This window comes from Aquarana catesbeiana, linkage group LG07, assembly GCF_042186555.1.
Source record: "Aquarana catesbeiana isolate 2022-GZ linkage group LG07, ASM4218655v1, whole genome shotgun sequence".
Classification (NCBI taxonomy): Eukaryota; Metazoa; Chordata; class Amphibia; order Anura; family Ranidae; genus Aquarana; species Aquarana catesbeiana.
The window spans coordinates 93,321,534-93,393,622 of NC_133330.1; the positions used below are offsets into that span (position 1 = coordinate 93,321,534).

A 72,089-nucleotide genomic window follows, 5' to 3' on the forward strand; every position below is an offset into this window, starting at 1 on the left:
TGTGCATATTAAGTTAAAAGAATTAACTGAAGCGGTGATGGTGATGGCTAATAGTAAATCTCCAGGTACTGATGGTCTCCCTGCAGAGATATATTTATTTATTTTTATTTATTTCAGGTACTTATATATATATATATAAGAGGTATAGCGAGCCCCTCCTTCCCTTCTTGTTATATACTCTCAATGACGCCCTTAGATGTCGTTGCCTCCCTCATTCCATGAACAAATCCGCTATCTTAGTTGTTCTGATCTTCATAAGGTATATATTTACTTATGATACTGTTGCTTTAAATTAGCATCCATTGCTGGCAGGAAACTGTAGTATATTACACCAACTTGTCCAGCAGACATTTTGCTTAAACCTCCTGCAGTGAAGGAAGCATGGCATTAGCTCCATCATTTCTTAAAACTGGCCTTGGAAGCATAAGTCTGTAAGCAGGCTGTCATCAGCAGTTAATTAAGTGGTATGTGTTCTACTAATTTTACTGCATTTTTATGTGTGTTTGATGGTAGTTCCTGCCAGGGAGTTTCTTTCAGCAAGGCCACATTTATGTTAGCTAATGCTTTACATTAATGTAGCATGCCTGACTGTACTTGCATTTTGTAATGTAATGTGTAAGGCTAATTTATACCTTTTATAATTTGTGTTTTGCAGTTTTACAAACAAAATTTAAGAAACTTAAACTTAAATCTAATTCTCAGTAAAGATTCCAACCGTTAACCCTTCGGCCTCCGTCTTTATTGGGAAGTTGTTAGCTGTCTGCCAAGCCTTGTACTTCAGACACATTGTGAGGGAAGTACAGTAGTAATTCCGAAACCTGGAAAGGACCCACTCCTACCTGATTCCTATAGGCTAATTTCTTTAATTAACACTGACATCAAGCTGTTAGCCAGGGTAATTGCAACTAGATTGGCGGGTGTAGTTTCTGGGCTGGTGCATTTGGACCAGTCAGATTTTAAACCAGGCAGGTCGACAGCGTTTAATATACGTAGACTATTTCTGTCAGGAAAGGCTTGCTGAGGACAGTGGTTCCGCGTGCGCGCCCGTGCGTGTCAGAGTAGCACCAGAAGAGCTACTTAAACCCTGTCATGACAGGGGAATCTTGCTGCCAGATCTACAGCGTTCCCTGTGAGTTTCCTTTGTTCCTGATCCATTCCTGTGACTACCTGCTTGCCTTGTGACTGTCCTTGCCTGCCGCCTGCACCTGACCCCAGCCTGTCCACGACCTCGCTCCTGCCTGATCCCTTGGCTTATCCGCACCAGTTTGTTGCCGACCCGGCTTGCCTAGTGACCTTCCTTTAAGCCTTCTGCATCTGTTCCAGTTCTGCTCTCCAGTGTATGACCCGGCCTGTCTGACCCTCCCTCTCTATCCTTTGGACCATCCACCTGAATCCTGTGAGTGCCTGCTCTCCTGCTTCAGCTTCCAGTCTGCTGCATTCCGCCTGCTGTTCCTGCTGTCCCAGCTTCGTCCGGAGCATCAGATCTGCATACCAGCTGTTGATCCTGCCAGGCACTCATGCTGTCCTGCACTCCTGTGCCTCCTGTCAGCTCTACCAGGGGCCGCGAGTCAGGATCGTAAGGGAGGCCTCCCTCTGCAGGCTCAATAACCAGGTACGTGACAATTTCTGAATGTCTATCTCCCAGTAGATAATCCAGGCAACAGGGCGATGTTTTCCCTCGATGCTGCCAAGGCCTTTGATAGCGTCAAGTGGGGAAAACCTTCCTCTCCTGGGTACAGCTGCTGTATGCGGATCCTAAAGCGAGAGTCAGGATCAACGGGGCTTTATCAGATGCCTTCCCATTGTTTAGGGGAACTAGGAAGGGGTGTGCTCTCTCACCCCTGCTTTTTGCTCTGGCCTTGGAACCATTGGTAGCCAAGATTAGAGCCTCCCCAGAGATTGTTGGATTCTGTTGCGGCAAAAGGGAGGATAAACTCTCCCTTTATTCAGATGATACTCTGATATACCTGGGGGACACTGCTGGCTCCCTGGAATCTGTAATGCACTTAATAAATCAGTTTGGACAATATTCAAGGTTTACCATTAACTGGCACAATTCCTCTCTTTTGTTCCTGGATCCCTTAGAGTCTCCTCTTCCGAATTCGGCATCTCAAATATATGTAGTCCGCTTCTTCATATATTTAGGGATTGTAGTAACGGGGGACACTGGAGATTTTATTAAGCTAAATCTCAAACCTATTCTGCAAAAGTTTAAACACAAGAACGTTAGCTGGTGTAAACTACCTTTGTCAGTGATAGGCAGGGCTAATCTTATCAAAATGGTATGGGCTCCCCAATTATTATACATTTTGCATAATGCTCCAGTGTGGATACCACGCTACTGGTTCGACCGCATAGAGTCCCAATACAGAGTGCTAATCTGGAAGAATGGCATAGCCCATATTAAGCTGTCCACGCTACAATACCCTAAGGAGCTGGGCGGAATGGCAGTTCCCCACTCCTCTACATACTTCCTGGCTACGCAATTGCAGCATCTTGCTGGGTGAGACCTGCCAGGAACGCTGGACCCCTCCAGGACCTTGCTGATTAAATCCCTTAAAGCGGAGGTCCGCTAAAAAATAAATATTAAAAGCCAGCAGCTACAAATACTGCAGCTGCTGACTTTTAATATATGGACACTTACCTGTCCAGGGAGCCCGCGATGTCGGCAGCCGAAGCCGATCCGTCCTTCGGCTCTCGGCTGCTGCCGCTGCCATTCTCGGTAAGGGAATAAGGAAGTGAAGCCGTGCGGCTTCACTTCCTGGTTCCCTACTGCGCATGCGCGAGTCATGCTGCGCGTCCTCTCTGGTCCCTGCTGTGTTCTGTGTCTCACAGAACACAGCGGTGGAGGAGAGTATAGGCACTGGAAGTGGCGTAGATCACCGCAAGCTCCGCAGTGATCTATGCCAGGAAGTGGGAGCAAATATCTATATTAGACAGGTATCTGCTCCCTCCTCCCCCCTGAAAGGTGCCAAATGTGACACCGGAGTATTTGGTGATGTCCCAACTGGAGGTGGGACTCCTGGCGGCTTTGCCAGAATGTCCAACTGTGCAGCTAATTTTTAAATTATGGAAGGAAATTAAAAAGAGAATGGGAATGACAGGTTTCCTGGAATGTACTCCCTTTTGGCGCAATAGTTCATACCCCGAATTGGCCAAAATACCTGGCTACTCAGTATGGCAGAGGGCTGGAATTAAATACCTCTCACAATTGTTTGCTGGGTCTAATATGAAAACTTATGACCAATTGTGACAGGAATTCCCTCAGCTTTGCAATAGCCATTACCTGTACATACAAGTGAAACATGCTCCGAGAGTGCAGGGCAGAAGCTCGAATTTACATATGGAAGAGATGGAAGAGTCTGACTTTCTCACCTCGGTTTTTGCTACCTATGACAAAAAGGGCAGTATTTCCAGAATTTATGCCTGTCTACTATCATATCTGCAGGCCCCGGATTTGCTACCTTGCAGGGATAAATGGGAATCTGATATTGGCCCTATTGATTTGGAAAGATGGACACAAATCCTAGCTGCTGGTCCATTGGTGTCTATAACTGCTTCACAGAAACTATCACATTTGTTTATTCTCCATCAGGCCTACAGAACAACTATTCAATTGCATAAATAGGGAAGGAGGGCCTACCCCTTGTGTCTGAAATGCTAAATCCACAATGGAACTCTGATACACCTATTGTGGAAATGTCCAAAAATTGGTGAGATACTGGCAGGATGTGATTAGAATCATTAATGGTGTCTATCAGTTACAGTTATAACTGTTCCCGATTACTTGTTTGCTTGGTAACCTAGAAGAGGAATTATATTCTCCGCACACCTATGTTACCTTACTTAGGCTACTATATCTTGCTAAGAAATCGATAGCACGCTACTGGCTCTCTCCTTGGGTGCGTACGACACCCCAATGGATACAACAAGTTAATGCTATACTGACTAGAGAGAAGTATGCATATCAGCATAAGAATGCAAGTGGCAAATTCCCGAAAATCTGGCAGGAATGGCTGGACACTCCTGTGGTGGTTCCGCCTCAGTTGGTCTGTGATAGATTACTTCAGATGTGAGAGCATCATCTCGGGTTATTTGGATGGCTGGGTGGGGGGGGACAGATGGACAAGGTGAAGCGATGATCAGGTTATCATACACCTGTACTGCTCGGTTGAAGGACAACACACACACTAGAAGTTTGTTTTATTTTTATTTTTGTTTATGTTTTGTTTTTTGCACTATGCCAATAACGAACCCTATTCTGCTGCTGCTAAATATATACCACTGGATTGGTGCAGGGCGAACGTGGTGCCTATATTTAAAAAGGGATCAAAATCTTTACCAAGTAACTATAGACCTGTTAGTTTAACTTCTATAGTCGGGAAGATACTGGAGCATTTAATAAAAGACCACATAGACTAGTTCTTGCTGGAAAAAACATTTTAAGCAAAAGACAGCATGGATTCATGAAAGACAGAAGTTGTCAGACAAACCTGATTTCTTTTTATGAAGAGGTAAGTAAAACCTTGGACAGAGGGGTGGCTGTGGACGTGGTATACTTGGATTTTGCAAAAGCTTTCGACACAGTTCCCCAAACGCGGCTAATGTGTAAGGTAAAGTCTACAGGCTTGGAAATATCAGTTTGTAAATGGATAGAAAACTGGCTAAAAGACAGAATTCAGAGAGTAGTGGTTAATGATTCTTACTCTGAATGGTCTAAGGTTATCAGTGGTGTACCTCAAGGTTCAGTGCTGGGACCCTTACTTTTTAATATCTTTATAAATGATATTGGGTCTGGGATCGAAAGTAACATTTCTGTCTTTGCAGATGACACCATGCTATGCAGTGGAATAACGTCCTTACAGGATGTCTCCAATTTACAAGCCGACCTCAATGCACTGTCTAATTGGGCGACTATGTGGCAGATGAGGTTTAATGTTGAGAAATGTAAAGTTATGCACTTGGGGGCTAAGAATATGCATGCATCATACATACTAGGGGGAGTACAACTGGGGGAATCCGTGGTGGAGAAGGATCTGGGGGTTTTGGTTGATCATAAGCTCAATAATAGCATGCAATGCCAAGCTGCGGTTTCCAAAGCGAGCAAAGTCCTTTCTTGTATTAAGAGAGGTATGGACTCTAGAGAGGGGATATGATCAACATGTTCAAATATATAAGGGGTCCATATAGTGAACTTGGTGTTGAGTTATTCTCTTTACGGTCAACCCAGAGGACACGGGGGCACTCGTTACGTCTAGAGGAAAAGAGATTTCATCTCCAAATACGCAAAGGTTTCTTCACAGTAAGAGCTGTGAAAATGTGGAATAGACTCCTGCCAGAGGTGGTTCTGGCCAGCTCAGTAGATTGCTTTAAGAAAGGCCTGGATACTTTCCTAAATGTACATAATATAACTGGGTACTGACATTTATAGGTAAAGTTGATCCAGGGAAAATCTGATTGCCTTTTGGGGGATCAGGAAGGAATTTTTTCTCCTGCTGTAGCAAATTGGAGCATGCTCTGCTGGGGTTTTTTGCCTTCCTCTGGATCAACTGAGGGTATAAAATTGGGTATATTGGATTGTACGATATTTTTTATTTTATTTATTTATTGTTTTTAAGATTGAACTGGATGGACTTATGTTTTTTTTCAACCTGACTAAGTAACTATGTAACTATGTAATATTCACCCGAGTGCACCTTCACTGCAACACGTGTGAGGCTGGAGTAGACCCGACCAGAGGGTAGGGTCTACGTCTGTCAACACCACGCTTGTTTGATCTCTGTACCAGTGGATCCTCACCTGGGAATCTTTACATTCATTGCCTGATTTTTACTGCATCTGTGTAAGTTTTTAGCAACATTTATTTTTAATAAACCTTCATAGGTTTTACACTACGTGGATACTCTTCTCTTCTTTATGGGACATCCATGAGAGTGATTAGGAACCAGCAAGCTCCGCCATGACATTATCTCCACCTCTTTCAAATGGTTGTGTTCTGGTAAGCGCACATCTTACTCAATTACGGTGAAGATGCACTCGGGTGAATGGTCATCCATTTCCTTTTGGACACGTCCTTAAAGACTTTATTTTAATATATTGCAGTTATTATTTATCCTCACATGGAAACATGTCACAAACTGTTGTTTGACATTTTACTTGTTTTCACTACTTTTTGCTCACATAGCGTGGAAATTCAGGTTTTAACAATTACTTTAAACCTAGTAAGTACTTTGAAATGTAAAAGTCCCAATCCTCGCGCAAAAGTGTCCATCGCATTAGAGATGTCAAATCCAGACATCATCTTCTTACTGCCACCCCAGCCAAGAAAGGTCTGGGTTTATGATTCCAGATAGGCTCCTCTCTTTGGCACCTCCATAGCCAGGCTTGATACAATTTTGCTGATGATGCCTGGAATACTGCAGTATGTAAATACTGAATTGTACTATCAAGGCCACAGCAGTTAGTAGATCAGTTTCTATACTAAAGGTCTGTAATTTTATGGGAAGTTTTGGTGAGAATAGCAATGCAAGGTAGGATAAGGGTCTTGTTTCTAAGGTCCATGCTTAAAGAGGGACAGCTGGAAATTATGTAGACAAGACATTTCTAATTTTAGGAAGATGTAGTCGGTATTTATATTCGTAATTTTTTGTTGGTTTACAACAGGAGAGAATTATGACAAATCATGGGTTTTTGCCTCCTGATAACCAAATAGGAAGTGAAATTCTGCTAATTTGTTAAAAAAAGGACAAACACAATTTCATAAAAGCGTCTGGCACTTTGCCGCTTTAACCAAAGCTAAAAAAAAAAAAATTCTTAATTCCCCATTTTTTCCCAGAATGATGATGACAGCACCACAACTTCATAATGCCTCACAGACTGATGACACCCACACACTCTTCATTTGCTGTTGGCACCCACATCAATCCTTGGAATGATGCAGTCTAAACACCCTACACCTCTGTTCACCCCCCCCCCCACAATACCTACCCTAAATTCCATGTTCCTACAGTGGATGTAAACCTGATTAATGAAATTTGACCTGGGTACCTATCTGTAGAGATTTCTAATCTCTCTCCAAAGTCCTAAGTTTCGTGTCTTTCTGCTGCTCTGTTCTTCTGTTGTCAGCATGATAACTTCTGACAAGTTCTCCGACAACCGAGATAAAACCAGCCTGAAATTTGTGGGGTGGGTGCTATAAATAGATTAGCAGAGAGCTGGTCTATTCACAGCACATTCCTTCCTTCCTCTGCCTATGTGGAGAGGGAGGGTGTGTGCCTTTCCTTAAATCAGCTGTCACACAGTGTATGCCAAGGCTTCACATCCAGTGGTAAACAGGAATAAAAATTCTCTAACACAATGTACACTTTCTAAAGAATATAGCAAGCTGAAGACAGCAGGTGTACATGTAAAACTTACATAGGGAGATTTGTTTCATCTCTGTGTATCATCTGAGGCTGTTGAGGTCACTGAGTATATGTGAGGGTTTACAACCACTTTAAGTAAGCTTCTGTACTGATGTACTTCACCCCTGCTGGTTTGATAATGTAAACCCTACATTCCCAACCAGTGTGAGCCAGTGCCCTCAATCAATAAACATTCATAATCCTGGTAAACTCAAAGTTCAACCCTCCAAATCACTGTCCTGGAACAAGTGTAGCGCTGAAGGAGCCACTTAATGCGTTGGGTCCTCTGTCCTTGTGCCCACGACTCTGCGAATAGCTCTGCACTCTCTGTCTTGGCTAAGGATATGGTTACAGATACCTGTGTGTATACAGTATATAGATATACTGTAAATCCCCAAAAGAAAATGACACCATACAGAGTAATGGCAAATTTTATTGCAATCAAATGGGGGTAAAAAAAAAAGACCATATAATGATGAATCAGCGAGGAAAGAATAAACCCTTGGTGCCGAGCGTACGAAAATATGCGACCCCACTGAACTGGGCTTTTTTCCGTGGGGCCGCATATTTGCATATCTGTCTTTGTCCTAGCCTTTAGAACCACTTATTTAGTCCACTTTTTTTCTTAAATTGCACTGGGTAGTCTGTTTAAGGGAAAGAACATCTTGGTAATCACCACAGCAGCAGCCAGCAATCAGTAATACACATGTCCTAGGATGACTAGGAGCAGTCACGGCAGTGTCCCTTGAAAAGTTAATGGATGCATTGATAAAGTGTTCCTAGCCAACAAATCTGTCCCTCTGCTAATAACTGCAGTGTATGGGTGGCCAGTGGCCCTCATCAGTCCTGTGTACATAGAGGATTTCAGTCCAAATACCAGACAAAGGGACTTCTCTTTCCCTCGGACAGTGATCTCTGCATGCAGCCCTGTAACTGCACAGCAGGCTCAACACAGTCCAGGTGTATGACTTGGGGCCTGAAACTGTCTTCTATAACCTCACCTTAGTGGAGTTTGGCTGTTCCTCACCCAGTTTTAAGCCTCCTACACAGCTGTTTCTGCTAATAACTACATTTAAAATTGATGATCATTAGCTTCTGCTTGGTAATTGGTTAATTGAAACCTAACTCTAATCCTACAAAATCCCTGACTTTGTGCAAGTGTACAAAGTGCAAAGAGTGCAAGTGTAAGAATTGATGCTGGTTGGAAGCCAAAGGGTAGTCACACTAAATATTGATTTGATTTAGATTTTTCTTCTGCTCACTAACTTTGCATTTTGTAAATTGCTAAACATACAGTATATACACACACACACACACACACACAGTATCTCACAAAAGTGAATACACCCCTCACATTTTTGAAAATGTTTTATTATATTTTTTCATGTGACAACACTGAAGAAATGACACTTTGCTACAATGTAAATTAGTGAGTGTACAGCTTATACAATGCCGCGTACACACGGTCGGAATTTCCGACAACAAATGTTCGATGGGAGCTTGTTGTCGGAAATGTGTATAGGCTCCATCGGACATTTTCCATCGGAATTTCCGACAAACAAACTTGAGAGATCTGGATCTCAAATTTTCCGAAAACAAAATCCGTTGTCGGAAATTCCTATAGTGTGTACACAATTCCGACGCACAAAATTCCATGCATGCTCGGAATCAAGCAGAAGAGCCACACTGGCTATTGAACTTCAATTTTCTCGGCTCGTCGTACATCACCACATTCTTGACATTCGGAATTTCCGACAAGATTTGTGTGACCGTGTGTATGCAAGACAAGTTTAAGCCAACATCCGTCGGAAAAAAAACATGAATTTTGTTGTCGGAATGTGCGATCGTGTGTACGCGGCATAACAGTGTAAATTTGCTGTCCCCTCAAAATAACTCAACACACAACCATTAATGTGTAAACTGCTAGCAACAAAAGTGAGTACACCCCTAAGTGAAAGCATCCAAATTGGGCCAAAAGTGTCAATATTTTGTGTGGCCACCATTATTTTCCAGCACTGTCTTAACTCTCTTGGGCATGGAGTTCACTAGAGCTTCACAGTGCTGTAAAATAATAGTGGCCACACAAAATATGCGATCATAAACACACATCCCTGTTCTGTGAGGAGAGGAGATGCAGATCGTGAGTTCCTAATAGCTAGGAACCACGATCTGTCATCTCCTATAATCAGTCTTCTCCCCCTACAGTTAGAACACACACTAGGGAACACAGTTAACCCCTTGATCGCCCCCTAGTGTTAAACTCCTTCCATGCCAGTGACATTTATACAGTAATCAGTGCATTTTTATAGCACTGATCGCTGTGTAATTGTCAATCATCCCAAAAATGTGTCAAAAGTGTCCGATGTGTCCTCCATGATGTCGAAGTCTCAATAAAAATTCGCAGATCGCGGCCATTACTAGTAAAAAAAATAATAATAAAAATGCCATAAATCTATCCCCTATTTTGTAGACGCTACAACTTTTGCGCAAACCAATAATATACGCTTATTGTGATTTTTATTACCAAAAATATGTACAAGAATACATATCGGCCTAAACTGAGAAAAAAATGTGCTTTTTTAAAAAAAAATTGGGGATATTTATTATAGCAAAAAGTACAAAATATTGTGTTTTGTTTAAAATTGTCGCTCTTTTTTTGTTTATAGTGCAAAAAATAAAAACCGCAGAGTTGATCAAAGCTCTATTTATGGGGAAAAAAGGACATCAATTTTGTTTGGGTACAGCGTTGCACGACTGCGCAATTGTCAGTTAAAGCGACGCAGTGTCGTAGCGCAAAAAATGGCCTTGGTCATTGAGCAGCCAAATCTTCCGGGGCTGAAGTGGTTAATGGCTGTGTGTTGAGTTATTTTGAGTGGAGAGCAAATTTACACTGTTATACAAGCTGTACACTCACTACTATACATTGTAACAAAGTGTTGTCACATGAAAACATATAATAAAATATTTACAAATATGTGAGGGGTGTACTCACTTTTGTGAGATAATTATATATATATATATATATATATATATATATATATATATATATATATATATATATATATATATTTATATTATATATATATAGAGACTGCAGTATCTTTTACTGTTCTTTATTCACAGCCCTGCACTTTTTTTTTTACTGACGGCCCAATACTGCACTCATGCCACATTTTAGACATTCACTGAATATGATTGCTAATTTACGAATTATATTAGACTTTATCCTAACCACGGACAGCCAACATTTGTTCTTCTTCTATTTTTCTAGTTAAGTCTTAGAAGGTATTACATTCAATCCGCATGATTGTAGCAAGTCACCCTATAGCGTACCATTAGATTTCTTGGGGTATTCAATTCCAAACAATTATAAACAGGATGGAACATGTTTACACCACGGAAAAACTTTATATGGTGTTAATGGACAAACGTTATCAGATGGTAATAAGCTAAAATCAGGATATAGGGCTCATGACAAGGGAAAATGGTGCTCCTAATCCTGAAATAAATATATAAGTAATTTAAAATATCCCTTATAAATATAGTTATATTTGTTTATTTTTTATAATTCCTATTTTTCCTGTCTGTCATCATTGCCCTTTCTACACTTGAGGTCTATAATTTAATGGGAAGTTTTAAAAAGATCCGTATTGCAAGGTAAGATAGGGGTCTTTTTTCTAAGGTGCATTCTTTAAAGAGGGACAGTTCTGTAAACAATTAAGACATCTCTGATTTTAAGCAATTAAAGTTTAGTCAGTATTTAAAAGCATTGTAAACCTTCCTACCTGCATAATTTGTGCATTGATCCTGTGTTTTCATGGTGCTAATTTGTTGTTCTGTACGCACATCCTATAGTACAGAAAATCTTCACATTCCTGTGTCACAAGTTTCTGTTTGTGTTCAAACATGAGGCATGTCGATGACACTGAACAGGTTAATGCATGACCTCTGTCAGTAGTCTAAGAATCGACACTTCCTGTGAAGAAACAATCTATTCCACAGTCCCTGGGTCTTTCAGTCTAGCACTGGTGCCGGTGCACTAATTAGATCTGACACAGACACAAGCAGGCAGAGCATTCACAGACACAGAGAGCTCATGGATGCAGGTGGAAGATTTTTTCAACCAACCACTTGCTTACTGGGCACTTAAACCCCCTTCATCCCTTTGAATGACAATTGCGCGGACATGCAACATTTTACCCAGATTTACATTTTTATTATTTTTTTCACACAAACAGAGCTTTCTTTTGGTGGTATTTAATCACTGTTGTTTTTTTTATTTTTTGCTAAGAAAAAAAAAAAAAAACGGAAAAAAGCCCCAAAACTTTGAAAATAAATAAAACGTTCATAATTTGTTATAAAATTTTGAAAACAGGTAATTTTTCTCGTTCATTGATGTGTGCTGATGAGGCTGCACTGATGGGCACTGATAGGTGGCACTGATAGACACTGATAAGGCGGCACGAATGGGCACTGATAGGTGGCACTGATAAGCATTGATGAGGCGGCACAGAGGTGGCACTGATAGGTGGCACTGATGGTTGGCACTGATGGTTGGCACGGATGGGTGGCACTGAAGGGCACTTATGGGGGCACTGATGGGCACTGGTAGGTGGCACTGATAGGCAGTACTGATCGGTGGCACTGATGATGAGCAGGGACCAACCACTTGCTTACTGGGAACTTAAACCCCCTTCCTGCCCAGAACAATTTTCAGCTTTCAGTGCTGTCACACTTTGAATGACAATTGCGCGGTCATGCAACATTTTACCAAAATTTTTATCATTTTTTTCACACAAATAGAGCTTTCATTTGGTGGTATTTAATCGCTGCTGGGTTTTTTATTTTTTTGCTAAAAAAAAAAAAAGAAAAAGACCGAAAACTTTGAAAAAAAACTTTCATAATTTGTTATACATTTTAAAAACAGGTAATTTTTCTCCTTCATTGATGTGCGCTGATGAGGCTGCACTGATGGGCACTGATAGGCTGCACTGATAGGCTGCACTGATAGACACTGATAAGGTGGCACTAATGGGCACTGATAGGTGGCACTGATAATCACTGATGAGGTGGCACAGAGGTGGCACTAAGGGTTGGCACTGATGGGCACTGATGGTTGGCACGGATGGATGGCACTGAAGGGCACTGATAGGTGGCACTAAAGGGCACTGACAGGTGGCATTGATAAGCAGCACTGATAGGTGGCACTGATCGATGACACTGATGATGAGGCACTGATGGGCATTGATTGGCAGCACTGGTGGGCATTGATGGGTGGCACTGGTGGGCAAAGGTAGGTGGCATTGTGGGCACTGTAGGCACTGGTAACTACTGATAGGTGGCACTGGCAGGTGGCACTGGTGGGCACTGATGAGTCAGTCACGGCTCTCTGTGATGTCCCTCTGACAGAAGCTGACAGCATAAGGGAAAAAAAAATACTGATTACCGATCTTCTGTATACATCACGGGATCAGCAGTCATTGGCTGACAGCTGATCACGTGGTAAGGGGCCGGGATCGGACCCGCAGAGACGCACAGGCAGCTCATGCGCGGGAGGACGTCCATGGATGCCCTCCTGGCAATTAAGGCCCGCGCTGTAGCTGTCTTTCGGCTATACCGTGGGCGACAAGTAGTTAATACATAGCACTTCCACATTTGTGATGTTACACAAAGTGGATAGCAACACATACACTGGATTCTGCGTGACCTGGAACAGGAAGTTGTCTTGTCTCTTTGGTGAATAGGGACAAGCTAGATGAATGAAAGCATGGACATAGGGAATTGATCAGCCATGACACCACAAACTGCAGCCACAACATGTGAGCCCATCATTACAAGGTAAGACAAACAAGCTACACAGGGAATATAACTACAATGATACCTAGTTAAAACAATAAAAACATTTGAAAGTGCACAATGCCTTTTATTTTTTTATTTTTTTGTTTTAAAAGAGTAGAGAATGGTGACAGGTTTTTATTGTTAGCTGTGTTCCATGGATTTACCACACACACACACACACACACACACACACACACACACACACACACACACACACACACACACACACACACACACACACACACACACACACACACACACACACACACACACACACACACACACACACACACACACACACACACTTTCTATTCTGATTCTCTCACAATGGATGTGAGAAAAAGTCTGATCTTTTGTTAAAAAAAGGACAAACAAAGCTATAATAAACTATAATTTAAAAAAAAACAGGCAAGCTGTGGGAGAATTTGCAGAGTCAGGCTTATTTCAGTTAGAATGGCAACAATTGATTTGGCAAAGGGGTATTTTGCAACTTTAACAGGTGTCTCTGACCATCTATTGTCACAGAAAGTTTGATTGGTTTATGTGGTGCTGGATATCCTATTGTAGGCACATGTAGACTCTGAAACTAGGTGCCCACAGAAATGTAGGCCCATAAAGGAGAAAAAAACATTGATACTGACACTATTTTAGTTCTTGAGTTAACCTTTTTTTGTAATAGAAAGGCCTTTTTAATGCTGTATTTCATTCACAAAATAGCCACTGCCTGGAGCCCATAATTATTAGCATTTTCTGTTCATGTTACAGTTCAAAAGTAGGGATGTGCGAACAGTTTGGCCCGAGCATAAGTTTGGGCCGAACTTTGGTTGTTCGGATGTTCTGTGAACACCGAACAATATGTGGTGTTCGGGGAAAATTCGAAAGCCGCCGGAACACCGTTAACGTTTATGGGACACTAACATGAAAAATCAAAAGTGCTCATTTTAAAGGCTTATTTGCAAGTTATTGTCATAAAAAGTGTTTGGGGACCCGAGTCCTGCCCCAGGGGACATGTATCAATGGAAAAAACATTTTTTTAAACGGCCGTTTTTTCGGGAGCAGTGATTTTTTTAATGCTTAAAGTGAAACAATAAAAATTAAATTTCTTTAAATATCGTGCCTGGGGGGGGGGGTGTCTATAGTATGCCTGTAAAGTGGCGCATTTTTCCTGTGTTTAGAACAGTACCACAGCAAAATTACATTTCTAAAGGAAAAATTGTCATTTAAAACTGATCGCGGCTGTAATGAATTGTCAGGTCTCGGCGATACAGATAAAACTCATTGAAAAAAAGCATATGGGATCCCCCCCCCAGTCCATTACCAGGCCCTTTGGGTCTGGTATGAATATTATCCACTTACCGACCGGCCACTGTATATATATGTCATTAGTTTGAAGGTGACTATCTCGGTAACGGCAGCAGCTGCTGCCACAACTGGGGTATGCATCTTTAGGGCCAGCGGTTCTGTTTACAATAATGGTGGTCTCTGCGGTGGATTCACCGCGAGATCACCGTTATCTGCGGCGGGAGAGGCACCACCCCACTCCCGCCGCTCTCCACGCCGCCCGCCGCTTACCGGAGCCGTCGGCAGTGGCGGAGGAGATCGGGACCTTTCACGTCTGTGGTATGGAGACAAGTGAGGGGAAGATGGCCCCCACCCATCTCCATACCATAGGAGGGCGGGAGGTCAGCTCAGCCCATACTTCTTAAAGGCATATTTTTTTGTTGGTTTTTTTTTTTTTTTTTTTTTTGCATTTAAGTCCAAATATGAGATCTGAGGACTTTTTGACCCCAGATCTCATATTTAGGAGGACCTGTCATGCTTTTTTCTATTACAAGGGATGTTTACATTCCTTGTAATAGGAGTAAAAGTGATCCTTTTTTTTTTAAAAACAGTGAAAAAATAAATAAAATAAAGTAAAATAAATAAGAAAAAAAATGTTTTTAAAGCGCCCGTCCCAACGAGCTCGCGCGCAGAAGCGAACGCATATGTGAGTAGTGCCCACATATGAAAAATGGTGGTCAAACCACACATGTGAAGTATCGCCATGACCGGTAGAGCAAGAGCAATAATTTTAGCCCTAGACCTCCTTTGTAAATCAAAACATGCAACCTGTAGAATTTTTTAAACATCGCCTATGGAGATTTTTAAGGGTAAAAGTTTGACGCCATTCCACGAGCGGACGCAATTTTGAAGCGTGACATGTTGGGTATCAATTTACTTGGCGTAACATTATATTTCACAATATAAAAAACAATTGGGCTAAATTTACTGATGTCTTATTTTTTTATTCAAAAAAGTGAATTTCTTTTAAAAAAAAGTGCGCTTATTAAACCGCTGCACAAATACGGTGCGAAAAAAAGTATTGCATTGACTGCCATTTTATTCTCTAGGGTGTTAGAAAAAAAACAATATATAATGTTTGGGGGTTCTAAGTAATTTTCTAGAAAAAAAACCTGTAAACACCTAAAATCCAAAACGAGGCTAGTCCTTAAGTGGTTAAGGGGAACCCCAAACCAAAATTAAAAAAAAAAAATGCATGTGGGTCCCCCTAAAATCCATACCAGGCCCTTCGGGTCTGATATGTAAATTAAGGGGAACCCTGCGCCACTTTAAAAAAAAAAAATGGCATGGGGTCCTCCCCAAAATCCATACTAGACCCTTCAGGGCCTTTTTTTTATTACTAGTAATGGTGGCAATCAGTGATTTTTAGCGGGACTGCGGTGGCACTTTTTGTGGACCAGTGACACCAATGCAGTGATCAGTGCTAAAAAAATGCACTGTTACTCTAATGACACTGGCAGAGAAGGGGTTTGCATCAGGGGCGATCAACGGGTTAAATGTGTTCCCTGGGAGTGATTTCGAACTATGGGGGTGTTTTGACTGGGGGAAGACAGAGATCTGTGTTCCTGCTTAGCAGAAACACAAGATGTCCACCTTCCCCTTTCACAGAACGGCCATATGCCTTGTTTACATAGGCAGACCACTATTCTGCCTCTCTTGGGAATGACTGCGGGATGCCAGCGAACATTGGGTGCTGACTGGCACCTGCTGTGTCTAATCACAGCGGTAGCGGGTCGCTGGTGGCATCCGTGCGCGCCCCAGATCTGAAACTAGAAATCACGTGCAGACACATGATTTCCCCCAGGAGGGCCATCCTGCCACAGTATATATATGCGTGGGGTGGTCTGGAAGAGGTTAACCCACTTCTTTTGCACTCCAGTCATCCTGGACCCAACACAGCTGGGACTCGACAGTGAAAGGGGAAGTAGAACACACTGGGCATTTCTCTCTGTCACTCTGCTTTCTCTTCCGATCAGCATGCTCTTTGTTGTCAGTGCATGAACTGATTGGCTTCTTGCACTGCTTTACTTACTCACACTCCAGCCCTGCCCTACAGGGATGGCTAATACCAGGTCAAACTCAAATACTTATGCTGCTTACATTTAAAAAATGCATTTAATGATGTTTAAATATCATAGACATTTGTTATGTTCTATATGTTTAACTGAAAAAAAACCAAAAAACATTGATCCTGACACAAATCCACTAATCTTTTGAATTCCTTTGTGCTAGTATCAGCCCAGTTAAATTCTGTGAACTACAAAACACCCTCCATCACAGTATGTTATGGAAATTAGAAGGAGTTCTGTAGTCCTAACACACTTTCTGTCCTAGGGTGACAACACTGGCCCTCATTAGATTCAGTACAGTGAATGGACGTAGCCAACCGGGAACAAGAAGTGTATTACTAGTGTACAGGAAAGAAAAAAGTCCAGAATACACTGCACTTCTTCAACCTTTATTGTTTCTTCTTATAAAAACATCACAGACGGTGTGGGGTACAGCTGGAAACATTTCGCAGTACAACGCTTACTCGTAACCTCTTGAGGTTGTTTAGTGTGAAGATACAACGAGGGTTGAAGAAGTGCAGCGTAGTCCAGGCTTTTTCCTTCCCTGTGAATCTGCAGATGAGCTGTGCTAGCACCTTGACCCTGGTGTTGTCAGTAGGCGGACTGTTGATTACTTACCTGGAGTGGCTTTGCCTGTGTGTGTTACTAGTTTAGCTCTCTTTGGGGTGGGGGGGGATGTCCCTCTTCAAACAGGATGTTATGCTTAACCTGTAGGTAAATAAGAGAACCAAAACCTTGGCTAAGTGGAAGAGTGGTTTTGATAATAAAGTTGGCAGTGCCTCTACCAGGACAGGGCCTCCGTGAACAGAGGGCATTTCCTCCCTGGGAATTTAATTAGTAATCAAGTCAATGTAATTGGGAGCAGATGAACTACTGTAACCATCATATAACATTAACCATAAGCATATGGATGCACACCAGTATAGAAATATTACAAGCTTTATATAAGAAAAGATTGATAACAGTACATACATTCAATGTACAAACAGGTACTATCAGCAAAGGGCCCTATAGGAGTCCTGGTGGAATTGTGCACATATACCGGGGTATATATACAGTAGTTCTTTATAGAGATACCTCCAAATGAATGTTGCAGCAAAGTCCCATTGTAGGGGACCTGAGGATGATGCGGCGTCTGTCTCTGTGTCAGAGACCTGAGGATGAGGAGACCCTCCAGCCATTACTCAACCAGTCTGAGTCTGTAACGCAGTTATCTGGCAATAATCATCTCTTCTGATCTGGTATTGGTAGCAAGGACAGGACATGTGGCTAAGACCTTCTCTCTCTCCACTTTCTCCTTTCAGGATCTTTTCCCAACAACCCCAGAGCCAGGAAGTGACATACAGAATGTAACCTTACGGTGTGACCCTAGAAGCTGACAGTAGAGGTCAGCAAATCCGTACACAAGCAAGATCAACAGGTGAAAATAAAGGAAAAAAAGCCAAAAACGAAATCTCATGGAGTCACCAACTCTTAGACCTCGAAATACATAAACATCAAAAAAATTGTACATCATAAAAAAGGTCCAAATGTGTAGTCATTGCAAAATGATTGCAAATTCCAAAAATATCTAAATATCATCCAGAGTTGAATCTTCACCCAAAACAGTGCTCAAATATATTCAAAAGGTGCTCTTCTCCTCCAATGTGCTCTAGTCGCTCACCTTACGATCTGACCCCTGTTTCACCAGTGGGTCAAACACAGCAGGTCCCCTATAGAGGTAATCAGTAGATCAGCCCGGCGTGATGCTAATACTCCCTCTGTGTCACCCTTTTCCTCTTTACTGGCTTCACCAGTCTCAAGTTTCCCTCAGGGGCATTGGGTATGTTATAGGGACAAAAAACACCAAATCTAGTTGCTCTCTGTTTTGCAATGATTTAATTCTCCGATAAAAACAGCATACAGGAAACTGACAAATATAGCACTTGAGTAGTGCGAGCTATAGACACATGAAAAAACTAGTTGACCGCGGGATGACGTCACCAACTGAGACTCCTCCCCCTATACGCATTACATTAAATGGGCGTGCCTTCTCCAGTAAGAGGCGGAGCCTGGACGTCTCACCACTGATTTTAAACACTCCCATGCCCTAATTGCTATGCAACCCTTCTCCTCCTCTGCAAAACTAATCAGTGCAGAGCCAGCAAAGCTCACCACGATCACGCGTCCACTCCGGAATGGGAAATGGCAATTGCCCACTAATAGACATGGGGACACCACATAAAGACACAACATCCTTCCGGATCATTGTTTGATTGTAAACTTAATTAATCAGCTGAAGACTAAATCGCGCAAATCTACAAAAATCATACAATATACCCAAATTTTATTAAACATACAGCAAAAATATAAAAAAAAGTAATAATTTAAAAAATATATCTATATATAAAAACCCACTAAGCTCATAATTTACACTATTACAAATTGCTAATAAAACAGTTAAAATCAATATCTACATTCAGACCCCTCTGTGAGAGAACATTGGCCTCAAATATCCATAAGGATTCCCTCTTACTGAGTTGTCTGATGTAATGGCCACCCCTCCAATGTTTCTCCACTTTTTCAATCCCCCAAAATTTAAGCGAACTAGGGTCCTTATTATGCACCAATTTAAAATGTTTAGATACACTATGGGTAATCACCCCCTTCTTAATATTGGTGATATGTTCCCCTATTTGGATTTGCAGGGTTCTTGAGGTGCGACCAATATATTGTAACCTGCATCCACATTCCAGCATATATATAATGCTGGTAGTGGTAATAATTAAATTTACAATCAAGCGATGATCCGGAAGTTTGGTGTGTCTTGATGTGGTGTCCCCATGTCTATTAGTGGGCAATTGCCATTTCCCATTCCGAAGTGGATGCGTGATCGTGGTCAGCTTTGCCGGCTCTGCACTGATTAGTATTGCAGAGGAGGAGAAGGGTTGCCTAGCAATTAGGGGATGGGAGTGTTTAAAATCAGTGGTGAGATGTCCAGTCTCCGCCCCTTACTGAAGAAGGCACGTCCCATTTGATGTAACGTGTATAGGAGGAGGAGTCTCAGTTGGTGACGTCATCCCGTGGTCATCTAGTTTTTTCATGTGTCTATAGCTTGCACTGCAAGTGCTATATTTGTGAGTATCCTGTTTTTATTGGATAATTATATCATTGCAAAACACTAGATTTGGTGTTTTTTGTCCCTATTACATACCCGATGCCCCTGGGGGAAACTCGAGACTGGTGAAGCCAGTAAGGAGGAAGAGGGTGACACGGAGGGAGTATTAGCATCACGCTGGGCCAATTTACTGATTACCCCCATAAGGGACCTGCCGTGTCTGACCCGCTAGTGAAACAGGGGTCATATCGTAAGGTGAATGGCTAGAGCACATTGGTGGAGGAGAGCACCAGCACCTTTTGGATATATTTGAGCACTGTTTTGGGTGAAGATTCAACTCTGATGCCTTCTATGAAACTTCCAATGCCAGGGGGGATCCTGCTTCTCTACTGTTGTTATGTTGTCGTATTTGCTGCTGGCATGAGTGAGTGTAAGTATGAATGCGTGAATGTATTATGTGAGGGTTTTTTCTGTTTCATATGGACTGCTAAATTGATCTATTCTACATACTATGTGATTGGTTCTGCTATGTGAATCCTACACACCTGTAATAGCAGTCCGTCCCTGTTGTTTTTCTGTTGTAAAACCAAAATAAACACCTTTAAAAAAAAAAGATTCAACTCTGGATGATATTTAGATATTTCTGGAATTTGCAATAATTTTGTAGGACTACACATTTGGACCTTTTTTTATGATGCACGAATGCTTTGATATATATGTATTTTAAAATATTTTATATTGGTAGCGCAGCACTGTGTTTGTATTATAATTTATTAATGTGAAGTGAACACGTTTTTTTCAGTGTCAACAGCAACCAGGTTGAGGAGGTTATTTCCATTTTTATTTTCATGTTTATTTGTATTGCACTTTGTATTTATGCACATTATTGCATTTGTGCACATTTGATTACTTACATTATCCAATAGGTTTTTTATCACAGTATTTTTATCACATCACCATTTACTAGTGTATTGCGCTGATAGATTTTTGGATTAAATATCTGAGACCTGGTAAGCTTCAACATATTACATTTTTCTTCTTGGGTATAGGTGACACTCAGGCAAAGGCTTTGGTAAGAGAGCCACGACATCAATAGCTACAGGGATTATGTCAGGGATCTCGTGCTACAGGGACTCATTTACATGCAGTAGGTGCATGTAGAAATCTAACAAGACGAGCAAGGACTAGAATGCACACATGGAGTGCACATAGGTGTGCGCTTTCACAGATTGTGGCACCCAGCAGCCAATTTATACTGAGAGTGTGCCTGGCCTCAGTGCTGGATTGTATTCAGCCCTGGTTCCTGTGTTCCTGGTTCTTGAAGGTCTGATAACTTTGTCCCTGACCCAGCTACATCTGACTCTCTTGGATCACTCCTGCTAGTTATGTGTGCTGCTCGCTTTTGTTACCAACCTCGGCTTGGATTTCTGACATCTCCGCCTCCTGACTTGGTATCTTTCTGCTAGCACATTACCGACTTCTACCGGTTTCTGACCTTGAACTTGATCCTAAACCTGCACCTGTCTGCCTGGCTTCTGCTGAACAAGGCTTGTGACCAGACTCCATACTACCACTGGAAGGACTCCTGTGTTTGCAAGCTTCAGCTCACTACAAAAGCTTCCTGGCACCTGCACCCTTCCACTGGCCTAGCAGTCCCTGTCTCCACTACCAGGGGTGATTGGACATGAACTGTGCAAGAGGCCACCCTCATCATCTCAGGCTCCACAATCAGGTACATGACAGATTATTTGAAAATTATATATATAAATTTATATTATATTATATAAAACCACCTTTGCAACATTCCCTAATGGCTGCTGGAAATAGTCATGACAATAGAAATCTATGGGGCTGCCATTTGCAGTGACTAATTTTATCCATACAATAGCAGTAAAGTAAGAAGTGCAAGGAATTGAAGCTCTCTGCTAATGCTACCCCTACAATTTTAAGTGATCTGTATCTTGAAAAGGATAGTCCAGAGGTATAATTAACAAATACTATATTGGTTATTCCAGCTTCTCACCCGCTATTCCTGTAGCTTTAAAATTAGTAGGGCGTGTGTTTAGGTGTTAGACTTTTTTTATAGTATATAATCTCTAACAATTTCCTTCTTTTATAGTGGTATGTTTAATAATCAATTGAAAGTGTTTTGTTATATAGTATCTGTTTGATCAGTGCAAAAGAAAAAAATGTTCATTCTGCCAGAAATTCTGTGAGCTGTGCTCTTCTGGCTATTATCAGACAGCATTGTTTCCAGCTTTTTGTTACTTACAGAACACTTCCCCCTATGTTATAGAGCAGAGGAAAGGGGGAGATGATCTCTAGTCCTACAACACTTTCAGTCCTGGAATCACAATTAGGAATGTGTTGGATGGATCACCAGGTGAAAATAAAGGAAATAACCTTGAAAAAAGAAAACTAATGCAGCATATCATCTAAGGGTTGATAACTGCAATATATATATTTTTTTTGTTCTTGAGATAACATTAGCTTTAACAAGAGTTAATTTTCAAAGTTAGATTAGGTATTAGCGGGTAATATTTACAAACCCAACTAATGCTAGGACTGTTAAAATAATTTTAAAATAAAGCAAAATGGTAGGTTGGTGGTGTCTTACTAAGAATGAGGTTCACAGAATGAGGTTCTGTATCACAGACTTCCTCTAGCTCCTCCAGTCCTGTCAAGGCCAAGCAGAAGCCACATCCGCTCCAATTTTCTGCCACAGAGGTGAGTGATGCATCCATCTGTCTAGAGGACACCAGGGAGCTGCATGACTCCATTAAGGAGTTTCCTATTAGCGACCAACCAGTCTGACACAACTTTAAAGGACATGTTAGTCTCCTTAAGAACCACTATACATTCAGATATCATGACTCAACAATTCAGAGCAGAGCAGATATTACAGCGGTGAGCAACAGGGTCACTCATATTGAAGAAAAGACAGGAGACTTCGCCTCAACTTTTTATGATCTCATAGATGCCCATAATGAGCAAGAGCATGAAATTACCTGGATGAAATCCAAAATTACTTACCTAGAGGACCACTCCAGGCACGATAATGTAAAAATAAGGGGAGTCGGTCAAGCAGTCATAGCTGAAAGCTTACTTTATTGATATGATGAAAGCGGCCTTACCGGATGCACCTCTAGAAGAACTGGCGACCGCATCCACAGATTGCCAAAACCAAAACATATCCCCACCCACCTGCCCAGGGACACCATTGCTTGTATCCACTTCTTGCACACCAAAGAAAACCTTATAGCGGCCTTTAGAAAGGTGGACCAACTACCAAAACACCTTCAGGCATTCTCCATATTTGTGGACTTATCTGCTCACACTATGCAACAACAGAGACAGCTGGCCACAATCACTAAACCTCTTCGCAATTATCGCATCTCATACCAATTGTGATACCCAGCAAAGCTCCTTATTACCAAAGATGACCATACTTACACGGTCATATCACTAGCTGAGAGAATTCGCCTACTTGGTGAATGGAACATCCTGGACCACACCACCCTAGCTCTGAATGGAGTTTACCAAGATGAAGCTGATCAACTTGATCCCCTCAATGACTGACTTTCTGTGTAAACATCTCCAAGGCATATCGACAATAAGATTTGTGGCTATGATCCGCTCAGATTCCCAGTTGGAATCGCAACCTTTTTCCCCTTCCTATTGGAAATACTATTTGTGGTTATCTGTTCTCTTTGGAATCCAATATTTCCTTGGCTTGATTTAGAATCTCAATACCAATTGGTATTGCAACCTCACAAACTGTTATAGGATCCTACAACTAAGATAAAGCTATTCATACTTCATCTTTTTTAAGCAAGGGAATATATTATCATACTGCCAACTTCTTCACATACCTTTTTCCGTCACCAATGGTCAGCTCTTCCAGCATCGGGATGCAGTATAAAATTTACTCCCTAAACATGAAAGGCATAAACAGCCCTGCTAAAAGGCAAATGGCATGGAAAGAAACTCAGAGACTGGACTGCGACATATTCTGCCTACAGGAAACCCATTTCGCTGCTCAAAAGATGTCCGCATTTTGTTCACATATTTACTTATAAGGCAGTTGCCAACAGAGTGAGTAGAAGCGCCTGTTCATTGTTTTAGGTCAAAAGAGGAGGTTAAGCTCAGCAGCTTAGAAGTAATGGAAGTGTTAAAATTAACAGGGATGTTGAAGTCACCAAGAATGATTGTTGGAATTTCAGAAGATTGAAAGTAGGGTAGCCAGGCAGAGTAGTCATCAAGGAAGTTTGATACTGGTCCAGGGGGCCAATAGATCACAGCAATTCTCAATGAAACTGGAGAAAATAGAGTGAGCTTCAAATGAGGAGAGGGACAGAGAGGGGGGGGTGGATGAAGAACCTGAAAAGTGCTTTGAGGGGATAGGAGGATTCCAACACCACCTCCTTTCCGTCCACTAGGCCTGGGAGAGTGAATCCACAGGAGGCCACCATAGGAGAGAGAAGCAGGAGAAGGAAGGTCAGATTCTTGAATCCAAGTCTCCGTAATTACAGGTAGGTTAGGGAGTTTGTGATAAATAGGTCATGGACGGTGGTGAGTTTGTTACAAACAGAGCGGGCATTCCAAAGGGCACAGGAGAAGGGGAGGCTGGTTCTAGGCTGAAGAGGAATAGATCCCTGTAATCCCTGTAATCTCACATTCATCTGCCTTGAGAGTAGTTGTATGGTTCATGGATGGCCAAAGCACCAGTGACAAACTAGATGACAGCTATGTAATGACATTGAATACAGGAAGAAGTCCTTAAATATTAAAAATTTTTCCTGTGTACCCAGCAATTGACACTGTCAGCTGCTTTTCATATTTTCCGGGCTCTTCTTGGCTCCTTTGCTTGGCTCCTGTCTACAGGGCTCAATAGCTCAACACACAAGTGAATGAGTCAGAGCAAGGTCCATATCATATAAGGTTTCAACTAGCAGTGTTCCTGAAAGGAGATCACTAATTGCTTAGTTATCTATTTTGGAAAACCACCAGAGAGAGCTGGAAATCACAAGTTATGGGTGTATCCTAAATATGTTGTCTTCTTACATAAAGACAAAAAAAATTTATTTTTTTATTATTATTGTTATTATTATTATCATACAGGTTTTATATAGCGCCAACAGTTTGCGCAGCGATGTACAACATGAGGGCAGACATTACAGTTACATTACAATTTGGTACAAGAGGAATCAGAGGGCCCTGCTTGTTAGAGCTTACAGTCTAAAAAGGAAGGGTCAATTGATACAAAAGGTAATAGCTGTGGGGGGATGAGCTGATGGAGGAAGTAAAACAGTGTTAGTTAGAAGCAGGATAGGCTTCTTTGAAGAGAAGGGTTTTCAGGGATTGCCTAAAGATGGATAGATTAGGGGACAGTTGGACAGATTGGGGTAGGGAGTTCCAAAGGATGGGAGAAGCTCTGGAGAAATCCTGGAGGTGAGCATGGGAGGAGGTGACAAGGGAACGAGAGAACAGGAGGTCTTGGGATGACCGAAGAGAGCGGCTTGGTTGGTATTTTGGGACTAGGTTAATGATGTACCTGGGGGCAGAGTTATGGATGGCTTTGTAAATTAGTGTTAGTACTTTGAATTTTATTCGTTGGGTGAGTGGAGGCCAGTGGAGGGATTGGCAGAGAGGGGTGGAGGACACTGAATGGTTGGTAAGGTGGATGAGTGTTGCAGCGGCATTCATTATGGACTGGGGGATATTCTATGTAAAGGTAATCCAATGAGTAGGGAGTTGCAGTAGTCGAGGCGAGAGATAACCAGGGAGTGAATTAGAAGCTTGGTGGTGTCATTAGTTAAAAAGGTGCATATTCTGGAAATGTTGCAGAGGCTAAGGCGGCATGATTTGGACAGGGATTGTATGTGGCCTGAAAGGACAGTTTAGAGTCTAAGGTTACCCCTAACACCCTGGCATGTGGGGACGGACTGATAGATATGTCATTGATCTTGACAGAGAAGTTAAGGGAGTGGGCACGTGGGGGAGCAAATATTAAGAGCTCAGTTTTAGATAGATTCAGTTTGAGGAAGTGGTTTGACATCCAGGCTGATATGTCTGTTAGTAGATCAGTGATGCGTGAGGAGATTAATGGGGTGAGCTGAGGGGCAGAGAGATAGATTTGGGTGTCATCAGCATATAAATGGTAGTGAAAGCCATGGGAGGGGATCAGTTGACCCAGGGAGAACGTGTAGATAGAGAATAGTAGAAGTGCAAGGACAGAACCTTGGGGGACCCCAACGGTAAAAGGAGTTGGAGAAGAGGAAGTGGAGTTGTAAGTGATACTGAAGGTGCAATGATTCGAACCAACGGAGAGTGCAACCATGGAGACTAAGCAAATTGAGTTTTTTTTTGAGGAGGAGGTGGTCAACTGTATCAAAGGCAACAGAAAGGTCCAAGAGTAAGAGTATGGAATAATGAGCGTTGGTTTTGGCTCTTAGTAAGTTGTTTGTGAGTTTTAGGAGGGCAGTTTCCGTGGAGTGCTGTGGGCGAAATCCAGACTGAAGGGGATCAAGAAGGTTATTCTCAATGAGGTGGTCGCTCAGTCAGTTGTAGACTAAACGTTCAAGGAGTTTGGAGGCAAAAGGCAGTAAAGAGATGGGTCTTGTTGTTAAGATTGGTGGGGTCTGAGGCCCTATCCCCCCTTCAGTCCATAATGAATGCCGCTTCAAGACTCATCCACCTTACCAACCATTCAGTGTCCTCCACCCCTCTCTGCCAATCCCTCCACTGGCTTCCACTCACCCAACGAATAAAATTCAAAGTATTAACAATAATTTACAAAGCCATCCATAACTCTGCCCCCAACTACATCACTAACCTAGTCCCAAAATACCAACCAAGCCGCTCTCTTTGGTCATCCCAAGACCTCCTGCTCTCTAGCTCCCTTGTCACCTCCTCCCATGCTCGCCTCCAGGATCTCTCCAGAGCTTCTCCCATGCTTTGGAACTCCCTACCCCAATCTGTCTGACTATCCCCTAATCTATCCATTTTTAGGCGATCCCTAAAAACCCCTCTCTTCAAAGAAGCCTATCCTGCTTCTAACTAACACTGTTTTACTTCCTCCATCAGCTCATCCCCCCCACAGCTATTACCTTTTGTATCAATTGACCCTTCCTTTTTTTAGATTGTAAGCTCTAACGAGCAGGGCCCTCTGATTCCTCTTGTACCAAATTGTAATGTAACTGTAATGTCTGCCCTCATGTTGTAAAGCACTGCGCAAACTGTTGGCACTATATAAAACCTGTATAATAATAAAAATAATAACACCCCGCCTAAAAAAATAGACGTTTTAATCAACATTATAGAAACGATAGCTTTTAAATTGATTGCACTTGAAACTTGACACACAAGGACGGTATGTGGTGTGGATATGCCAGATTAATAACACTACATATTCTATCATTAATGTCTACCTCCCCAACATCAAGCTAATTTCTTCACTGAAGAAAAATTGGAAGAAGATCCAACCAAAATGCCAATGTCACATTATTCTTTGTGGTGACTACAATGCAGTACTCAACCGGCAAATGGACACTACCAACCCCTCCCCACACAGTTTTTACAGAGCAACGTTGTCACATTTCCTCGAAGTTTCCGATCTATTCGATGTGTGGCGCTGCCATCATGTAACAGAAAAGGACCATACGTTCTTCTCTCATGCACCTAATACCTGTTCTCGTATAAATCTATTTCTAACTGATAAGTTCCTACTTCAAAATGTACTTAAATCTAGACATTGGTAATATTACATGGTCAGACCATGCCCCTGTGAGTATTACGGTGGAAAGGGAGGATCTGGGGACGAGAGCAAACCGTTGGTGCAATGACGTTCTGATGATGTCCCAACCAGAACACAAAAGTATTATACAAAATTCTCTAAAATAATTTTTTGAATTGAATGCTCCGTCCACTGCGTCCCCTTTCACGCTATGGAACTCGCACAAGGCCTTATTATTAGAGAGGTTATCATGAAACTGAGCACAGTGCAGAGAAAGCAAAAGACTCAGCAATTAGAGCAATCACACAGAGGCCCACTCTCCATTTACTGTACTAACTCAATCGGGCGAGACTCGATTGCTATTACTAACCCAACCCCTTAACTAAACTAAATGCATGAAAGCTAATTTTTATGTAGCAAGGTCCCAGGCCACAGAGGCATAATGGGGACCTCAAGGGTTAGGGAGAGCTGACATCCTTCCTTGTAGAGTGGGTTACCAGGCATGGTGGGTGTGATGCAAGATGAAATGATGGGCACCAGTCACTTTTTGAATGCGAACAAGAGATTTATTGTCTCTTAACAGAACTGTGGGAGAGAGGGTTAGGGCCAGGACACTTTTGAGTAGATGCAATGGTAATTGGCAGACTTCTTTAGGTAGACAGCTATACAGTGGAAGGTCTCCACTTCTGTATAGGTAGGACCGCTGTCTCCTATGGAAACTAATCTTGCAACAGTCACTAACAGTAGTTGTACATAACTCTTTGTAACACAGAACAGTCCTTTTCTTATCTCACAGTGTCATACTGTAGGTCTTCATTTACTGAACTCCCAGTCTCTCACTAGACTTCCAGATCTCAGTTGTCACTGGATCCCCTGAGCTCTTTCACAGCTATCCCGCTGTATACTCATCAAGCGTCACCCCTGCTATCCTCCTGGGTCCCTAGTTTGGCACTTGCTGATGCTTTCCCACTTCTTCACTGTCCCCGGCTGGTGAGAAGACTGCTCTGGTACAGGCTTCAGCTTACTCACAGTAGTCTCTGGTAACAAGGTGAATGGTCCCTTGGTGGCAACAGCTTCCCTTCTACCTTCGACCACACTGGTTACCCATTCGGCTGAACCTTCACAACTCGGTTGGACTCCAATCTTGCAGTCCCAACCCTGCCCTGCTTCTCCTGCTCCTAGATAGGCCTCAGGCAGCCTAGCAACCAGGTGTCCCCGGGATAGGCCTCAGGCTTTTATGGTGACATAACACACGTCCACCCAGACAGCCGTCCAGGTGGCACAGAACCCCAATCACCTGACTCCACTTAAATAAATAGGCTCTCCCAGCAGGCCAAGGGATGTAAAGAAACCCTTGCCTATTGGCTGATCCATTCATGATCTGTCCTTGCTTGCTATGCCCTTATCTATCTAATGTCACCAGCTACAATGCCACCTAGTGACAGAAGAGAGAAGTACAGAAATTCCAGAATTAGGGGGAAATAAATGAATCTCCTAACAATTAGCCAGGACAATTACTACCTGGCAAACTAAATTTGTTAGCAACCCTGCCTAAACACCAGGGTGCTACATCTATTTCCATGGAAATAAGGCCAGGAAATTATTAGCCCAACAACTGAAAGACAAATTCTCAAAACAGAAACTAGCTCACCTTTTCCACCCTAAATTAGGAGAGAAACGATTGAACCCCCAAGATATGGCAGACGCCTTTAGTGTCTACTACAACTCCCTATATAACCTAAGTTCAAGACCCTGGCACTCCACAGCCCACCCCTGAACTGATAGATGTTTTCTGAACTCCACTTCTTTGCCCAGGCTATCGCCTGAAGATCTGTCATCGCTAAACCAACCTTTTACACAGCAAGAAATGATGACAGCAATCCAATACCTTCCGCATAACAAATCCCCAGGGTCAGACGGATTTATTTTAGAATATTACCAATTTTTTCAGCCCATACTTAGAAACGGTGTTCAATGCTGCTGTAGCTGTAGCTTCCTTCTCCCCTGAAATGTTAACGGCTAATATCATTACCTTGCCAAAACTGGGGAAAGATCCATCACACGTACAAAACTTTAGGCCCATTTCCTTGCTAAATGTGGATTTAAACTGTATGCTAAGCTTACTGCCAACAGATTACTTTGTCTCCTCCCTGGATTACTAAAATCAGACCAGGTGTGTTTCGTGCCAGTGCGCCAAGCTCCTGACGCAACAAGGAGGATGATAAATCTTATGTAGAAAACAATAGGAGGCCTTCTTTACTTCTTACCCTGGACACTGAGAAAGCCTTTGATAGGGTCCATTGGGGCTATCTATCTCAAGTTTTAGAGAAATTTTGCATTCAAGGGGAGATTTTTGTTGCAATCTCTGCACTTTACACAGTACCCCAGCTTATGTTTATTCGGATGGCCTATTCTCTAAAAACTAAGACTAAAGATAACAAACTGGACAAGGCTGCCCCCTACCTCATTTCTGCAATTGCAATGGAACCACTAGCAGAGAAATTAAGATCCACTTCCCAAATCAAGGGAGTAGCCATTAAAGGTGAACACCATGTTATCACCCTTTTCTCAGATTACATTATCATAACCCTAACAGACTCAATAAAATCCCTCCCCATTGTTCACCAAATTCTTAATGCATTTAATCTAGTCTCAGGTGAATGAGACCAAATCCAACATTTTAGGGTTACACATTGACGACAGAACTAAGCACACCCTGCAGTCACAATTTCCATACCCATGGGTAACTAATTCTCTCCCATACCTGGGATTCTCCATAACATTGCCAACTTCTCACTTGTATAAATACAATTATGTTCCCTCAACTGCTAACACAAAAAGAGAATATAACAAATTGAGCACACATTACCTATCCTGGACTGGCAGATTAACTGCATTCAAAATGTCAATTCTCCTTGAAGATTTTGTATATCTTTAGAATACTTCAAATTCCAGTGCCAATATTCTTTTTTAAAACTATACATAAACTACTATCCACCTTTCTCTGGGCAAATGGCAAAACCAGATGTGCACACAACAGCCTCAGGAAACACAGAAAAGTAGGGGGATTTGGTGTTCCCAACTTAAACGACTATTATATATCAACGTTACTAGACCAATCCAGATTCTGGTTACACCAACCCTCTACTAAACTATGGTGCACCCTAGAACAGGAAACGATCATGATGGGCAAATTTAGCTCACTCTTAATCGCAAATGCGCTCTCTCATAACCTCAAAATAGGCCTGAACCACTCCAATATTTCAGCAACTGTTGCTGCTTGGAAATACTTCCTACAATTTGGCATTACTTCTGATGGTCCCACCAAAGTCCCATTAACCCTTGGCAATCTTTACATTTCTCATTCCCAATATTACCCTTAAGATATGGGATAACTGTGGGATTATTCATGTATCAGATATACTTGAAAACAAACCTGTTCCCTTTGTCACATTAGTCTCCCAGTGCGCCCTCCCAGAGGGGGAGTTCCTATCATTCACCCGGTTAACATCTTTCATGCTGCAATCTCCCACCTCAGACCTAGAGCTACCTCCCAAGATTTGGCAGTTCTGGTCTTTACCGACCCCTCAACACAAAGGCATCTCCATTCTTTATAATTACCTACATGAAAATCAAGCATTCACAGCACCTAAACCACTAATAAAATGGTCTGCAGGACTTGAACAGCCCATCACTGACCAGCAATGGCAGAAAGCCATCATGACTAATCTTACTGCTTCAAGTGCTAAACCTATTGGGAAATGGTACAAAAGCTTAAACTCCGCTGATATTACACTCCCTAAGCGCGGGCTGAGTGTAAGCTCCATAGCTTTAATTTATGTTGGAGAGGTTGCGGTCAAGTTTGGATCCTACCCCATGTTATGGTTTTGTCCACAAATTCGTAGCTATTGGAATTACATTTTCCGCTTGATTGCAAAACTGGCAGGGTTATTTGTTAAAGTCAACATCGAACAGGCCATACTGAGTGTTTGAATGGATCACTTTCCACCAAACCTTCGCCCTACAGTCATGCAGATCCTTTTTTTCAGCACGTTTGGTCTTAATGCGAAAATGGAAGTTCAACATAGCACTCAATGCCAGTGAAGTAATCACTCACGTATCTGACACAATTAATGACTTACAAACATGTCTGCCTCTCTAAGTTCTATAAACAATGGTCTGCCTGGCTTACTCTTAAAAATAAGTCCTCTGACCGAGCGGACACCACTATCAAATGAAACATCTTTACTTTAAGGTTATTGTTGATATTAAGATTCAATGGTCAAATACACCTCTCCCCTATTTAGGGCTTTTGATCTGGCTAATTCCATTTCGTCCATTTTCCTTAATTTCGTTTTCATTTCCTCTTTATTTCTTAAAAAATGTATAAAGACGGAAATAGTAGTACTTCTAGGTGATGTGCTTAGTAATCTGAGAAGTTGATTGCTCTATGATTAATTTTCTGATCATTGACAATGCAATATGTGTTGCCTTACGTATGATAGACCAGATCTCTACCCTTGTAAGTTTTGACATCCATGTTTTGATGTTCATCGTTCTACTGTTTGGTATAATTTTTTTTCAAAACTCAATAAATACATATTTAAAATAAAAGATAAAACTATATTGAGGTAATAAATATAGCTCTGTATGTGAATGAGGTCTTAGGGTTCATGCACATGGGTGCTGTGGCCTGTACAGTGTGAACAAGTTTTTTTTTTTATATGGCTGGAGCTTGGTGCAGAGAGCCTGTGTTATGCTATGGGGACATAGCAACTGTAGGAACAGTTGTGTGGATGCACATGTGTGGCACAAAACACAGACAGTGTGCACTCACCTGTACCTGCACACCTGTAAAATTAGGACCTTTGTCCTAACAGCAGGCTCCAACCGCATAAATTCTCCATTCATATTGTATGCGCAAGAGAACCCGTGTGATTAAGCCCTTAATCTTTCTTATTATTAGTTTTTACATTTTTAATAAAAAAAAAAAAAATTATTATGTGTTCCTTTTTTAAATTTTTTTTCACAATGCTTTTTTTGTGTGTGTGTGTGTGTGTGTGTGTGGGGGGGGGGGGGGGGGGGGCAGTGGATGGAGTCAGAAGGGCAGTGGACAGTATCAGTAGAACAGTGAATGGTGTCAGTAGTTTTTTATTTTTGTTTTATTTTTTACAATTTGTTTAACTTTTTATTATTTTTTTTTACATTTTTAACAGCTCTGTTTGGTAAAATATCAGAGGTCTAAGCTGACCCCTAAAATATTAGAGGTCTAAACAAACTCCACGTTTTGGCACAGTACACCTGTGGAGCGGTGTGGAAAACTGCAGTATAGAAAACCATAATTTTCTGTGTGCCCTTGTAGAGAGCTGCATTTTTATATGCAGAAAAACACAGCTCTCTGCTATAGTGTAAACGGGTCCTTATAATACTCTGTGCACCCTTTAAAGCCCCACTCTGTGAAAAACCTCACACCTCCCTCCCACGCCCCTCTTTTTGATTGCTGTAAAGAAAAAAAATCCTAGCTAAAAGTCCTTTTTACTTACCATAAATTTGCGGTCACATGACACTGCAGCCCTGAGCCCTCTATTCTTGATTTCCTGGAAGGATCCTTCTTCAGGTGTCCACATCAGTACCTGCATGACATGGACACTTCCTATTGGATGTCAAGTGATGGGGTCCTCTCAGAAATCCAAAGAGAATGAAGTCATCATAAGAGACCAGAGATCTCAAGGGGGCACCTGCTTTCACAAGTTTTTTTTTATCTTTTTATTTTTTTTCTTAATAAACAAAACAAGACAAAATAAAACATCATACACAATGGATCAAAATAATGAAGCAGCTTCAAAATCCGATCACATTACATAATATACACTGAGCAAAATGATAAATTCAACACTTTTGTGTTTGCCCCTATTTATCATGAGCTGAACTTAAAGATTTAAGACTTTTTGTACACAAAAGGCCTATTTCTCTCAAATATTGTTCACAAATCTGTCTAAATCTGTGTTAGCGAGCACTTCTCCTTTGCTGAGATAATCCATCCACCTTTACACAGGTGTTGCATAGCAAGATGCTGATTAAACAGCATGATTATTGCACAAGTGTGCCTTAGGCTGGCCACAATGAAAAAACACTCTAATATGTGCAGTTTTACTGTATTGGGGTGTCCAAAAACCAGTCAGTATCTGGTGTGACCACCATTTGTCTCATGCAGTGCAGCACATCTCCTTCTCATAGATTTGATCAGGTTGTGAAGAAATTATCTGCTCTGGTGAGTCTCATGTGTTCTCCTTCTCTACCTTTTTGTGCTGTAGGTTGGTTCTCCTCTGGACTCCCAGTTGACCAGCCTCAGCCTGTTGCACCACTGCTACCAACACCTTGCCTACCTACCTTGCCTGCTAGCCTCATCAAACACAAGTTCCGCTGTCTGCCTACAAGCACCGCTTGCTGCAACTCCTCCTGAGTCCTGAAGCATTCCCCGTGGCTTCATTTAATGGTAAGCAAATACACAATTTGCTTACGGTGTGCTTTGTCAAGAAACTATCTGTTCTAGTGAGTCTCATGTTTGGTGTTCTCCTTCTCCCTCTTTGTGCTAGTAGGTTGGTTCTCCCAGGACTTCCAGTCACGGCACTTTGACCAGCCTCAGCCAGTTCTACCACTGCCACCAATGCCTTGCCTTGTCTGCTGCCCTAAGCCCTTCTTGGATCAAGTGAACTGCACCAAACACAAGGTCCGCTGTGTGTCTACACTACAAGCACAAGTATCGCCTTCTTGACCAGCCTGCTGCAACTCTTGTCCTGAAGCATTCCCTTTGGCTTCATACAGCTATATCATACAGTAAGCAAATAAACAATCTGTAACTGCCTCCGTCTGAATTCCTTTTATTGGAGCATTGTCCTCTAGTAAGTGTGTCATTTTTGGAAGCCAGTGTTTTGTGAATGTCTACTTTGTTTATGTGTTGGAAATGGGAACTTGGGTGGGGAGGGAACTGAGAGTCTGACTGAGGTCAAAGCAATCTGATACATTTTTTTGTTTCTTCCCCAGAAAAGTCTACAGCAGGGGTAGGCAACCTGGGGCCCTCCAGCTGTTGCAGAACTACAAGTCCCATCATGCCTCTGGGAGTAATTGTAACTGTCAGCCTTGCAATGCCTCAATGGAAATGTAGTTCCACAACAGCTGGAGGGCCCCGGGTAGCCTACCCCTGGTCTACAGTGTCTTGAGAAACAAGCTGTATGGCTCTACAGCAGTTGTTCTCAACTCCAGTTCTCGGGACCCACCAACAGGCCAGATTTTGGGTCCTGAGGACTGGAGTTGAGAACCACTGCTCTACAGACACCACCACCAGATTAGACAACCAGCTCATCTAACTGTATGTGGTTATCTTTCACACCAATACACCACACACTCATTTTGTCTTTGCTACTAGTATGTTACTGTATAAAGCAAGTGGGCAACACAGAGAAACAACATGATTTTTCTTCCTTTTTTTTTTAAAATGCCTCCAAAACAATCTTCACAGTTCACACCTGATGCATCTCTAATAATTGCAGCTAATACATTTTGATACACTTTTTCACAAAGTTCCAAAAGATCAGATTTTATTAAAACCTATAGCGTGCCTGATTTTTGTCAGACATACAGGCATCTGCAGCACACACACAACAGGGTAGCACCAGGTCTAGGATATACAGTCAGTTACTGAAATTTAAGAGTGCTTAACCACTTACCGACCGCCTAACGCATATATACGTCAACAAAATAGCACGGGCAGGCAAAATCACGTACCTGGTACGTGATTGCCTTCCCGCGGGCGGGGGGTCCGATCGGGCCCCCCCCCCTGGTGCCAGCGGCGGTCGGCTTTGGTCTTGAGAGGCGAGGGGGAGGCCATCCGATCGTGCCCCCTCTCGCGATCGCTCCCAGCCAATGAGAAACATCCCCTGCCTCTGTATAGTACACAGAGGCAGAGGATGTGATGTCATCTCTCCTCGGCTCGGCAGTTTCTGTTCCGGCGCCGAGGAGAGAAGACATCTGAGTAAGTGTAAAACACACACACAGTAGAACATGCCAGGCATACATTACACCCCCGATCCCCCCCCGATCGCCCCCCAATCACCCCCCAATCACCCCCCCTCCCCCGTCACACTGACACCAAGCAGGTTTTTTTTTTTTTTCTTTCTGATTACTGCATGGTGTCAGTTTGTGACAGTTAGTGTGGTGGGACAGTTACTGTTAGCCCCCTTTAGGTCTAGGGTACCCCCCTAACCCCCCCTAATAAAGTTTTAACCCCTTGATCACCCCCTGTCACCAGTGTCACTAAGCGATCATTTTTCTGATCGCTGTATTAGTGTCGCTGGTGACGCTAGTTAGGGACGTAAATATTTAGGTTCGCCGTCAGCGTTTTATAGCGACAGGGACCCCCATATACTACCTAATAAAGGTTTTAACCCCTTGATTGCCCCCTAGTTAACCCTTTCACCACTGATCACCGTATAACCGTTACGGGTGACGCTGGTTAGTTCGTTTATTTTTTATAGTGTCAGGGCACCCGCCGTTTATTACCGAATAAAGGTTTAGCCCCCTGATCGCCTGGCGGTGATATGCGTCGCCCCAGGCAGCGTCAGATTAGCGCCAGTACCGCTAACACCCACGCACGCAGCATACACCTCCCTTAGTGGTATAGTATCTGAACGCATCAATATCTGATCTGATCAGATCTATACTAGCGTCCCCAGCAGTTTAGGGTTCCCAAAAACGCAGTGTTAGCGGGATCAGCCCAGATACCTGCTAGCACCTGCGTTTTGCCCCTCCGCCCGGCCCAGCCCAGCCCACCCAAGTGCAGTATCGATCGATCACTGTCACTTACAAAACACTAAACGCATAACTGCAGCGTTCGCAGAGTCAGGCCTGATCCCTGCGATCGCTAACAGTTTTTTTGGTAGCGTTTTGGTGAACTGGCAAGCACCAGCCCCAGGCAGCGTCAGGTTAGTGCCAGTACCGCTAACACCCACGCACGCAGCATACGCCTCCCTTAGTAGTATAGTATGTGAACGGATCAATATCTGATCCGATCAGATCTATACTAGCGTCCCCAGCAGTTTAGGGTTCCCAAAAACGCAGTGTTATCGGGATCAGCCCAGATACCTGCTAGCACCTGCATTTTGCCCCTCCGCCCGGCCCAGCCCAGCCCACCCAAGTGCAGTATCGATCGATCACTGACACTTACAAAAAACTAAACGCATAACTGCAGCGTTCGCAGAGTCAGGCCTGATCCCTGCGATCGCTAACAGTTTTTTTGGTAGCGTTTTGGTGAACTGGCAAGCATCAGCGGCCTAGTACACCCCGGTCGTGGTCAAACTAGCACTGCAGTAACACTTGGTGACGTGGCGAGTCCCATAAGTGCAGTTCAAGCTGGTGAGGTGGCAAGCACAAGTAGTGTCCCGCTGCCACCAAGAAGACAAACACAGGCCGTCGTGCCCATAATGCCCTTCCTGCAGCATTCGCCAATCCTAATTGGGAACCCACCACTTCTGCAGCACCCTTACTTCCCCCATTCACATCCCCAACCAAATGCAGTCGGCTGCATGAGAGGCATTTTCTTTATGTCCTACCGAGTACCCCTACCCAACGAACCCCCCAAAAAAGATGTTGTGTCTGCAGCAAGCGCGGATATAGGCGTGACACCCGCTATTATTGTCCCTCCTGTCCTGACAATCCTGGTCTTTGCATTGGTGAATGTTTTGAATGCTACCATTCACTAGTTGAGTATTAGCGTAGGGTACAGCATTGCACAGACTAGGCACACTTTCACAGGGTCTCCCAAGATGCCATCGCATTTTGAGAGACCAGAACCTGGAACTGGTTACAGTTATAAAAGTTACAGTTACAAAAAAAGTGTAAAAAAAAAAAAAAAAAAAAAAAAAAATCACAAACAAAAATATAAACAAAAAAAAAATAGTTGTCGTTTTATTGTTCTCTCTCTCTCTATTCTCTCTATTGTTCTGCTCTTTTTTACTGTATTCTATTCTGCAATGTTTTATTGTTATTATGTTTTATCATGTTTGCTTTTCAGGTATGCAATTTTTTATACTTTACCGTTTACTGTTTATTGTTAACCATTTTTTTGTCTTCAGGTACGCCATTCAGAACTTTGAGTGGTTATACCAGAATGATGCCTGCAGGTTTAGGTATCATCTTGGTATCATTCTTTTCAGCCAGCGGTCAGCTTTCATGTAAAAGCAATCCTAGTGGCTAATTAGCCTCTAGACTGCTTTTACAAGCAGTGGGAGGGAATGCCCCCCCCACCGTCTTCCGTGTTTTTCTCTGGCTCTCCTGTCTCAACAGGGAACCTGAGAAATGCAGCCGGTGATTCAGCCAGCTGACCATAGAGCTGATCAGAGACCAGAGTGGCTCCAAACATCTCTATGGCCTAAGAAACCGGAAGCTACAAGCATTTTATGACTTAGATTTCGCCGGATGTAAACAGGGCCATTGGGAAATTGGGGAAGCATTTTATCACACCGATCTTGGTGTGGTCAGATGCTTTGAGGGCAGAGGAGAAATCTAGGGTCTAATAGACCCCAATTTTTTCAAAAAAGAGTACCTGTCACTACCTGTTGCTATCATAGGGGATATTTACGTTCCCTGAGATAACAATAAAAATGATTTAAAAAAAAAAAAAAAATGAAAGGAACAGTTTAAAAATAAGATAAAAAAGCAAAAAAATAATAAAGAAAAAAAAGCACCCCTGTCCCCCCTGCTCTCGCGCTAAGGCGAACGCAAGCGTCGGTCTGGCGTCAAATGTAAACAGCAATTGCACCATGCATGTGAAGTGTCACCGCGAAGGTCAGATCGAGGGCAGTAATTTTAGCAGTAGACCTCCTCTGTAAATCTAAAGTGGTAACCTCTAAAGGCTTTTAAAGGCTTTTAAAAATGTATTAATTTTGTTGCCACTGCATGTTTGTGCGCAATTTTAAAGCATGTCATGTTTGGTATCCATGTACTCGGCCTAAGATCATCTTTTTTATTTCATCAAACATTTGGGCAATATAGTGTGTTTTAGTGCATTAAAATATAAAAAAGTGTGTTTTTTCCCCAAAAAATGTGTTTGAAAAATCGCTGCGCAAATACTGTGTGAAAAAAAAAAATGAAACACCCACCATTCTCTGTAGGGCATTTGCTTTAAAAAAAATATATAATGTTTGGGGGTTCAAAGTAATTTTCTTGCAAAAAAAAATAATTTTTTCATGTAATCAAAAAGTGTCAGAAAGGGCTTTGTCTTCAAGTGGTTAGAAGAGTGAGTGATGTGTGGCATAAGCTTCTAAATGTTGTGCATAAAATGCCAAGACAGTTCAAAACCCCCCCAAATGACCCCATTTTGGAAAGTAGACACCCCAAGGTATTTGCTGAGAGGCATGTCGAGTCCATGGAATATTTTATATTGTGACACAAGTTGCGGGAAAGAGACAAATTTTTTTTTTTTTTTGCACAAAGTTTTTACTAAATGATATATTGCTCAAACATGCCATGGGAATATGTGAAATTACACCCCAAAATACATTCTTTTGCTTCTCCTGAGTACGGGGATACCACATGTGTGGGATTTTTGGGAGCCTAGCCGCGCACGGAACCCCGAAAACCAAGCACCGCCTTCAGGCTTTCTAAGGGCGTACATTTTTGATTTCACTCTTCACTGCCTATCACAGTTTCGGAGGCCATGGAATGCCCAGGTGGCAAAAAAACCCCCCAAATGACCCCATTTTGAAAAGTAGACACCCCAAGCTATTTGCTGAGAGGTATAGTGAGTATTTTGCAGACCTCACTTTTTGTCACAAAGTTTTGAAAATTGAAAGTTTCACACATTTTACATCAGTTGTTGGTAAAACAACAGTTCAGGTTACAGTGTGTGCACTGTGCAGTTGCACTGTGCAAATGGAATGTATGGAAAAAGCAATGCCTGCGTCTCCTGGCAAAAAAGGCAAGAAACTGAGGTATTGCTCTTTCTCGGGCCCATGGCTAACAGATCTGCAGTTCAAATACTGATTATCAGCAGATGATGATTCAAACCAAAGGAAAAGCGTATGTGGTACAAAAATTTGTCCAGGATAGCACATTGTGGTGTTCGTGATGTCCATAGTCATGCTGCAAATTACTAACACAAGTTTGTTGCTGCAGCCAGGCAAGCCAACTCTGCAATTATTACATTATTATTGCCAAACAAAGCACAGAATCAGAAGTGTTGGCTCATAAAAAAAAAAAAAAAAAGCTTTACTGAGTTGAAAATAGTTAATTTTATTGCCAATGGTGATCTTACTAATAGCATGGCTGACTGATTTCCAGACGCCAACTTAGCAAGTTCCCTCTGCTGTAAGTGTACCAAAGGGTCCATGCTAATCAAATACGTCATTGACAAGTGCAATAAAGAGCTGTTATGCCAAAAACTTTCCTGTTGTCACTTTCCATTACTGATTTATGAAACTACAGACAAATCAACAACCAACAAATTAGCAATGGTGGTAATTTATTTTGATAAGGATGCTGGTAAAACCCAGTATCAGCTCTATCAAAACTGATTTTAGGGACAAACTTTCCACTCTAATGTTGAAAGGGCTGTTGTCAGCAAAGAATAAAGCCGCACATACACAATCGGATTTTCCAATGGGAATTGTGTGATGACAAGCTGTTGTTGGAAAATCTGACCGTGTGTATGCTCCATCGGACAATTCTCAGATTTTCCGCGGACAAATGTTGGATGGCAGGTTTTAAAATTTTCTGCGGACAAATGTCTGTTGTCAGATTTTCCGAGCGTGTGTACACAAGTCCGTCGGACAAAAGTCCAAAGTACAAACACAAATGCTCGGAAGCAAGGATGAGCTGGAAGCGGTCGGTCTTGTAAACTAGCGTTCGTAATGGAGAATTAACATTTGTTACGTGGCAAATTATGAAATCTCAATATGCAGCGCACATTCTCTTCTTCTTTAATGGGATAATAATAAAGCTGCTTTGCTGTTGATACTGATTGAGTTATGGCAAACCAATTTTCAAAGGCTTTTTTTTCTAGTGATATCAAAAATAATATTATTATGCTTTTTATTTATTTTTTTAAATTTTTTTTTGGTGCAAGTTTCCACAACACCATTATCTTGTAGTTTTTAAGATCAAAGATACAACTATGTTGGTGTCCCTTGTCAATTTTACATTGTATTTTTTAAAATGAAACTGCCTACTCCCAAAACTGTCATTTGAATTAAAACACAGCCAAGTATTATTCTCTACAATTTTTTTATTGTGCATTAAAAAAAGAAAACAAATAAAATTAGACCTGCTATCTGCCAATATAACTTAACCAAAAGTGCATTCTATGCATCCAAAAATATAGAAAATATAACTAATCAAATCATTATTATTCAACCAAAACATAAAATAAAAGCCTCATGCATGTGTCCTGCTTCTTAATATAGGGGGTCAACAATGCCAAGAGTTGGTGAAAGCAGGGGTCTGTCATCCGGAGATAATTCAGAAAATCATCCAGATTATTCTCCTGGAGCTCCCGCAACAAAGGCATATGACATAATTGGTCACGATTAATAAAGCAACCAATTTTTGGTCCAAGAAATCCTCCTCCTCCTGTTCCTGGACTGGACTTGGGTCAAAGCAATAACTCCAAGGCCAATAATAAATAACACGTTATCTCCTCCGATTCCGCAACACGGCTGGTTGACGAACGACCATTCAGAAATGAACTGAAAAGTGCAAACTGAAAAGTGCGAAATAAAAAGCGTGAAATGAAAAGCGCGAATCAACACTCACCAAACTTCTACTAACACGAAATTAGCAGATGGAGCCCAAAGGGTGGTGCCTGACAATTGAACTTCCTCTTTTTCAGCTCGTAGTACGTCTAGTACGTCATTACGTTCGTGTTTGTTGGTCAACAATTGTGTACCATTTGTATGCAAGACAAAATCCAGGCACATGCCTTCAGACAAAAGTCCGAGGTTTTGTCGGCGGAAAATCCGATTGTGTGTATGAGGCTTAACTCAAGAAATGCTTAAACATGTTGATTCCACAATGTATGAGCACAAGTTAGAAAATGCATTCAAGCCTAAATGTGGTGTTTCTTCTGCTGCTGGTAACATGTCTAAGGACAATAATGATGTGGTGGTGTAGAACTAATACAGTGACAGTCGCAAATTCACAACATGAGATTCTTCATAAATTTTTGCAACAGGAATGATATGCTGGTACTGTAATGCCGCGTACACACGATCGGACATTCCGACAACAAAATCCTGGATTTATTTCCGACAGATGTTGTGTCAAACTTGTCTTGCATATACACGGTCGCACAAATGTCGGAAATTCCGATCGCCAAGTAGGGGCTGACGTACAACACGTACAACGGCACTAGAAAGGGCAGTTCAATACCAAGTGCGCCACTCTTTGGGCTCTTTTTGCTAATATCGTGTTAGTAGAAGTTTGGTGAGCGACAATTCGTGCTTTTCAGCCTCTTGCTTTTCAGATTGTTACTGCTCTTTAGTTTGTGCTTGTGGGTTCGTATCTGTTTTTCGGTGCATGTAGTCAGTTCGCATCTGGTTTTCAGTGCGTACTATTTATAGTATGTATTTGATTTGCAGTGCGTTCTTGTCCACTCGTTTCTGATTTTCAGATCGTTCTTCTCAGGTTCTTTCTGATTTTCAGTGCTTTCTGTTAGTTTGTTCGTTCTGACCAGCCGACCATTTTGAAGCCATGTTGCGGGTACGTACTCATTGTAGAGTTCATGCTGTGCGGGTCTTTGGTGTTGGGGTCCTTACTTTGACCCAAGCCCAGTCCATGAACAGGGCGGGGAGAACCACCCCCAATATTCAAGAGGCCTATGCCTGCATGGTAGCCAGCAAAATGCAGGAAACGGAGGTGGGCCAATGCCTCATTTGTGAGGAAGTGATCTATCTGGCCCTAAATAAGGGGTTGAGGGGTGAACTCACAAGCAAAACCCACCTGTGTGAGTTGGACCATCCCCCTCCTCCACCTCCTGCCACAACTCCAACACTAGAGCCACAGCCCGGAAGCAAGAGTGGAAGCAAGCGTGGGAGGAAGACAAGAGTGTGATGGCCTGGGTTCAGTCTGGTCTTACAAAAGACGCAGGCTGTTGTATGACCACATCCTGGGGACATATATGTCATCTGCTGCTGCTCCCGATCTCTCGGAGTCCTGGACCGGACTGTGCTCCCTATTAAATGGACTCCTCAGGCTACCAATTTTGCCTGTCAAACAATTGATGTGTGCCCTGTGGTACAAATGCTTCGCCAATTTCACCAGTTTATCCAGCGTTGCCTTCCTCTTTATTTTGTTATGACCCCTAATAAATGTCTATTTTTTTTATCACAAATACTTGGCTATGTGTTTTAGTTCAAAAAGGACAGTTTGTTTGTGAGTAGGCAGGTACATTTCAAAAAGACAATGTCAAATTAACAAGGGACACCAACACCAAACAATCTCTTTGAGGTTAAAAAATACAAGATAATAATGGTGTTGTGGTAACACACACAAAACGAAAAAAAATATTATGGAGATCACTTGAAAAAAAAAAATCAGGAGATCTTGATAAAAAAAAAGTAGATCACTATAAAAAAAAATATAAACATTATTCAGGAGATCTTGATAAAAAAATTATAAAGATTATTCATAAGATCACGAGAAATAATAAAGAAATCAGTTTGTCAAAATATCAGCAGCAAAACAAATTCATTATTCTAGCATTATAAAGAAGAAGAGAATGCGCTGCATTAAAAGATTAAAAAATTTGCATCGTGACAAATGTGCTATCTCCAATATGAATGCTAGTTTTACCAGACCGAGCGCTTCCGTCTCGTACTTGATTCAGCGCATGCTTGGAATTTTGTGCGTCGGAATTGTCTACACACACTCGGAATTTACGACAACGGATTTTGTTGTAGGCAAATATGAGATCCAGCTCTCAAATTTTTGTTGTCGGAAATTCCGACAACAAATGTCTGATGGAGAGCCTACACACGGTCGGAATTTCAGACAACAAGCTCACATCGAACACTTGTTGTCGGAAATTCCGACCATGTGTACGCGGCATAATAGTATTGGAAATACTTGTACACACATGACATCTCAGTTTGATTCATGAAAATATTGATTATGGCCACTCCAGGCCATGTTTTTCTATTTGTCTTTTACTGCAGTTCTCAATGGAACAGGGGGTGAATGAAAACCTTCACATGGGGACACCTGTTCCACTGAACATTGCTGCAAGGTGTTTTAAATAGTCATTTTTAACAATGCATTACTGTCTCTTTGGTAACTGCAATGTCAGTTATTTGTTGATGTCTCTGTGCTCCAGCTGGGAAGAGTCATCCTCTATTTGCCCTGTTTACCATTATCACCAAATCCAGAACAGAAATTGAGGGGACCTCTATTCTATTGCTAGTAACTACAAGGGATTTTACCCCACTTTCTGGTGGTGGCTTTTTTTTTGGCTATGGACCTGAAATTGAAGGGAAATCTCTCCAGTTGAGTGCAGATGACAGAACTGCTGGGTTATATTAAGCTGACCTTCATGTTAATGGAGAAATGTGTTTTTTTTTTTTTGGTATACCTTAAACACATTGCTAATAGCACTAGCTACACATTTGTAGCTTACAAATTGATTTTTGCACTGAAAACTAGGTATTTTATGTACTTTTTTGAAATGTGAGTAATTTGGCTTTGTCAGTAAATTCCATGATTTGTGCCAGTAAAATTTCACTTGGTTGGAGGTTGGCAACATTCACTTCAGACCAATATTGGAACAGTTAATGCAACTTTACTGAGCATTCAGCAACCCAGTTCAACAGCACAGCACGATGAAACAGTTCAGCCTTAACTAATTAATGCAGGTTGCCCAGACTCATACTTTCCAGAGAAGCAAAGTTCATTCGGTAAAAGTCCAGTAATGGTAGTTTCCTAGTCCAGGGAGAGTCCCAGTAGGGTGACCCAGAATGAGGCCATGTGCTCCAGTAGGCTGGATGGTATAGCAGTTCTTAATCTGAAATACCATGTAGAACAGAGAGAGAGAGCTCTGAGCTCTCCTCTGGTATTTATGTGGCTTGCAGCAGGGGGCAGGACTCAGAAAGCCCGGAAAAAGGTCTAGACACAGTTACCCCCTCCCATCCTGGGCAGCCTGTAATTGTCTATATGACACCCCACAAGCAGGGCTGCTGTTAGAAATCACAGGGTTCCATACAGCCTACCTGACAGGGCCCCCCAACCCAAAGTGACTGAGGAAATAGATTTATCAGTATCTTTCTCTGCAACCTCAGCAGCACAGATAAATGAATAAGGGGTTGAGGGGCGAGCTCACAAGCAAAACCCACCTGTGTGAGTTGGACCATCCTCCTCCTGCACCTCCTGCCACAAATCCAACACCAGAGCCACAGCCCGGAAGCAAGAGTGGAAGCAAGCGTGGGAGGAAGACAAGAGTGTGATGGCCTGGGTTCAGTCTGGTCTTACAAAAGACGCAGGCTGTTGTATGACCACATCCTGGGGACATATCTGCTGCTGCTCCTGATCTCTTGGAGTCCTGGACCGGACTATGCTCCGTCAACTGAAAACTAGGTATTTTATGTACTTTTTTGAAATCTGAGTAATTTGGCTTTGTCAGTAAATTCCATGATTTCTGCCAGTAAAATTTCACTTGGTTGGAGGTTGGCAACATTCACTTCAGACCAGTATTGGAACAGTTAATGCAACTTTACTGAGCATTCAGCAACCCAGTTCAACAGCACAGCACAATGAAACAGTTCAGCCTTAACTAATTAATGCAGGTTGCCCAGACTTATACTTTCCAGAGAAGCAAAGTTCATTCGGTAAAAGTCCAGTAATGGTAGTTTCCTAGTCCAGGGAGAGTCCCAGTAGGGTGACCCAGAATGAGGCCATGTGCTCCAGCAGGCTGCATGGTATAGCAGTTCTTAATGTATGAATGTGAGTTAGGGACCTTAGATTGTAAGCTCCTTGAGGGTAGGGACTGATGTGAATGTACAATGTATATGTAAAGCGCTGCGTAAATTGACGGCGCTATATAAGTACCTGAAATAAATAAATAAATAAATAAATCTGAAATCCCATGTAGAAGAGAGAGAGAGCTCTGAGCTCTCCCCTGGTATTTATGTGGCTTGCAGCGGGGGCAGGACTCAGAAAGCCCGGAAAAAGGTCTAGACACAGTTACCCCCCTCCCATCCTGGGCAGCCTGCAATTGTCTATATGACACCCCACAAGCAGGGCTGCTGTTAGAAATCACAGGGTTCCATACAGCCTACCTGACAGGGCCCCCCAACCCAAAGTAACTGAGGAAATAAATTTATCAGTTCCTTTCTCTGCAACCTCAGCAGCGCAGATAAATGAATAGGAAGTGCTCTGAGGCTTCATTCTCATTCACAGACTGAAGCTTAGTAAATATAGTTTACTATGCTTCAGTGATGAATGGACACAGGGGTGATTGGTACCGATCGCTCACTGTAATTATTCAGAAAATGAAGGAGCCAGAAAATGACATATTTAGCAGCCCCTTTCCCACTCTCCATTCCGAAACATCCCCCTTTGTGCCTGCTACTGGCAGGAGAGGAGGGAAGCGGGGGAAAGGGGCACACAGGGGGGCCCGGACAGCAGATGGAAGCAGGCATTTGTTAGAATCAATCCCCCTGCAGTACAGCTGGAGGGAGAAAGAGAAAGAGAAGCTGGCAGCGCTGCAGGGGGAGGCAGAAGTGGATCTGTGTCTGCAATAAGACAGTACAGCTAACCCTCTTGCTCAGCCTGTGCCCGGGCCCCCATTTAGAACTGATGGGGCCAGGCCCGGGCCCAGTACGGAAGGGCTGGCTGTACTACCTTACTGCCAGGGTCAGTTCAAGTATATGATGAGAATATTGTCATGAGATAAAATAACAAATTCAGTTTCAATAACACACTTCTTAGAGAACTAACAAAGTTTGTAACATAACAGTGTGTAAGCAGCTATGCAGTAGCACCAGCGTCATAACCACAGCTATGTCTGATTTGCAGTTCTGCAATAAATGTCTACATTATTTCAAATAACCCTGCTTGCAAAATTGGCCATAGATATTGCATTGCAGAACAGTTGTATTTTTTTTCTTTAACAAATTCTGTTTAGATCACCTGCTCTTCCACCTTTATGTAAATAGAGGCAGGAAGAGCAACCACAGGCAGACACCTTTTTTGCTATACAAAACCCAGAAAAAATGAATAGCAGTTGAAAATATCCAGTACAGACAGTGGTTGTTTGTTTCCAGATTGTTAAACCAGGGTGTTTAAATTTGATATTTTATGTATATTTACTAGATATGATTAGGATTAGGGATGAGCCAAACTGCCCTGGGTTCGATTCAAATATTGTTCAGCAAACTTCAAAGACTTTTAGATGCCAGAACTAAATCTCTACAAAATCAATAGGAACTGCATGTCAAATGAACTAGTTATCGACCTCCTGCCGCAGTTATACTGCTGCAAGTTGGCTCCCCTGCACGATTCGCCACCATTGTACGTTGGGTGCGTACACAACGATTTTTGGGCCAGCGCGCATGCCCATTCATGAGCGGGGAGCCAGCCAGCGGGTCTGGTGGACTGGATGTCTGCCGGCCACCTGCGATCACTCCAGAAACAGGCAGAATAGGGATCTGTCAGTGTAAACAAACAGATCCCAATTCTGTCAGGGGAGGAGAGACAGTGATTAGAAACAACGATCTCTCTCCTCCTCCAGTCAGCCCAGCCCCCATACAGTTAGAAACCCCTCCCTAGGGAACACTTAACCCCTTGATCGTCCCCTAGTCTTAACCCCTTTCCTGCCAGTGACATTTATACAATAATCAGTGGCTATTTTTAGCTCTGATCCCGCTAAAAATCACAGATTACCGCCATTACTAGTAAAAAAAAAAATGTAGCAAATACATATTGGCCTAAACTGATGAAGAAATTTGTTTTTTAACTTTTTTTTTATATTTACTATAACAAAAAGTAAAAAATATTGTTTTCTTTTTTAAATTGTCGCTCTTTTTTGTCTATAGCGCAAAAAAAAACAAAACACAGAGGTGATCAAATACCACTAAAAGAGAGCTCTATTTGTGGGGGGGGGGGGGGGATAAATTTTGTTTGGGTACACTGTCACGCGACCGTGCAATTGTCAGTTAAAGCGACGCTGTGTCGTATCGCAAAAAATGGCCTGGTCAATAAGGGGGCAAATTCTTCTGGTCCTTAAGTGGTTAAACATGCCCATTTTCTAGGCTAATAGGCAAGGGGTTGTCAGCCGGTCACATGTAAAGGCGGACGTGCCAGTAATCGGCTCTCATCACCTCACACTGACTGTCACAGAGGACACCTATGCCCTGATTACAGTAAAGCCCCCCAGTGACACCAATCAGTGCCCAGTGACACCAATCAGTGCCCATTAGTGATGCTAGTCAGTGCTGCCTTTCAGTGCCCATCAGTTGCTGCTCATCAGTGCTGCCCATCAGTGCCCACCAGTGTCGCCTATCAGTACCCACCAATACCCACCAGTGCCGCCCATCAGTGCCGCATATCAGTGCCACCTATCAGTGCCGCCTATCAGTGCGACATATTAGTGCCTCCTCATCAGTGCCCATCAGTACAGCCTTATCAGCACACATCAGTGAAGAAGAAAAATTACTTATTTACAAAATGTACTGATGGAAATGAAGAAAAACTTTTCTTTTTTTTTTTTTAATTTTCGGTCTTTTTTTCTTTTTTTTTTTTTGGTAAAGAATAAAAAACCCAGTAGTGTTTAAATACCACCAAAAGAAGCTCTATTTGTGGGGAAAAAAATATATAAAAATGTAATTTGTGTACAGTGTTGCATGACCGCGCAATTGTCTTTCAAAGAGTGACAGCGCTGAAAGCTGAAAATTGGCCTGGGCAGGAAGGGGGTTTAAAGGGGTTGTAAAGTTATTTATTTTTTTTTTTTTTAAATAACAAACATGTTATACTTACCTTCACTGTGCAGCTCGTTCTGCACAGAGTGGCCCCGAACCTGGTCTTCTGGGGTCCCTCGGCGGCTGTTTCAGCTCCTCCCCGCAAGCATTTACCACCTTAATGCGAGCTCCCTCGCACGGTGGTGAGTGCTTGCGGGCGCGCTCCCGTGATACAGCCGGCGGCTATAGCCACTCGCTGTATCACTCGGCCCCGCCCCCCGGCGCGCCGCGTCATCGGATGTGATTCACAGCAGCGCGAGCCAATGGCTGCGCTGCTTTCAATCCATCCACTGCAGCCAATCAGCGACCAGGCTGAGCTGCAATGAAGCTGACGAGGACGAGCAGCGAAGATTCGAGGCGTCAGGTAAGTAAAACGGGGGGCCTGGGGGCGGCGGTACTGTCAAAAGTTTTTTCACCTTAATGCATAGAATGCATTAAGGTGAAAAAATTTTTACCTTTACAACCCCTTTAAGTGCCCAGTAAGCAAGTGGTTAAGGGGGTACCTCACATAAAAAAAAGGAAACCCATACTTGACCCTTCAGGTCTGGCATGGATTTTAAGGGCCTCTCCAAAAAAAAAATGTGTGAGGTCCTCCAAAAAGTCCATACCAGACTCTTGATCTGAGCATGCATCCTAGCGACCAGGAAAGGAAGGGGGGATGAGTGTATGCCCCCCCATTCTAAACCATACCAGGCCACGTATCATCAACATGGGGGGGCTTGCCAGGCGGGACACCACCTGACAAAGCACCCTGTCCCTATGTTGATGAGGACAAGGGCCTCTTCCCCACAACTCTGGTCGGTGGTTGTAGTGGTCGGTAGGCGAGGAGTTCTTGGAATCTGGAAGCCCCCTTTAATAATTAGAGGGCCACCAAAGACAGCCCTCCCCTATGTGAATGAGTAGGGGTACACATTCACAAACAAGAGCTGATCCCCTAAGTCAGTGATGGTGAACCTTGGCACCCCAGATGTTTTGGAATTACATTTCCCATGATGCTCGTGCACTCTGCATTGTAGTTGAGCATCATGGGAAATGTAGTTCCAAAACATCTGGGGTGCCAAGGTTCACCATCACTGCCCTAAGTGATCACTTCAGAAATGTTACAGAGAGCTTGAGGAAGGGTTCCACAACACTGCTGATTCTCCACTGAAACTGTGCCCAAATTTTGCTTGGATACGTAAACACAGCTAACCATGATTCTACTTCTGTTAGAATGTGGGAGCAGTAGATGAAATCTCTGCGGAACACTTCCATTCAGCAGATACTCAAATACTACCACAATTGAAGAACAGACTTCAGGCTCAGCTTCCAAGAGGGTGGGAGTTGCTATCCAAGAATTTGTCTTGGGGTGTGCAAAAAGCATTGCCCATCTATCTATCTATCTATCTATCTATCTATCTATCTATCTATCTATCTATCTATCTATCTATCTATCTATCTATCTATCTATCTATCTATCTATCTATCTATCTATCTATCTATCTATCTATCTATCTATCTATCTATCTATTCTATCTACAGTGGGGATGGAAAGTATTCAGACCCCCTTACATTTTTCACTCTTTGTTATATTGCACCTAAAAATGGCTGTCCACCAACGTTTACCATCCAACCTGACAGAACTGGAGAGGATCTGCAAGGAGGAATGGCAGAGGATCCCCAAATCCAGGTGTGAAAAACTTGTTGCATCTTTCCCAAAAAGACTCATGGCTGTATTAGATCAAAAGGGTGCTTCTACTAAATACTGAGCAAAGGGTCTGAATACTTAGGACCATGTGATATTTCAGTTTTTCCTTTTTAATAAATCTGCAAAAATGTCAACAATTCTGTGTTTTTCTGTCAATATGGGGTGCTGTGTGTACATTAATGAGGAAAAAAATGAACTTAAATTATTTTAGCAAATGGCTGCAATATAACAAAGAGTGAAAAATTTAAGGGGGTCTGAATACTTTCCGTCCCCACTGTGTATACATTGTAATTATTGTGGAATCTGAACAATATGTGACTCTTGTGAGCATTGGACCCATTTATGTACTGTGATTTCACCAACCCCAAGCAAAGGAGCAGAGAAACATTTCGTGAGCACAAAGTACATTACAGGCTATTTACTCTTTGACTTGGACTCTTTGACTACGAAAACTAACAGGTCCTCTGTGAAGATCTGACCATATACATCCAGCCATACAGTGCACAATTCATTGATTCATATATCTCTTCTAACAATCTTGTGGTTTATATGAAATTTTCAATCTCATTTAGTTGAATATTTGTTCCAGATGCAAGTAGTATGCATGGAGAAATTCAATGGTAATTCCAAAGAAATCTCAAGGAAAATCATGGATTTCATTGCAAAATCAATGTAGTCATTCCTCATTTACAAAACTGTAAAATGGAATGCCAACCCACAATTTTTTTACCAGGAACTTTTGCATTCCATATTTGTATCTGTGAATGGCACTAGTAGTTCATTTATAGAAAGTAATAAGTAGTCTAGTCTTTTGAGGTTACAGTGGAGTAAGAGTCCAGAATACGTGAAAAGAGAAGAATTTAGGGGGATTTTGTATGTTGCCTTGGCACATACTTCATCTCTCTATGTCTTTACTATAAGTTTCCCTTGTAGCTTCCTTCTCTTTTCTCCGATCTGTGATCTTGCACATTGTAACATGTGGTCATAGTTTCAGTAACTTTACTTATGACATATATGATTGGAATTCTAGAAGTTGTAAGATATTGGTGTTCCCACTTTCCTTCTAAAAGTAGCTGGCAACTCTTAAAGACCTAATCATAAAGGGACATTCTGAAATTTTTCTAGTATTTACTCATATACCACTTTAAGTAGCCTGTACACCGGTTGTTTTCTACCACATTTATAGCGGTTTGAACAGTTAAATGGTGTACTGGAAAAGGTAAGCCAGGCTTTCACAAGTGAAAGTGTTGTATTTATGTAGTCATTCGTGGCTACATGCCCAGGCCAAATTTTGCGTTACCTATATGCATTTAGTAACTTGGCTATACCTCTATGTGGCTAATTTACTAAAGCCAGCCTTACATTGATGGATTTTTTTTTTTTTAGTTTAGCCTAAGGCAGCTTGTATCATTGCCAAGAGCATCAACAGCCATAACTACTCACAATTGAGCCCCTTTCTGCACATGATGGCTTCTCTTAGTAACACTTTTATTTCCGTGGATGATCAACTGCCTCGTTTTTTTTTTTTTCTATTGCTTGCATTTTTGCAGATTGAAACCAGACGTCTTTAGCTGCCATTTGAGCTGTGCTGGACTCCTGGTGTATTACTGCACCTTCATAGAGGAATGAGATGGATGGGCTACCTTCAAGGCATACCTGCCTTCAATTTATTTTTTTCTATATATGTCCTAAGATAGGAGATCTGTTGGACTGGAGTTAGGGACCACACTTTACAGAGGTATTTTGGCACAGCAGTGTGGCTTTCAAATGTATTTGCAAATATAGAAAATTGGAATGATTGCACCAACACAGCGTGGCCACAGTGGGTGCTTGTAAAGTACTATGAGTGCCACATCCCAACAATACGTGAAAACTCTGAATGACTACAAACATGGACTTTACAGACACCAATCTTGGTTAAAACCATATAAGTTTATTCAAAATCTGTTAATCTTAAAAGAGACATATACATAAAAAACATCCTACAATTCACCCTATACCATCACATGCAAGATCCTGTATACAAAGATGTTCCAGTACACAGAAGCTATGGATATGGACCATGGCAGGGTAACTTGATGTGTTAAGGCTATGGATGAATGAGCTCTACATGTTTCGCAAATTATCGCTTCCTCAGAAGCTTTAGAGGAAGCAACAATTCTCAAAAAAACATGTAGAGTTCATAGTTTTCAGGTATTTGCAAATATATGCAGCAAAAACCTTGATTTCTTTGCTAAATAGGAGGTTAGTGTGCTCAGGTACTTGTATTATATTATTCTGTGAACTGTTTGTCCATGTGCACCTTATGCTAGGTAAAAATGTATCTTGGTGGTTGCCATTTTTATTTGTATCAAGCCCTCGTGGCTGCCTGAGCCACTTAAAACTGAAAGAGAACAATTTAGGGGCCTTCTGTATGTTGCCTTGGCACATGTAGTTAGAGAAAGGCGTCACTCCTTGTGAGGTTTTATATGGTCATTGCAATGGACCTGAAAAGTAGTTCAGGAGGTAAAGTATGTCATTACAATCAGCCCTGGAAGCTATGTTCTGTACCTCCGCAAAACCTCTGCGTTTTGCCAGAGAAATAATTTATAGATATGCTTTGTTATATCATATAAAATGTAATTCATTATGTTTTTCGCCTGGACACTCTAAGTTCTCAGTTGCCCTTCCTCTTTTGTTGCAGCAATTGTGACAAACCTTACTCTCCCTGTTGTATTTCCATTTTGCGTTACAGGAAATACACTGTAAAATTTTACTGTGCTGCAGGGTCAGAGCCAGATCTTACATACTCCACTAGAAAATATCGGCCTTGGGTGGACTAGCCCCTTAATCCACATAATAAACATAGATGTGCACTGATTCATTTGGTTTGTAATTACCCACCAACAACTTCATCTCTGCAAATACAAAGCACCATATAGCCACCATGTAAAATGGTATTAACACAACATTTACTGGTGGCAGCCATGCATTTATACTTTAACTTGCAGATTTATAGCATGTACAGCCAGTCACCTTACCGTCAGCAACTGGCAGAGCATGATGAATGCTTTAGTTTAAAGCAGGCAGAGAGCTGCAGGCTTGTGTCTCCTCTTCTCGGTAAACCGTGACTGAGAAATAGAGGCAATCATTCTACACTGCAAATGCGATACTTTAATTAATGCTGCAGAGCACAATAAAAGGCTAGAACGGATATGTGGGGAAAACAACAAAAATGTGATTTCAACCAGAAGACAAAAACCTCAGATTCAGGTCTGGTATGGGTTTTAAGGGAGACTTCATGCAAAAAAACAGACCGAGGCCCCCTTTCAAACCCTTCAGGTCTGGTATCAATTTTAATGGGGGAACCCCAAGCAAAAATGTTTTTAACAGAAATATGATATTCCCCAAAAATACATACCAGACACAAAGCAGCCACCCTCTCCGGACCTATACCAGGTCACATGCCCTCAACATTGGAGAGTACCTTGTCAGGGGGACTCCCCCAGCAAAGCAATTAATCAAAGCACAAGAGCCTCTTTCCCACAACCCTGGCTCAGTGGTTGTGGGGATTTGTGGGTGGAGGGCCTTATCGAATCTGGAAGTACCACCCCTCATGTAAAAAACCCATGTGAAAAAGTAACATAGTACACCCACTTATTCACAAAAAATATATATGAACAGAAAAACAAAACACAGAAAGAAAGTCCTTTAATGAAAAAAAAAAATTAAATAAATAAAGTTGCCCCACAATGTTTATCCAACATCAAGAACGTCATCCAAAGATGTGAATCCACGTCAATCATGATGCCCAGTCCTGTCACTTCACTCCCACCAAATAACAGGTCCGGTGCATGACATCTGATATATGCAAAGGGGTGGGGTGTCCCAGGTGACGATCATTGACTATATATTGATATAACCATATATGGTTACCAATGTCACTGGTACCCCATAACATAACTTACCTACAATTAAGTGTATCCCACGTCCTGCTGATTACTCCTTAATGTAGAAATCTTTTCTCCAGTGATGACAGGTCTTCTTCACAGCACTGACCTTCCTGCATTGTATGGATTAATTGCCTTAGCTCTAACATTGCAGTACACTGGAGAAGTTCTGATGGCCACTTGCCAAGTCATTGTTTTCACTGAATGCAACATGTTCTGTGAATGGAAGATAAGATTCTGTCATTCATCCAGGACGTTTTACAAATGGAGGATAGGACAGGAAGGGGTGGGCAGCTATCAGTGTACTGCAATGTTAGACTCAAGGCAATGAACTATCCAGCAATGTAAGTTTACCACTGTAAGGAGAACCTGCCACTCTTGGAGAGGTGATGTTTACACTATGGAGCAATCAGCAGGGCATTGTATGCATTCATTTTTGGATACAATTTCAGTCAATTAAAAAAAATAATAATAATAATTTTTTTTAACTAAACTTCAGCTTTAAGCCACATCCAATGCACTTCCAGGTGTGTTGGATGCCTGGTCTCCCACTGTGTGTTATGGTTCCTTCTGCTGACCCGTACATCACTACACAATACATTAGTGATGCAGAGGTCATCATCCAACACTCCTGGAGGTGTGAAGATTTTTTGCAGTATGTCTTGAACAGACTGAATATCAGAGTAAGAGGTGGTTAAGTGGTTAGTGGTTCCTCTTCTTATGCAGGAGCTGCTTATTTAAATTGTTTTAGTAATTACCCAGTGACAAAATCAATTTAAAAAAATTGGCAGGTATGTCATGTAGAGGAAAACTATACAAGTTATATTTGTAAATTCAATATAGTTTCAAATCATACGTGATTTCATTTTGCTTGTTCTGAGCCATTCGTCCAACCTAAACCCACCTATAATGCTCCAGCATTTTTCTTATCCAATTCTTTGTAATTCCGGGTTGTTGCAATGTTCAGAGTGACCTGCAGATGGAAGTAGCAAGCAGCTTTGGTAAGCAACCTGCAGAGATTAAACTGCTGAAAATGAGAAATTCAATCAGAGCTAACACTGACCTCTCTTAGAGTCAGACACACAGACACAGTATCAGTGACATACACAGTGCATATCGCTGACATATTCAGACACAATGTCACCAATGGGCACAAAGAACAGATGGTGAGCAAACAAAAATTATGATACACATCACTAAAAACAATATAACTAATACAAATATGTTTCTGTACAACAGGCCTGGAGGTTAGAATTATAAAGCATAATCATTCCATATAGTTGGCCACGACAACACTCCGAGCTTAGTTACATAGATTTATGGGTACCAGATAAAACATAGCTGCCAGATATGAGGGATTGCAAGAAAACCCCCTGCCGGGACTTTCCAGATTTGAGGGATGGGAAACAGGAACAACGCACACATACTCATACCAACCTCCTTTCAAACTTAAAATGGGGACCCAAATACTCACCTTTGACCTAGACCAATCCCCATATGCTGGGAAAATGTCCCTTAGCAGCCAAAGCAAAAAGGTCAAAGTGTGCCCCCCACTTGAGCTGTGAATTACCTTGGCAGCATAGATTGCAGGTTTTGCCCCGTTTGCACCCTTCTCCAAGGTGACATCCTCTTCTACCCCAGCCCTGTTCATGTGAGTCTTACAGTCCTATTGATCCTCTGAACCTTTTTGCTCAGTGTTGTAGCCAATTAATGCCTCCAGCTTTCACATTTCTGTAGAAATCACAAATCTAAACAATGAGCAGGTTTGGAGATGCAAGCAGCCTAGCTTTATACAAAGTTGAAATATTACTGCAAAGTACAATTCAACCCTTCCTTTCTTGCCTTCTTATGGGTCCTTTAATGTGATAGGTGGCCTCACTGACCAATAGGCAGGTACAGAAAACAGGATGGAGATACGGGCCAAGATATATGCAGTACATATATACCAGTGGTTCTCAACTCCTGTCCTGACCTTTGTGTATTACCTTGGGGAGATGCAGACTACAATACTGCAATCACTGAGCAGCAAATGATACCACCTGTGATGTATTTCTGTTTTCTTGCAAACCTGGCCTGTTAGTGGGCCCTGAGGACAGGAGTTGAGAACCATTGATATATACATTGTAGATCCTTTTATCCTGAGTCATTTAGACTGCCTGATGGATTCCAAAATTCTAATTAAAATGTATGTATAGGCAAACCTTTGTATTTAGTCTTGAATAGAATGGATTATGGAATAGACCCTCTGTCAAGGTTTTATTGCTGTCTCTGTCCTTCCTAGGGAGATTCTCCCTCTCTGTTTATCATGACCATTACTTCTCACCATCTACAGCATGTGGAGTATTCTACAAAACTATCAATACATTAAAGCACATAAGCAAATAAAACACAGTGAATACATTTTCCAACAGATCTATCCATAGTGTATATATAAATCAGTTCCAGTGAATGAAAAAAAAAAAAACAGTCTTTTGTCTAATGCAGCAACATTTTTATTGTAGGAAAGCACATACATTTTTGGCTTTACATATTTTAACTGCCATTCAGTACTGAGTCACTTTTAATAAAAAAACCCAGTGCTTTCAAAAGTAGGGGAGTATGTGAATCACCCCCTTTGTCTACATGACAGTGCCGGCGTTTGACAACAGGCTGCTTAGGCACCAGAGCCATCTAGGGGCAAACTGGGCGTTACATCAGGCTTCTTTCGTTCAGTCCTAACACTGTATGGAGTAGCAGAGGACCAATGGTAGGCTTAATGTACAACCTTCCCTGAACGATTGAACTTGACAGATATAAACGACATTTAAAAACGTTCGTTTTGCCGCGTTTAGTCGCATTTACATTTAGGAGCATTTTTAAAAATACATATATATATTTATTTATTTTTTATTTTTTTCAAATAGTCAAAAATGTATCTCCATTAAAAACGCCTGTAAACGAACATGGCTAAACACGAGTTACTGCGTTTACAAGCTGTTACAGACATTTGGCGTTTCAAATGCCTCTGAACATCCTGAACGCATTTTTTTGCTTTCCAAAAAATGCTTCTAAACTCAACTGCCTAGAAACAACTATAAACGACCCTGTGTACATGTACTGATAAGATAACATAGAGGAGAGGGGCAGCTGAAAAAAAACACCCAACTGCTCCTAAACGTCCGTTTACCAGCAGCAGTGTACATGAAGCATATAGTATAAGCTGCTGTTGGGGCTGACTCTATTGTGAACCTGTTGCTGTGCCCTACATGAGCAAAGATTTAATATAAAAAGCATAATATCCCTCTATATGGAATCATATAAAATAGAGGTAATGAAAGTTGAAGGCGATTTGGGCATGTTACATAAGCAGAGAATATAAATCAAACAGCACAATGTTGTGGACTCTATAAAACCACAATTATTGGATATTATAAGTAGCCTTCCCAGCCTTCCATATAGAAGATAAAGCTAAGTGACATGAAGAAAAGCTCATCTGCTTCTAGATCTGGTTTCATCATTTCACCCAGAGGATTTGCAAATTTGCAAACATTTTTGCTGTGATTGTAACATAGGTCATACCCAACAACAATGAATTCTGAGTATATTGCTATATCTCTTTTTCTGTAAAGCATTGTTCTTTAAATGGCAACACACCCCAGTTCCACGAACCATTAGATGCATCATCTTATTTCCCAGAAATATATTTAGTGCTGATACATTATTCAGTGCCTTGCCGAGTTCACAGAGCCATTCACATTAATCCTTGGCCTTGACATATCTCTACACATACAGTGTGGATGGGATATTTCACAGGTCCCTGAGATCTGCAGGGCCATTCATAAAGTGCAGCATGGCTCATGCATGTGCAGTGGGAAGCCAGCTGTGAAACTGTAAGGTGTCACAGCTGGCTTCCATTAGTGAACATGCCAGCCAAGCCCAGACTGGCCATAGGGCGCACCAGGCATTGGCCCGGTGGCCTGGGGCCGCCGAGCCACATGTCCTTTATGGTGCCCAAATCTGACCTACCCCTTGAGCCCGTGCTGCTCATCCAGGCTTCATATACTGTAACTAAAAGACATTGAGAATATGGTAGTTGTTATTTGTAAAATAACTATGTTAAAATAAATTTGTTAAAAAAAAAAAATGAGCAAAAAAAAATGGGCTGCGCAGTCTAAAATGCCCGGGCCTATTTTTCCTAGCTGAAAACCCATAGGCTGGTGAAGAACCATGTAGGCAGATTGTTTATTACTGCAATAGTTAATTAGTGGATGACCCACACTAAGGGGCAAAGTGTGTGTGCACAGTTCCCGGGCTTTTTGTTCCTGGCCTGCCCAAATGTGATATAAAAGGGAGAAGGCTGAGTTCCAGAGCTCTTGGCCCATTCTTGACTGTATATGCTGTAAAGGAGGACTGCTGTGCTTTGCAGTCTGTGTTAGGCACCAGGGATCCGGAGATCAGCCACCACCTGAAGAATGCCAACATGGACTACTCACTTGTAGAGGTATGCCTGGGCAGCCATTTAGTTGTTGTTAGGGTTAGGAAATGGACTCTGATCATATTCGACTGTAATGCTAAAAACTTCTCAATGCAGTTGCATCAACTGTTCTAAGGCTGGTTTGAAGTTATTCAAAGTGGTGCATGTTGGTTCTGGTGTTTCAAAGGAACCAGAGTCTGTTAAGCTCAGCTACTATAAAAGGGTTAACTTGGCAAGACAAGGAGGAGGAGTGTAGTTGCTAAGAGTGTCCAAGCACAGTTCAAGACACAAAGCAACCAGTTGTTAGGTGTAGTACTTTGAAAAGGTAACAGGTCCTCTGGTACCAAGGGTGTTAGTATTCTGGCTCCCTCCCTAGTGGTCAGTTTCCAGTAGCAACCAGAACCAAACCCACATTATGTAGATACATGGCCTGGTCACAAGGAACGGGAACGGAAGGCGTTAACAAGTGCATGCATAAGGTCAGTGCTATGTGCATGATGGAAAAGTGCTGCAAAGCGCTGCGTGACTCGCGCGTGCGCAGTAAGAAACGGCAGTGAAGCCGCAAGGCTCTACTGCCTGTTTCCCTTAGTTCAAATGGCGGTGCCGGGACCCGAGAGCTGAAGGACGGGTCGGCCTCGGGCAGCCGACATCCCGGGCACCAGGGACAGGTAAGTGTGCTTATTAAAAGTCAGCAGCTACAGTGTTTGTAGCTGCTGACTTTTAAAAAAATTTTTTTCAGTTGGCCCACTGGTTTAAACGACACCTAAAATTGCAGTGCAGGTCTGCTGCGATTGTCGCGCAACAAATCGCGCTGTGATCGCGGTAACCTGCATCGCAGGAAGCATGTTGCCCCAAAAAAGTGCAGGAGCTACTTTTGGGCAACATGCTTCCTGCGATGCAGGTTGCCGCGATTGCAGCGTGAGTTATCACACGTTAATTGCGACAGACCCACACCACGATTTTAAGTGTCATTTAAATAAATGGCTTCTCAAATGTGAGTCCCGCGATTTGTCATTCACACATCCGCGGACAGAATTGTGGCAGATCTGCCAGCGATTCAAAATGCTGAAATGTGAATGCAGCCTAAGGCCTCACACACTGGACATTTTACTAACTCTCCTAGACTGCTTTCCTCTTGGCAGCAGTGTTTTGGCAGAAAAAAACGTTAATGCTAGTAAACTCGTGTAATGTGTTTAGGCGCGTCACGCACTTGGACGCTAACTCATTTCTTTGGCCAGAATAGCAAATTATCCTGGCTATTGTAATGAAATAGCATGTTTAAATACATTTAGACATGTTTACATGCCTTTAGGTGCATCAGGCATTTTTTTTTTCTGACAAAACTCTGCTGCTCTTGGGCGTACTGGCTGTGGGGTTTTTTTGCCCCTTGAAGCAGCAAAAAAAAACATCCAGTGTGCATGAGGCCTAAAGTAGAACTTTAGTACAAAACAAAATTGTGAACTGGCAGGATTTTTAATGCAGATATATCAAGTCTCTTTTTCAATAAAGTTGCTGTCTTTTCTTACTGTACATTGTGAATGCGCAGCTTGGTGTACAGTTTCAACAATGCTGAGATTAACCACTTCCCGACCGGCTCCCATACATATACAGCGGCAGGTTGGCTCTCCTGCACAAATCGCCGTATATGTACAGCGGCTCCTTTAAGAGCCATAGCAGGCGCGTGCACGCGCTGCACTGCACAAATCACACACACAAATCCCTGTTCTGACGGGAGGAGAGACAGATTGTGTGTTCCTACTAAGTAGGAACAGCGATCTGTCACATCCCCTCACAATCCCTAGGACACACACCTATATAGTAGGTGAGGTTGAAAAAAGACACAAGTCCATCAAGTCCAACCTATGTTAACCCCTTGATCGCCCCCTAGTGTTATCCCCTTCCCTGACAGTGACATTTATACAGTAAATCAATGCATTTTTATAGCACTGACCGCTGTATAAATGTCAGTGGTCCCAAAAGTGTCAAAAGTGTAAAAGTGTCCGATCTGTCCGCCACAATGTTGCAGTCCCGCTAAAAAATCACAGATCACCGCCATTACTAGTAAAAAAAAAAAAAAATGATAAAAATGACATAAATCTATTCCCTATTTTGTAGACGCTATTACTTTTGCCCAAACCAATCAATATACACTTATTGCGATTTTTTTTACCAAAAATATGTAGAAGAATACATATTGGCCTAAACTGATGAAGAAATTTGTTTTTTTACATTTATTTTTGGGATATTTATTATATCAAAAAATATAGGTTTTTTTTTTTCAAAATTGTCGCTCTTTTTTTGTTTATAGCGCAAAAAATAAAAACCGCAGAGATGAGCAAATACCACCAAAAGAAAGCTCTGTTTGTGGGAAACAAAGGATGTCACTTTTGTTTGGGTACAATGTCGCACAACCGCGCAATTGTCAGTTAGAGCGGTGCAGTGCCGTATCTCAAAAAATTGCCTGGTCATTAAGGGGGTAAATCCTTCCAGGGCTGAAGTGGTTAATGCAGTCCCACGCACGCATGAAAGTGTCATCATCTTGGCTCAGTTAATGAAATCACCCTGAGATTGGTACCCGGAAGCAGACTGGCCAAAGATGTCAGCACCGAAGAGAAGATGAGTACAGTTCCGCTTTAAGCCTTCAACCACAGCAATCTGTCTCCCTTTGTTTTCAGTCATTTCTCAAAAGAACATGAAAACTGATCAAAAAAGCTATTTAACTAGTACTTTATCAGTGTCAATTAATTTTAACCACAATTTAATTTGTTTGGTTGCTTAAAATCGGAAAAAAATTGCAAACATGATTAGCAAATTATTGTGGACGAAAGACAAAAATTGGGAAGTAAATTGCCAGCATTATACCGTGTACACACGGGCGGACTTTTCGGCATCAAAGGTCCGACGGTCTTTCCGACGGACTTTCCGACGGACTTTCGACGGACTTCCGACAGACTTTTGAACGAACGGACTTGGCTACACACGATTACACCAAAGTCCGACGGACGTAATGACTTACGACCGGACTAAAATAAGGAAGTTGATAGCCAGTAGCCAATAGATGCCCTAGCGTGGGTTTTCGTCCATCGGACTAGCATACAGACAAACTGATTTTTCGACTGGACTCGAATCCATCGGAAAGATTTGAAACATGTTTCAAATTTAAAGTCCGTCTGATTTTCGACCGAAAAGGTCCGTCGGAAGTCCGATGAAGCCCACACACGGTTGGATTGTCCGACGGATTCGTTCAGGCCGACGAGTTTGGTCGAAAAGTCCGCCCGTGTGTACATGGCATTACTCTCCTAACCAGGAACCGGTGGATAAGCGTATTGGTGTTGTGCTGTGGTACATTCTGTGTCCCCATTTAGATAATCCTTATAGTTTTACCTTGCTCACAGAGATCGTATGTTATTGAAGATCCCTAGATGTTCATGAACAGGTCTTTAAAATTCTTAGAACAATACTTTAGGTGGGTGAGTTAAAGAGGTCTTAAACCCAAAAGGACATTTAATATATTGCAGCTTATTAATTCTTAGGTGTGATGACTATTCATTTTCTTTTTTTAGGCTTTAGTTCTTCGATTTTCCTCTCGTCATCTGGCCAGTTAGTCTGTTTTTCAAAAGAACAAGCTCTCTTGCAACTGTAGAAGTTAAAGGGATGAAGCAAACCATTTAACACTGGCAGGGGTGCTTAAAATTATCAGTTTTCTTTATTTATTTGAAACCTTTCTCATAAAGGCAAAAAAAAAAAAAACAGTTTGCTGTAACTGCTTATAAAGTATTATCTGGAGTTTGGCTTCAATTTATTAGTGTATTAAATCTTTGAGTACATCTAACACTCCCCCACCCCGCCCCAGACTGCTGTCCAAAAGTGCCCTCTAGGCTCTTTCATCCAGAGTGGGGGCACTCTAATTCAGGAGGTGTGTTACTGGCCAGATCACCAGGTGAAAACTGAGAGCAAAAGCCTAAAAAAGAAAACAAATGCAGTCACCACATCTAATGATCGGTGAGCTGCAATATTACATTTTGGGGTTTAGGCCATGGTTCACACTGGTGCGTTTTGACATGCGATTTGACATGTCAAATCGCATGTCAAATCGATGGCAATTGCACCATCCTAATCGGTGCGACGCCGTATTTGCGGCCCGCACCAATTTCAAAAAGTAATTTCTGTACTAATTTTTGCAATTTCAGGGTGCGATTTCCATTGACATCTGTACAGAAACCTGCACAGATGTCTGTGAACTCATGGCCGAAATCGGGACTGACATGCTGGAGTGAAATCGTGCGAGTTCAGCTGAACTTGCACGGCTTCATTCCCACAGCTCAGTGTGAACCTGGGCTAATACCACTTTAAAGAAGTAGACTCTTTTAATGTTACCTACACCCTACACACAACCTAATTTCAAAAATTCTTGCTGAAGACTTTTACTGACATACATAAATCCATAGTGAAATTATACTCTTAGATTGTAGCATAACACAATATAATGTATGTTCGCCATTAAACACAACCTTTATAGTGCCCTCCCCTTAAAAGAACAGAGGAAAGATCCCTGATGCCGCATATCTACGGAGTCCTATGGTGGTATGTGAGAAACAACCTCAGCCCGGGCTCCCACCAGGCCACACTCCCAATGCGTTTTACTCCGCCCGCCAGAGCTTAGTCATGGGGTTTTCCATGACTAAGCTCCGGGGGGGGGGGGGGGTGGAGTGAAATGCATCTGGGGCGTGGCCTGGCGGGAGCCCAGGCTGAGGTTGTCTCTCATACCACCATAGGACTCCCTGGATGTGCGGCACCAGGGATCTTTCCTCTCTTCTTCTAGTGGCTACAGGAGCTGGGACCAGCTCCATCCCTTGCTGGCCCTCCTGCAGTGGTTGCAGCATCACCCACACTACTCCCCATAGTGCGAGCCTGAGCAGCACAAACAAACCATGGGTGATAGTGCCCCCTCCTCATGGGTTTAGACATACTTCAAGGTAAACTCTGTGTTGTAACTTGTAAGTTGTAATTTTGAGGCACTGCAACTTGTTTATTATGTGATTTTTTTTTCTCCTTCTGTCCTCCCCTCTTGTTTAGTGCAAGATAGTTTGGTCCTTGCTAAATCCTCCTTATTTCTTCCATGTTCCCTCAGCCAGTGCTAGTTCTTCCCAGAGACATGGTTAGAAAAGTGGTCTTCTTACACTTCAAAAGAATGGAAAACATACTCTGTACTGTAATTATCTGAAGAAAGAAAATTGTGTTAGAATTAACTTCTGTGTCTTATTGAAGAAATAAATTGCCTGTGGATGCTGCCAAGTCAGCAGGTGGCCATACTGTCTGGACAAACTGAGTCTGAGAAGGTATGTGAATGCATAAGATGGCATTTGAACTAGAACGCTTCCAGTAGTTACAAAAGACACAAAGGTAGCTCTATATCCATATAATACATCATTAAAGAAGAGGTTTCATGCTAAAAGCCATAGCCTGAGGTCAATCAGGCAGCTAGGTGGATCCCGACAATATGGTCAGGATAATTCTATAGCTTGGAGCAGCTCTGTGACATTTGCTGATAGTGAGCAATAGCCCACTACTAGCTGATTCTAGGTCAGAGAAGAGCAAAGGTAAGTGCACTCCTGTGATCCACAAAAGAAGTATGGCCAAAAAAGCTTTGGCCATACTTCTGCTTTAAATGTAATTTTTTTTAGAATAGAAATCCAGCCTGGATCAACCCCTTGAAATGCCCGATACGTCAGTACTCTTAAAGATTGGGAACCTATTTGGTATGCTGCATGCATTTCTGGTGTTATTTCTCCTAGTTACAAAGAGCAAGCATATTACTATACTGAGCAGGGGCGGACTGACCATTGAGCCACTCGGGCACTGCCCGAGGGCCCTGGGCCACTAGGGGGCCCCATCTGGGTTGCCAGCCTCAGTAAAACCAGGTACAGTATGAATAAATCTATGTTTTTTTTTACATCTGTCTGTGTATACTGTGTGTACAGGTATGTGTATACTGTGTGATTGTATACTGTGTGTGTGTATACTGTGTGGCCCCATAATCTCTGATTGCCTGGGGGCCCCATAATCTCCTATTGCCGTATTGCCGGGGGGGGGGCCCCATGAGTTATCAGTCCGCCCCTGATACTGAGTACATAGTATATAAAAATATCTAAATGTGTTCCTAGCTCCCAAAGTAGCCCATAGTCTAATGTTTCTATCTCCAGCATTCACATACCAGAGCAGATTTGGGTGGAGGCTGGATAACCTCTACGTGTTTTGGAGCTGTAGGAGAAAAGTTGCACAAACACAGGGAGAATTCAGTGTCCCTGATGATGCCAATCCAGGAAACAGAGTCGTAGGACAAAAAAGTAACCAGTTAGCCACCATTCTATCCAGCAAAGGGTGGCACTAAATATGAAATATTCTCAGAATTCTCTGCCCTTACTTCTTCCGTCCTGAGGCTGCTATGTGATGCACTGTGCAAAACTGACAGGGACAGGTTAGAGTGATGTCAGCATTTATTTTGTTCTGTAATCTGTATACATAGGTGCTCATATGCATACTGACATGCATGTCCTATAGTAAAATCGGAAAAAGTGAATAAGGGAAGAAGTATATAGTATTGTGATGAATAATGAAAAGAGCAAATAGGTTACAGGTACACCTTGTCTTTATCATTGTCAAAAGACTGGGAAATTTAAACTAAGCACAAATACCATAGTGAAAACTTCAAAGCTTAGTAAATATTATGCAATATCATTCCTTTATCCCCCTTGGTACTGGCATGTTTCATCCCCTTCAATAATGGGCTAGTGTTCATTTTTCAGCGCTATGATACTTTGATAACCACTCGGTCATTTTACACTGCACCCAAATTAATGTTTATCATTTTTTAAGACTTTCCACTACTCTTGGTTTTAAAATATGGCAAATAAAATGCCAGGACTCTATAAACCCCCCTAAAATGACCCCTTTTTGGAAAGTGGACACCCCATGCCAGTATTGAAAGAGTTAAAACATGGAGCTCGGTAATGGTGCACTAGGTACGTTAATTTAGAAGGGTTTAGAAGGTGAAGGGGTTAATGTTGAGGTCACATACAGTGGGATGATGGAGATGAAGGGGTTAATGCACAGATGGGCAGGATTGGGTAGGTGAGGGGTTAACCACTTCAGCTCCGGACCATTATGCTGCCTAAGGACCAGAGGACTTTTTCCAATTTGGCACTGCGTCGCTTTAACTGCTAATTGCACGGTCATGCAATGCTGTACCCAAACGAAATTTGCGTCCTTTTCTTCCCACAAATAGAGCTTTCTTTTGATGGTATTTGATCACCTCTGCCGTTTTTATTTTTTGCGATATAAACGGAAAAAGACCGAAAATTTTGAAAAAAAATGATATTTTCTACTTTTTGTTATTAAAAAAAATCCAATAAACTCAATTTTAGTCGTACATTTAGGCCAAAATGTATTCGGCCACATGTCTTTGGTAAAAAAAATGTCAATAAGCGTATATTTATTGGTTTGCGCAAAAGTTATAGCGTCTACAAACTAGGGTACATTTTCTGGAATTTACACAGCTTTTAGTTTATGACTGCCTATGTCATTTCTTGAGGTGCTAAAATGGCAGGGCAGTACAAAACCCCCCCAAATGACCCCATTTTGGAAAGTAGACACCCCAAGGAAATTGCTGAGAGGCATGTTGAGCCCATTGAATATTTATTTTTTTTGTCCCAAGTGATTGAATAATGACAAAAAAAAAAAAAAATTTACAAAAAGTTGTGACTAAATGATATATTGCTCACACAGGCCACGGGCGTAGGTGGAATTGCACCCCAAAATACATTCAGCTGCTTCTCCTGAGTACGGGGATACCACATGTGTGGGACTTTTTGGGAGCCTAACGGCGTACGGGGCCCCGAAAACCAATCACCGCCTTCAGGATTTCTAAGGGCGTAAATTTTTGATTTCACTCCTCACTACCTATCACAGTTTTGAAGGCCATAAAATGCCCAGATGGCACAAAACTCCCCCAAATGACCCCATTTTGGAAAGTAGACACCCCAAGCTATTTGCTGAGAGGCATGTTGAGTCCATGGAATATTTTATATTTTGACACAAGTTGCGGGAAAGTGACAAATTTTATTTTTTTTTTTTTTGCACAAAGTTGTCACTAAATGATATATTGCTCACACAGGCCATGGGCATATGTGGAATTGCACCCCAAAATACATTTAGCTGCTTCTCCTGAGTACGGGGATACCACATGTGTGGGACTTTTTGGGAGCCTAGCTGCGTACGGGGCCCCGAAAACCAATCACCGCCTTCAGGATTTCTAAGGGTGTAAATTTTTGATTTCACTCTTCACTGCCTATCACAGTTTCGAAGGCCATGGAATGCCCAGGTGGCACAAACCCCCCCCCAAATGACCCAATTTTGGAAAGTAGACACCCCAAGCTATTTGCTGAGAGGCATGGTGAGTATTTTTCAGCTCTCATTTGTTTTTGAAAATGAAGAAAGGCAAGAAAAAACATTTTTTTTTCTTTTTTCAATTTTCAAAACTTTGTGACAAAAAGTGAGGTCTGCTAAATACTCACTATACCTCTCAGCAAATAGCTTGGGGTGTCTACTTTCCAAAATGGGGTCATTTGGGGGGGGTTTGTGCCACCTGGGCATTCCATGGCCTCCGAAACTGTGACAGGCAGTGAAGAGTGAAATCAAAAATGTACGCCCTTAGAAAGCCTGAAGGCAGTGCTTGGTTTTCGGGGTCCCGTACGTGGCTAGGCTCCCAAAAAGTCTCACACATGTGGTATCCCCGTACTCAGGAGAAGCAGCAGAATGTATTTTGGGGTGTAATTTCACATATTCCCATGGCATGTTTGAGCAATATATCATTTAGTGACAACTTTGTGCAAAAAAATAAATAAATAAATAAATAAATGTGTCTCTTTCCCGCAACTTGTGTCACAATATAAAATATTCCATGGACTCGACATGACTCTCAGAAAATAGCTTGGGGTATCTACTTTCCAAAATGGGGTCATTTGGGGGGGGGTTTGAACTGTCCTGGCATTTTATGCACAACATTTAGAAGCTTATGTCACACATCACCCACTCTTCTAACCACTTGAAGACAAAGCCCTTTCTGACACTTTTTGTTTACATGAAAAAATTATTTTTTTTTGCAAGAAAATTACTTTGAACCCCCAAACATTATATATTTTTTTAAAGCAAATGCCCTACAGATTAAAATGGTGGGTGTTTCATTTTTTTTTTTCACACAGTATTTGCGCAGCGATTTTTCAAACGCATCTTTTGGGGAAAAAAAACACACTTTTTAAAATTTTAATGCACTAAAAAACACTATATTGCCCAAATGTTTGATGAAATAAAAAAGATGATCTTAGGCTGAGTACATGGTTACCAAACATGACATGCTTTAAAATTGAGCACAAACGTGCAGTGGCGACAAACTAAATACATTTTTAAAAGCCTTTAAAAGCCTTTACAGGTTACCACTTTAGATTTACAGAGGAGGTCTACTGCTAAAATTACTGCCCTCGATCTGACATTCGCGGTGACACCTCACATGCATGGTGCAATTGCTGTTTACATTTGACGCCAGACCGACGCTTGCGTTCACCTTTGCGCGAGAGCAGGGGGGGACAGGGGTCCTGTTTTTTTTTTTTTTTTTTTCTTTATTATTTTTTTGCTTTTTTATCTTATTTTTAAACTGTTCCTTTCATTTTTTTTTTTAATCATTTTTATTGTTATCTCAGGGAATGTAAATATCCCCTATGATAGCAATAGGTAGTGACAGGTACTCTTTTTTGAAAAAATTGGGGTCTATTAGACCCTAGATCTCTCCTCTGCCCTCAAAGCATCTTACCACACCAAGATCGGTGTGATAAAATGCTTTCCCAATTTCCCAATGGTGCTGTTTACATCCGGCGAAATCTAAGTCATGAAATGCTCGTAGCTTCCGGTTTCTTAGGCCATAGAGATGTTTGGAGCCACTCTGGTCTCTGATCAGCTCTATGGTCAGCTGGCTGAATCACCGGCTGCATTCTCAGGTTCCTTGTTGAGACAGGAGAGCCAGAGAAAAACATGGAAGACGGTGGGGGGGGGCATTCCCTCCCACTGCTTGTAAAAGCAGTCTAGAGGCTAATTAGCTGCTAGGATTGCTTTTACATGAAAGACGACCGCTGGCTGAAAAGAATGATACCAAGATGATACCTAAACCTGCAGGCATCATTCTGGTATAACCAATCAAAGTCGTGAATGGCGTACCTGAAGACATAAAAATGGTTAACAATAAAACACAGTAAACGGTAAAGTATAAAAAATTGCATACCTGAAAAGCAAACATGATAAAACATAATAATAATAAAACATTGCAAAATAGAATACAGTAAAAAAGAGCAGAACAATAGAGAGAGAATAGAGAGAGAGAGAACAATAAAACGACAACTGTTTTTTTTTATTTTATATATTTTTTTTTTTTACACTTTTTTTTGTAACTAACTTTTATAACTGTAACCGGTTCCAGGTTCGGGTCTCTCAAAATGCGATGGCATCTTGGGAGACCCTGTGAAAGTGTGCCTAGTCTGTGCAATGCTGTACCCTACGCCAATACTCAACTAGTGAATGGTAGCGTTCAAAACATTCACCAATGCAAAGACCAGGATTGTCAGGACAGGAGGGACAATAATAACGGGTGTCACGCCTATATCCGCGCTTGCTGCAGACACCACATCTTTTTTGGGGGGGTTTGTTGGGTAGGGGTACTCGGGAGGACATAAAAATGCCTCTCATGCAGCCGACTGCATTTGGTTGGGGATGTGAATGGGGGAATTATGGGCGCTGCAGAAGTGGTGGGTTCCCAATTAGGATTGGCGAATGCAGCAGGAAGGGCACTATGGGCACGACAGGCCTGTTTGTCTTCTTCTTGGTGGCAGCGGGACACTACTTGTGCTTGCCACCTCACCAGCTTGAACTGCACTTATGGGACTCGCCACGTCACCAAGTGTTACTGCAGTGCTGGTTTGACTACGACCGGGGTGTACTAGGCCGCTGGTGCTTGCCAGTTCACCAAAACGCTACCCAAAAAACTGTTAGCGATCGCAGGGATCAGGCCTGACTCTGCGAAAGCTGCAGTTATGCATTTAGTGTTTTGTAAGTGACAGTGATCGATCAATACTGCACTTGTGTGGGCTGGGCTGGGCCGGGCGGAGGGGCAAAACACAGGTGCTAGCAGGTATCTGGGCTGATCCCGCTAACACTGCATTTTTGGGAACCCTAAACTGCTGGGGACGCTAGTATAGATCTGATCGGATCAGATATTGATGCGTTCAGATACTATACCACTAAGGGAGGCGTATGCTGCGTGCGTGGGTGTTAGCGGTACTGGCGCTAATCTGACGCTGCCTGGGGCGACGCATATCACCGCCGGGCGATTAGGGGGCTAAACCTTTATTCGGTAATAAACAGCGGGTGCCCTGACACTATAAAAAATAAATGAACTAACGGTTATACGGTGATCACTGGTGAAAGGGTTAACTAGGGGGCAATCAAGGGGTTAAAACATTTATTAGATAGTATATGGGGGTCCCTGTCGCTATCAAGCGCTGACGGCGAACCTAAATATTTACGTCCCTGACTAGCGTCACCAGTGACACTAATACAGCGATCAGAAAAATGATCGCTTAGCGACACTGGCGACGGGGGGTGATCAAGGGGTTAAAACTTTATTAGGGGGGTGTTAGGGGGGTACCCTAGACCTAAAGGGGGCTAATACTCACTGCCCTAACACACTAACTGTCACAAACTGACACCAATGCAGTAATCAGAAAAAAAACAAAACTGCTTGGTGTCAGTGTGATATGGGGGGGGGGTGATTAGGGGGTGATCGGGGGGCGATCGGGGGGGGATCGGGGGTGTAATGTGTGCCTGGCATGTTCTACTGAGTGTGTGTGTGTTTGTGCACTCACATTGATGTCTTCTCTCCTCAGCGCCGGAACGGAAACTGCCGAGCCGAGGAGAGATGACATCACATCCTCTGCCTGTGTGTACTACACACAGGCAGGGGAGGATTCTCATTGGCTGGGAGCGATCGCGAGGGGGGAGCCACGATCGGATGGCCTCCCCCTCATCTCTCGTCGCTCCCAGACCAAAGGCGACTGCCGCTGGCACCGGGGGGGACCGATTGGACCCCCCACCCGCGGGAAGGCAAGGATGTAAATACACGCCCTTTTGCCTGCCCGTGCCGCTCTGAGGATGTATATAGTCGTGCGGCGGTCGTCAGGTGGTTAATATACAAGTCACATCTGAGACATGATGATGCTGACATATGAAATGACAGTGGAAGGGGGGGGGGGGAATGTGTCTGAATGTGTCTGTCACGGCCCATGCTATCACAAGGGATGTTGTTCAAACCTTGGAATAGCAATAAAAGTGATTATAAAAAACATTAAAGATACAGTGTAAAAAAAAAAGGAAATAAAATAAATAATGACATTTTTAAAAACATTTAAAGCCCCCCATCCCCCTGTGTTCATAAGCAAATGCGAACGCATGCATCAGTTCTGCACGCATATGTAAATGGCAATCACACAACGCATGTGAGATATTGCTATGAATGTCAGAGCAAGAGCAATAATTCTAGCTTCAATCTTCCTGAGTAACTCTAAACAGGTAACATGTAAAGGCTTTTAAAGCGTTCCCTAGGGAGATTTTTAGGTACCGTAGTTTGATTCTGCTTGTCAGTCCTGCCTACTTAAAACAGTCCAGCTCACTTGATTCCTGCCTTTGCCTTTGTCAACATCACAGAGACTTTCTCCTGCGTTCTTGTTGAAGACTTACTCGGCTGACGTTCCTTCTGGCTCCTGATCATGCTTGCTGTACTACTACGTTTATCTCTGGCTCTCTGACATTTGCTTGGCTGACTACCCAATCCGGTTACTGAACTCTGGCTTGTTTTTACTACGCTTACTCTGTTTACCTTATTATTATTATTATACAAGTTTGATTTAACTTTACTTCTGTCTCGGTCTGATTCATGGTTCCTGATAGTAGGCGAAGACCATGAATTCAGAAGATACAGTCAATCCACTTGTTGGTAATATTTTTTCCAGATTGGATGAGCAAGATCACCGCATGGATCAGTTTGCCATAGCGTTACAAATGCTCCTGAGTCACTCACCTGTGGCTGCTCCGGTACAACCTGAGTTGCAGGCCGTCCCTGCTGCTGCGCCAGTCCCAGCACCCGCCTCGAGTATTACATCTATAAGAGGTATGTCTGGTTCCACTCTGCTTCCCCAGCGACTTGGGGGCGATCCAGTTCAATGCAGAGGGTTTCTGAACCAGGCTGAGATTTACTTTGAAATGCTGCCCCAGGCGTTTCTCATGGACAGAAGCAAAGTAGGTTTTGTGATATCTTTGCTTTCTGAGAGAGCCTTGGCCTGGGCAAACCCTCTATGTGAGACGCAAAAACCTGTTGTCTTGAGTTACCCTGACTTTGTGGCCTCCTTTAAAAGGGTACTTGACGTTCCCGCACGCTGCGCTTC

General features: G+C 42.3%; 1 long non-coding RNA gene across 2 annotated transcripts; it reads left to right on the forward strand.

Annotated features, from left to right (window-relative positions):
* The first annotated feature begins 324 nt into the window (after nt 1-324).
* On the forward strand, nt 325-34,337 carry LOC141102439 (uncharacterized). 2 transcript variants are annotated; one of them, XR_012235109.1, is made up of 4 exons: nt 325-464; nt 17,956-18,071; nt 33,798-33,979; nt 34,080-34,337. It is a non-coding gene; the product is annotated as an uncharacterized lncRNA (long non-coding RNA). The 2 variants fall into 2 exon arrangements; XR_012235110.1 differs by having other exon boundaries at nt 34,083-34,337.
* The last annotated feature ends 37,752 nt before the right edge of the window (nt 34,338-72,089 follow it).